General features: G+C 40.5%; 1 protein-coding gene across 2 annotated transcripts; it reads right to left on the reverse strand.

Moving 5' to 3' along the window:
* Nucleotides 1-28,088: 28,088 nt before the first annotated feature.
* Nucleotides 28,089-50,635, reverse strand: PANX2 (pannexin 2). Of its 2 annotated transcripts, none has more exons than XM_026081500.1 (4): nt 50,375-50,635; nt 49,533-49,833; nt 30,382-31,833; nt 28,089-28,447 (listed from the first exon to the last, which is right to left on the reverse strand). In XM_026081500.1, exons 2-4 carry the CDS (start codon nt 49,756-49,758, stop codon nt 28,089-28,091), a joined length of 2,037 nt encoding a protein of 678 aa, XP_025937285.1. In that variant the 5' UTR covers nt 49,759-49,833; nt 50,375-50,635. The 2 variants fall into 2 exon arrangements, 1 of the variants encoding a protein (XP_025937285.1); XR_003256013.1 differs by lacking the exons at nt 28,089-28,447; nt 30,382-31,833 and adding exons at nt 39,437-39,521; nt 39,970-40,102.
* Nucleotides 50,636-60,948: the final 10,313 nt, after the last annotated feature.

Genomic DNA, 60,948 nt, shown 5'->3' on the forward strand with positions numbered 1-60,948 from the left:
TATACCAGTTAAAAATACCTGGAAATACTATCCCTTCATGAAGGGCAATGAAGCCCCTTTTTGTCCTCCATCAGTCTCCTTTTTTGGGAGAGGGTTTGCTCGACTGTACTGTGAATCTGCCGCACCTGCAGGTTCGTAGCTCTTTCCTGCCTGGGGATAGTGCTGCAGTTTGTTGTGTTGATAACAGCCCCTGACTTGCTGGCCTGCTCTCCTAAAGGTGCAGTATTCCTGAAGATTGCAGCAGGCTTGCTCAGAAGCCATAAAGGGAATTGCTGTGATTTACATTAACAATTGCTCAAGCTTGATGGCAGATGAGAATATAAAAAAAAATATAATGTAAATAGTGTAGGTGACATTGCTCACCAGATATATAAAGTAGGCTAAAGTTTGAAATAAGTTTCAGATAAGGACTGCTTGAATCCAGAACAGTGTTTACAAACAAAAATCTACAAGGAGCAGCCAGAAATGTCTGGCACACACTGGAGTACAAATTGATTTTGCTACTCTATTTAGTTCCAAGAGCAAAGATCAATTATGTAATCCCCTGGGGGTCAGTTCTTCTGACCAAAGCTCAGGAGGTTAAAAGTATAAAAAGAAAGACGGAGTTCTGTTATGATAATCTCTGGGGTTTTTTTGAAGTGTTAGCAGTTGGGAGGAGTAAGGTGTCCTCATGTTAGGAAGATTTACAAAGCCTTGCTTAAGATATAAAGGGTCTGTAGTATGCCTGTTTGGAGAGCAGTTCTAGTCTGCATGGATGGAGCCTTGTCTGTAAACTGAAGAGCGATTCTGGATTAATGCTTATGCTGTGTTTGGGTGTTAGTTGTGGCTTGATTGCCCATTTGTCCAGATATTAGATGACTATGTAACTAAGTAATATGATAATCATGTTCCAGGTGAAAAGTGCAGTGTAAACAGGCTTCTTATAGTCATTTGTTTATTCATCTGCATAGGTAGACTCAGGAGATGTTTTGGGATATCTCTTTATAGAGAAAAGTGTTTTGTTTTTTCAATCACTGTTTTTTAATGTTTATTCTTTTACATACCTTCGTTTTTATTTTTGTTTGTAAATGTCCCCTTACTAATGCTGCTTCTCTTTGGAGTTATGTACTAGTGGAAGTCCTCTTGTTTTCCAGAATTCAAAGTCATTTCGTACAGTTTTAACAATGGGCAAAAAGTACAGTTTGTATTAGTATTTCAGAACTAAAGTCTAGCAAGTGTTATGAGTGAAGCTGTCTATATTTTATATAGGCAGATGTGAGGTCACTGTAGACTGAGTCGAATCATGCGAGGTTCCATTTAAAAACTGACTCAAAACTTGTATTTCTGTATGTCTCTTCATGGTTCAACTAAGTACAAGTGAAATATAAATGAAATGTACACTGAATGTAAAGACAGAAACCTACTGTGGTTTCATATTCAGAAAGATCCATTAAAGAACCAATAACACAAATGTTGTGGAGAGGGTTGGGGAAGGGGCATGGAGTTGCACTGGGTTTATCACTACGGTCTTCTTCATTTGAATCAATAAGCTGTGAAAACTTGCAAGAATACGGCATTGCTTTTTTCTTGCTACACTGATTTTGATTATTAAAATTATTTCTGATATTGATCCTGATTGCATTATATGACACATGCACTCAATCAGAATGAAGGATGTTGTTAAAACTCATTTTGTCAAAAAGCTTGTGTAGATGTTCGCTTCAGTAGGTTTTTTTTTTTAAGTTACTAAAAGAATTTTTAATTAAAATAGGAATGACACAGTTCTAAGCATACCAGTGCATGTTTGTATGGAGGTCAGACCTGAATCTGAGGACATCAGCTTAATATAATGAATAATTCAAAAGGTAAACTGTCACTCTCCTTTCTTGGCCTACAGTCACTGAAATAGCCATAAACCTCTGCATATGATCACACAAGGTTAAGCATATTTATATCACTGAAAAGTTCATTGACTTGCTGTGGGTTTTAACAGAAATGTTTTTGCTAGTTCATAGAATAATAATAAACAACATTAACTTTTGTAAAGGTATGGAAGAAATATCATTCTTTTCAAATTAATTCCCAGAATGAATCCACATTTACCCCACCAGTAGCTTTTACCCCACCAGTGAACCAATTTTAATTTAATTCTCAAAATGGTCTAGATTCAAGGTTAATTTTTTTCTGGAACTGGAACTGGAACTGGAAAATGTTACACCAGACAGCACAATCTCCCCCTTGCTCAAATATGTATTTGTTTTTTGTCATCTCCTTCAACATGTCACTCAACAAAATGGTTTATTTTAAATGAAGGCTGATGCTATCTTCTACAAAAAGCTGAACTCAGTTATAGAACTAGGGATTATCTGATCAGTTAAAAATATACCAATATAAGAACAAGCTATGTTGCAATAGTAGAAACAATAGTTTTATTGTCTGAGCAAACAGATTTAGCATTGACAAGGTGGTAGGATTAGGCCTTGTTATGAAACAAGGAATATTTTATGATGTTGATCTATTTTTTCTGTTAAGTGAATGCCAAGAATATGACTCTTTCAAACTTCAAGAACGCTTTGATGCTGATCTTTTGTCTAGCATGAGTTATTTACTGTACTTGCGTATACCGGAACTCCACATTACAGATAACCAGAACTAAAAATGGGCCTTATAATGCATCATAAATTCTTAGAGAAGAGATGGTTTTCCTGGTTTTCCTTAAATTTAGATATTAGTGGTAAGATTGGCTAAATCAGAGAAGAAAAAAGATTTTGTCCGTGAAAATGTGATTTTCATGCTTCTCTATTTATCTTAGCAATCACTTACTACCTCTGTGATTTCCACTGATATCAGCTGATATTGTATAAAGACCTTGACAAGAAGAGTAATCATCCTATTATTTCCACAATTAAATTACAGTAAATTACAGTAAATATCCAGCAACCTACAGGAGATTTTGGTAACTCAGAATGGGAACAGAGCTGGAAATTCAGTGTTTTCCTAATAAAATATTTTGGATACTAATAAAAAAAGCATGTCCAGAGAAAGTTTGGGAGGTCAAGTTAAGAAGTCTTACCACAGTCTTGTTTTGAAGCAGCACAGAATGTCAGCCAAAAGCTAAGACATGTCACACGACTACAGAGTCCAAGATTTTCTTTTTGCCTGAAATCTCTTCAGCTGAGGAGGATGGTAGGTACCACTGGAAAAGTAGCACTGTTTTGTTTATTTTCTTGGCTGAGCTGTGCTGGCAGCAGCATGGAACAGAGCAAGTTATAAGATACTCTAACTTTAAAAAGACAGCTGTAGTTTCTAAAGGTCCATATAACATCTGAGGAACGTCTGTAAAGATGTTACATGTCCAGTCCCTCTCCTCCATCCAACCTTCACCACATACCTCTGCATCAGGGGTCCTGTCAAAGCCATGGTCGCTTCCCCATGACACCTCAAATTATGTCTCAAACAATTGAAGAAAGCATTTATTTGTGGGAAAGGATCTTTTCATCAGGAAAGCAGACAGTCCACACTGGTTTATTTTGCACGCGTATGATTTCATGGGCTTTTTGTTCAGGAGTCAAAGCATGAATGCATGGTGGGCAGAAGTACAGCTAAAAGAGTTTAGATCTGACTAGAGACTCGAAGGAGGAAGAAAACAAAAAAATGTCCAAAGGTGAAGGCAAGTCTGGTGACAGTGAGACTGCAAAGGAGGAGAAAACAGTGGTAAGTTCTGGACTGTAATAAAGAAACTATTTTCTGAGCAGAATCTAAGCATGAACTGTGAAAAAGATTTCAGTATGAGTAAATCTCTTTTTCCATTAGCCTTCCAATACTGGCAGTGTATAATTTTTAATGACATTATTTTGTTTGTGCACCATGAAAAGTTAATGGGAGTCACTATAGAAACCATTGTACCCTTGAATTTTATGCTTTTCAGAATGATAAACTGGAAAATATATGCAGAGCAAACCAGAGTGTAAAACAACCATGTCAGTGGTAAGATCTCTTGTGGTGCTTCTGTGTTTCCCTCTACTTTAGAAGCTGACTGTCTTTGTAAGACAAGATTTTTGACACTGGTATGTTAATTGGCTAAACATATCTATTGGCGTAATTTTATTGCAGTTAATACTTCATCATGCATCCATTATGCTTCAAAATGATAGAATACATGCCCCTGCACAAATCAATGATTGTTAGACCATAAATTTCAATCCACTTAATATGCCACTGTAGTTTGCTGAGAAATTGATGAAAATATCACGATTTAACCATGTTTTTTGTGCCCTTCACTGTCCTGATCTACTTTATGAACAAGTAAAATTCAAATATCAAATATCAAAGAATATAATGGTCCCACATTATCAAACAGGACACAAACACAAATGCATTTTCAGAAGCTCTGTATTTATTGGTCAAATAGGGAGATCTGCCTGTGGATGAGACAGCAATAGGAAAAAGAAAAGGTATCTACCCAACATATCATTCTGTCCTTGATATTAGCTTTCAGTACACCATGTACTGTCTATTGTAGAGAGGAAATCCTCTGTTAATGATTTTAATCCATATAATAGAATTTAGTAGAGAATCTTATCTGGGCTACAGGATTAAAATTATTGAATTAAGCATTATTTCAAAGGATGTAATTCTATAAAGATTTCTCTAATCTGCTTGAAGCAATTTCTATAAAGCCTTGTTTCTCCTGTGCTGTTAATGTCTAGAGTCACTCTTAGGCTGCATTCACAGCAGCAAAATTTTGAGATAAATAGTGCTTGAAGCCTGAATCTTAGGCTTCCCATTTTATAAATATTAACTCTGTTTTATAATTTCAGGGTACTCAAACTGCTACATTACGAATATTATGTTTGTGTTTGTTGTTTTTCAACAATATGTTGTGTCTTAGAAAAGCCCACAGCAAAATAAAGGGAGCTGCAGTGCCCATGTTGATCAAGAGAGGCAACTCTGGAACTGGAGATTCTTAGAAAAGTATCATATCCCAACATTGCAACAAATCAGTCAGACAGTGCTTGGTGATTAACATTATTAGATTGCCCAGAATGTCAGTCCTACAGCTGACTACATGAGATGCATCCATCTTAAGCTGCTAGCATTTTAAGGCTGCAATATACTTTCATAACAAAACCTAAGAAAAGAGACCTTTCATGCTTAGTGCTTAATGGCTGCTGGTAGCTCCACTTCTTTCAGGCCATGAAGAGAGGGTGCTGGGGCTATCCCTGGTCAGTCCTAGGACTGACTGGAGAGCCAGGATTGATGATGCCTTGGATAAAACATCTGTCGATGAGAATAGTCCTACTGATTTCTTACAATTCTGAGTGCTTCTTCCAGTTCTCCTTCTGTGCTGTATAATTTCCTGACCTTGCAGACTCCACTATGTATGGTGCCTACTACCTTTTAATAATTTGCAGGTAAAGTAACAGAACAGTAGTGTTGGAAAAATGATCTGAGCAATACAGTGTTCTACTTACTGGGCCTTATACATCCTTGCCAGTATGTAAAGGAAGCCTCTCCAGGCAATGGATTTCTTTATTCCAAAGTCAGATTATTTACTTTTTATAAAATTTATTTTTGTGTTGTTTTAAAAAATGTTCATTGTTATTTATTGAAAGGATAGTCGGGCAGTCCATCCAGGTCTGAGCTCCTGGCTGGAATGGTTTCTATAAAGAAATTCCTCCTGCCTCCTTGATCTGCCTGGATTTAGTAACAACCGCTTTCTAGTTCTAATAGTCACCTTTGCATTTTTTTAATCATATGAAAATTTTGGTAGAAAGTAGTAATTAAACAGTATTTTTAGACAGCTGTTTTTCTTTTAGATAACATTCATTTCCTACCAGAACAATTGCCCCTCCCCATATCTTCTTGGTTGGCTTGTTGGTAGAGTTTGTTGTTGTTGCTTTTTTAAAATGATAATGCTCTGGGAAATCTAAGAAAAGCTAAACTGATAATTTTACAAGGAAAATAAATGTTTTGACCAAGTTTAGTGATTATGTTAATAAATTTAATTAATAACATTTAGAAGGTACCATTGAGCAAACTCATCAGAAAAAAAAAGGTGTCATCAGATACTTTCTGGAGAAAGTGGAGATAGAATTCAGGTCTCTCCCAGATGTGTTCTCGACTCCCAGAAACTGAGTTTTATAGTTTGAAAGCAGAATAGAAATTAATTCTAATTAATGTGTTAATCTGTGCTGTTTTAAAGCCAGCTTTCTAGTATACATTGTATATGTCATGCTTCCAGTGTGCCAGGTCTGTCATCATTTATTTCCATTCTGTATGATGTTCCTTGTGTGCTTATAACATTCACATTTATTTATTACTCAATTTTTGGCTCAAGACAATTTTCATCATGCTCTTTTCCTTTTGCAGGAAGCTTAACTCCAGTGTTGAACCATCATTTCTGTCTCTAAGTTGATCCATTGAGGTTTCTCAAATAGTTCCTATAGATTTCATCCTTTGTTAAAAAAGACAGCACTATTTTTCATCAAGCTTATGCTGTACAATATCTTGTTTGATTCTAATTTATAATATGAAACACAGATTAATCTTCTTGTCCACAGAGCCTTTTATCATATAAAAAGTGTTGCTTGCCTCTAAGCCATTTATTTTTCTGAGTTTGCTCAATAGTACCATCTAAACTTTATTAATGTAATTCTCCTGTTGCTGCTTCCTTTTCAGCTTTTAGTTATGACATTGTAGTACATACAATCATCATGCTGCTGGGTAGCTCCTTGGTTGTTACATTTTTAGGAGTTGCATTTTCTTTGTTTTTCACCCTGGCTTTTATCATATTGATTATTTCTATCTGGTATTTAAATATCTTCAGGACATGCTGCTTTGCTTCAAATGAGATTTAAAAACACATTTGACTCCCTAAATCTCAGATCAATTATTTCATATTTAACTTGATTAACAATGCTGAACCTTGAAACTCTTTTCCAGAGCCGGCTGGCACAAAGCTGGAAGCCACTGGCAACTTAAAATAAAGCAAAACTTTGTTCCTCAAAAGTAGGGTCTTTAGGTTCATTTGTTTTTTATCACTATTGATGGAGACCTACATACATGAGCATAAAGAATATGATTGTGCAATCCATCAGATATCAGCCCTTGAAAAGTTTGCAGGGTGCGCAGTTATCGGTGGCCTGGGCCAAAGGTGTTCTGGCAATACAGCTGGACCTCTAAAAGCAGCCAGTTACAATATGTTTAGCAGCAGGGGAAGAAAACAAAGAAAAGGGAGAAATACCCTCTCCTCATTCTGTCACTGTCAGTGCTGGGCAATATGAAACGCTTTTCTTAAATGTTTCTCCCTGAATTTGGTCAGTGCAGGTATTGAGCAACAGGTGGCAACAGGAAAATGAAGCATTTGCATTTGTCTTGCTGTGGAGCAAATGAGTTGGATAGACGCCTTATATGAAGGATGCATCCCCATCTGCTGGACAGCAAGGAGAAAACATGCCTCACTGAATCTGTCCCACTGCAGTTCCCTAAATCCATGCTCATTTACGCAGGGCTTGTGGGAGCAGCAGCATCCTGGTGATTTTACACCTTTTGGTGCTGTCTTTTCATAGTCTGTATAAACAGCGTATTCTATGTGGAGAGGGTCAGTACAATGTTAGCTGTGTCGTGCTGGCACAGTGAGCGATTATAGCTGATGTAGAGTCTGTTTGCTGACATGGGTGAGCATATGTTCAGAAATAAGGAGCTAATCCAAAATGGGAATGTAACAGGATGTGAATTCAGCAAAGCACAGGCACTAGAGATGAGAAGAAAATATTAAATCATCCTCTTTGAGATTTCTTAAAGTCCCTTGTTTCAGGAATTTGTTCCATTTTCAGCTTTGCAGAAGATGCAGCAGCTGTGGAGGACGAGTTGAACAAGAGTCAACAGAGTTTTCTTGCAGCAAAGGCAGCCAGCCACGTCCTGGGCTGTATTAGGGAAAGTATAGCCAGCAGGTCTGGGCAAGTGATCCATTCTCTTTCTGGCACTCATGAGGCTGCATCTTGAGTGCTGTATCCAGTTATGGGCCCTGCAGTACGAGGAAGGCCACCAAGACTGTTTGGGGGCTGGAGAGCATGATATATGAGGAGCGGCTGAGGGAGCTGGGTTTGTTCAGCTTGAAGAAGAGGAGACTTGGCAGCAGGTCAGATTGCTGTCTTCACCTGTCTTGCAGCATGCTTTAGCATGCCCAATATGCAGTTTTGTGCATACTAGAGCTGCCTAATTTGCAGGTGCTGCACCCCATGTTTATCACACAGTGATCACTCATACAGGAACTGAGGCACATGATAGTCACACTTCAAGTTTGAGGCAAAACCAAGGGGGAAAGAACAAACTTTGAGCAAACAAAGTGTATGGGAAATTACCACTAGGAAGTCACAGCATTGCACCTCCAGAGAGATCATGGCAATCTATCTTACAAGGAAGATGAATGCTTAAATTCAGTACCGGTATGTCTGGGACAAGAAGCTGTGGCTATTTCACTACCTTATCCAGCCATTTCAGGACAACTCATTTTATATGTATAACCAGAGATTTTGTACCTAATTCATCATCTCCAGTTCCTGTTCCCAAGACAGGATTGATTGGAAACTGTGCGGAGCAGGGGCACTCTGGTTGAAGAGGTACAAGCTCCTTTTGTGCAGTTGTCCTTCCCTCACCCGTTCTGGTGGAGGTTTTCCACTTAGAAGGGACTGAAAAGCTAAGGTATGGCCAGGAGCAGAAGCGCAGAGACATCCCAGCTGCTGAGTCCCTGTGGCTCAGCAAAGCACCATGTGAATCTGCCAGCCTGGGTCTTGAAGCTTCTTGGCAGGTCTGTCTAGCTGGCGCAGAGCACGCACTGGCGTAGGGAACCAGCCTTCCAGTTGCAGTGATGGCTCCCACAGAGCTAGCTGAAGCGTCTCTGCCTGCCACTTCTGGGGTTTACTCACTGCAGTTACCAGCTTGGATGAGTCTGTACTCATTGTGTACACATGAGTCAAGCCTCGGGTTCGTAGAAGGACTGAATCAAACTTCTTGAAAAATATAACCAAATGTTGAACAATAATCACTGAATAGTAACAGATGTGACTAAACCAATCAAGTGTTCTTGATGTCTTGCCTTGGCATGCAGCAGCTTTTTGGCTAGAATATAGCTAAACACAGTCCTGTATCTTTATTTTATACATCCTGGGAATGTGTTACACACTCTGAAGAGGCCAGGATAAATGCTGATTACAAATGTATTATAAATCCTAACCTGAAAAGAGAAATTGGGTATTGAAAACATGCTACAATATATGCTTTCTGGCACATAAATGTTCAGCTACGTTTTCTTTGTGATAAGGTTCTGTAAAATGCTTTGAAGCTCACATTATGCTACTGTACTTACTAACCAGTGTGCCTTGAAATTACAGTTGGGTACTTTTATTTGTGTGGGCACTTTTTAGAAAGCAGGAGAACAAAGATATTATCTCAGGAAGCACCCTTATGCACTTTGCTGACACATACTGCCTGCTGGGACAATGCTTTTATGGAAACAGGATTTTCATAGACACAAACGGGAAGGTTTCCTTTCAGTTAAGTCCTTTGTGCAGCAGTAGACTGCAAGCAAATTCAGATCGTAACATTAGCACTGAACACTGACATTAAGCTTGGCCTTGGGAGGGCAAGCCCCTCTCCAATGAAATCCATGCCTTTAATGTATACATTCATGTATACATGTAATATATAAGGCAGTTATATGGTTACCTTTTCATATGTATTCAGTGCTAGGTACTTTAGATGGCCATTAAATGCTCAGTGAAGATTACTGACTTTACAATGGAAGTAAATCAAAAAATTCCACTGATATGCAGAATTGAGTAGCCATTTCTAAGCCAGTTTTCATCTGAAAGAAGGACATGGAACGTAAAAATGGCAGCCTGCACACTCCCAATCTTGCTGTTTCTCTAGTTAGGCAAGGGGCATAGGTATATCTATAACACAAATAAAACAAGGTTAATATCTAAGGGGCTTTGTGAATTGACAGCTACTCGGAAAGACAGTAAATACTAAGCTATCAGTACATTGTTGGCTAGTAATGTTTCAAATCAAAAAGCTATTGGAAATACAGATATTTTTGCCCCACTCACTATGCTGGAAGCAGTAAGGAAGACTTAGAGGAGGCAGGAAGAGCAGGAAGAGACATTTTTTATGTCAGAAATAGCAGAAGACCAGCCGTATGCCCATGTCTCATGTAGACTTCAACCATTGTGGGCTACAAAGAACATGTTGAGAGTGTGAGAGGAAATGGCTTGACTCTGCTGGGCTACAGACCTTCGCACTGGGAGCTATGAAGAGGTTACTGAAAATCAGAGCAGTTTGATGGACTTATTCTAGTCTACACAGTGCTTGAAAATCTGGAATGCACAAAAATGAAATTAGAAGACCCCAAATACCTTTACTGGCCTATATACTCTTTACTGGCTGACTGTGTCCTTTTGCATTCATTGATAGGGACTACAGCTAAATCACAAAATCCAGTTAGCCCTTTTTCTAGGGGGAAGATAATAAGTAAGAGAAATAAATACCTTAGCTCTCTATTTTAAAATTTGGAACAAATACAGTAATTCAATAGGTTAATGGAACATCTTTCTGAAAAACTGATTATAGAACACTAGAAAAAAACATCAATATTGTATGATTTAAGCCTAGCTTATTAATCCCAGGAACCTTTTCATAAAGCCCTTATGTAATGATTTCCTGGTTTATTCTTTATTTTTAACAAACTTCTGCATTTAAAACATGTAATTACCAGCTTTGAAATCCATATTTCTTTTGGAATAAGTAAGATCCACAAAGGCCCTTATGTAAAGAACAGACAAAAAGTCGGTTGTTCACTTAATTCCAAGGCATTTCATTTCTGGGCAGAGTATCTTACATGTTTTATAAAGCTGTAGGAAATTTTTTCTACTTTGACAGAGCAGGTATTTGTCTCTAATATTAATGCCATTTCTGGCAACAGGAACTGTACTACACAGTTTCATGCTGAGCTGTTTTTTCCTCCTCTTGCAAATCTCCACTTGTACACTAAGTGATATTATGAGTGTGACAGGGACTGGAAAGACCAGGCAGGTGTGGCGGGTCACTGCGATGCCCAGCAGTGCTGCTCATAGTTCAGATTAAAACGGTGCATGGGCACATTTTCATGGATGGGGCTTCTGAGGCAATAGAAAAAGTCAGTGTTTGACATGCTGCATTAGATATTAGAAAGCTGATGTGAACACTTTGCTTGATGCAGACATTAGTCAGGTCCTTCAGGTTTTGTGTTTGAAAAGTAATTCCTATCTTCCTGTTTAGAGACCATCTATTTTTAGGCGCCCAAGAAATACACAAGTTTTGGAATTCATCTAATAGGCCAGTTTGGGCTGTTACAGCTGATGGATGCTGTTATACCTTAACAAATTTTCTGAAATATATTTATTAATATTATTAAAAAGACAGCTATGGCTATATGGCCGTAGGTACTCCAGCAGGTTTTTAACAATATAATGGACACAGTGATATCCAAGAGGTACTGGATATTAAGCCATCAACAGCCACCAACCCCTGTTTTTCAAGGGCTAGATCAGACAGATACTGTGCGAAGCCTCTCCAAAAGCCCTGTAGCACAAAAGCAGACCCAAGCTGTCTTTCCTAAACCCTAGTTCAGTGGATCACCAAATCTAGAGAGATCCAGAGTCAGAGGGCAGCAGAGCTACATGTCCCAGAGTAAGCAATCTTGGACTCTCTGATGAGGAGAAGTGTCACAGAGGCATCCGCATTGATCACCACCGTTGCAGGATGACACAGGGAAAGAGGCAATTCCTCCAGCAGGCTGGTCCCTCCTCACAGAGGCCGATGACTTAAATCCTGCCAAAGACCAGGCAAAAAACAGGTCTCTGCAGGACCTCCAGTGCTTGTGCCCAGTGTCCCCTGTAAACAGCCCTAGTCACTGACGTTGTGTAGTATCAGTACCTTAAAGGTTTCAAGACAATCTATCTGTAGAATTCTTTTTTTTCCCCTCTGTTGCATTTTTTCTCTATTTGGAAAAAAACGCTTTTTCAAGATTCAAGTTAGGCTCTTCCTGTTTGTATATTTTTACTTCGGCTATTTCTTCCACCTAGAGATGAATATCTTCTCCTTGTTGCTAGGACTTTCCAGACTGATATAACTCCAGGAAACTTAAGCTGTCCTGGATGAATGTGCAAAAATGTGCTTTAATTTCATGGGTCACTTACACTTGTATTCAGGCATAACATGATCAAATACCCATCAGTTCAGAGGCTGACTTTGCCCATCAAAAAATATACAAGTAAAAAATGTTTAATCTTTCTTGCAGCTAGGGACACAGAGGGCTGAAGAAAAAACTGGTTACAGTTGTATTATATTTACTGCACACTGCAGATGCTTTCTGCATATGGGCTGAGTTGTCAGCTGCTGTCACTTACCCTACCTGGAGCGACTTATGCCAGCTGTGAATCCAGTCTCATACCATGTTTATATAAGTTTGGTTTATAGAGAGTTTGGTTTATACAAAGTTAAGATTTTCCAAAATGGAGTTTAACTCTAGACTGATTTTCAGTAAAGTCTGTCTGGAAAACCCCGTTTAATTTCCCTGGTAACCCTTGGGGTCCCAGGATATCTAGAAATGTGCTTATTCAGGTGCTTCAGAGTGCAAGAACACACCACATGGAGGCATAGAAACTCCTGAGTAAGCCCTGGCTGGAGCTGGCGTGTGCAAGCAGGGGCCCGTGGTGCCACACACGTATACTAGTGCAGGCCTGAAAGCAGTGTAAGGTGCAAGCTAATCCTGAAAGCAGTGTAGGCCTGAAAGTGGTGAAAGCCTGAAAGCACTGTCAGCCAGGCAGGGCTGCGCCTGAGCTAGCGGTTACACTGCTCAGCAGTTTGGGCCAGCCTCAGCAACTGCTCGGGGACTCCCTGAATCCTTTGCCTTAGCTCTGGCCCATCACATATCTGTTTTTCTCCACCTGTTCCCCCTCGTTGGTCCCATCGCCCGGGGATGGGAATTCTCTGCTGCTTTCGGTGGCTTAGAAGTTCCCATGAGACTCCAGAAGAGATGCTCTCGATCCCGGGTAATTTTCACCAGGTGTAATTACAAGCTGGCTTCCCTCCATTCCCCCTGAAATTTCACTTTGAAATTCTCTCTTGCTGCTTTCTATTAGAAAAGCCATTTCACTTCACTCGTGGCGATTGCACTTCAGAAGTGAGTAAAATGATTTCTAAATGCATCTGGGAAAGGCTTTCAGCTGAGGGTTACTCTTGCTTTTTCAAGCAGAATGGAATAAAATTGTTGATCAACGAAAGAACTGGGAATTGAAGCTTAATGCAAACACATCTGAGAGGAGTCTTGCTGATAAAAGGAAGGTAAAATAATTCTTTCTTTTTTCAAAATCTGACCTTTCCTCCTGCACGGTAAATCTGATTACAATGACTGCCTGATTTCATTGCAGTACCACTGGGAGCACTCTAAATCCATAAAATAAATTAACATAAACACAAAGCACACATGATAGATATATGGAAAACTATTCCAAGTTCTTCCTTTGCAATATTAATATATTATTTAAAGAAGCTGTGAATGAAGGCTCACAACTCAGGGATAAATATTTTTAGCTATATATGCCTTGTGATAGCAAAGGAATAAACCTTGCCATTTGTTGCTAGGAGGGTATCTTTTTTGCAGAAGACTTAGTAAAACAAGAATTTCTACTCCCTGTCCATTACTGACATTAATTCAGATCCTTTTACACAAGCTTTGTAAAAACACATTTTCCCTATTTCTGTCATCTGCAGTTGAGAGAGCTTTGGATTTATCTTTGCATTTTTTAAATTATAATTTTTTCCTGACAAACTGATTATAAGTCTCTAGATAGATAAGATTGCACAACATGTGTGAAGATGTGTAGCAAACTAGACAGTTAAAAATGGATAATAACAAAAAATGGATATGTATGAAAAAATTCAGATAAATGACCTGTCTGCAAATTACTTGCAATATTATGTTTATCTTTTGATAAACATAAAAGGTGATTTTAGCTTTCAGCTGTTAAGAATGTATTTGTTGATTCTTAAGTCTACCTTCAGGCAAGGCTTGAATTTTAATTGCTGCAACTAGGTGAATGTATAATTAATGCAATATGTAATTAAGGTAATGTCTAATTAATTGTTCTTATAGCTCATTTAGGAAGCCTGTTGTTGATATTAGTTACCTGAATAACAGCTGAGATTGTTACAAATACTTTTTACTACTGGTCGGAATTGCTCATATGATAGATTTAATGAATTTTAATGTTTTATCTCTTCTAATGACATTAGTAATGGATTCTGTAGGGTTCTGTATTAACCAACAAAATGGACATTTAATGAATATAGTCAGGACTGGTTCATGCTCAAGTTAGTTAAATCACATACAAAATATCAGCTTTTGGATCAGTTCATCAGAGGGAATAGAAAGTTGCTCCTTTCTGAACCTTTCATTTCTACTTCAACCCATTGATTATGATTAAATGCAATTTTGAAGTTAATGGAGACATTTCCATACATGTGCTGAATTTAGCTCCTACCACAGAATCACAGAAAGGTTGAGGTTGGAAGGGACCTCTGGAGATCATCTAGTCCAACCCCCCTGCTCAAGCAGGGTCACCTAGAGCACGTTGCACAAGATTGTGTCCAGACAGCTTTTGAATATCTCCAAGGAAGGAGACTCCACAAACTGCCTGGGCAACCTATTTCAGTGCTCAGTCACCCTCACAGTAAAGAATGGAACTGCCTGTGCTTCAGTTTGTACCTGTTGCCTCTCATCCTATCACTGGGCACCACTGAGAAGAGTCTGGCCCCATCCTCTTGACACCCTCCCTTCAGATACTTGTACACGTTGATAAGATCTCCTCTCAGCCTTCTCTTCTCCAGGCTAAACAGGCCCAGCTCTCTCAGCCTTTCCTCATAAGAGAGATGCTCCAGTCCCCTAATCATCTTTGTAGCCCTTCGCTGGACTCTCTCTGGTAGCTCCATGTCTCTCTTGTACCGGGGAGCCCAGAACTGGACGCAGTACTCCAGATGTGGCCTCACCAGGGCTGAGGAGAGGGGGAGAATCACCTCCCTCAACCTGCTGGCAACACTCTTCCTGATGCACCCCAGCATACCATTGGCCTTCTTGGCCACAAGGGCACATTGCTGCCTCATGCTTAACTTGGTGTCCACCAGCACTCCCAGGTCCTTCTCCGCAGAGCTGCTTTCCAGCAGGTCARCCCCCAACCTGTMCTGGTGCATGGGGTTATTCCTCCCCAGGTGCAGGACCCTGCACTTGCCTTTGTTGAACTTCAKGAGGTTCCYCTCCGCCCACCTCTCCAGCCTGTCCAGGTCTCTCTGAATGGCAGCACAGCCCTCTGGTGTATCGGCCACTCCTCCCAGTTTGGTATCATCAGCAACTGTCAACACTATTAAACTCTCCTGGAGAGACGGGGAGATGGAGGAGATGGCATGAGCTAATTAGAAATGCTTGTTATGTATTGTATGTAGAAATGTTTTGTATGTATATATACCACGTGCATACAGTGTCAGTCACTCGGACTCTGATTGAGCAGACCTATCAGACTCCAGTCAGGCTGAAAGTGAATGTTGAACAGCACCTTTTTAGCTCAACATAAGTCATGCTGCGGCTCCTGAACTTGATCTCTGGCTTAGTAAAGATATCAGACTTACTGCTAGATCTTTTCTGGCCATCTTCTTACTGGCAGCTTTCTTACTGCTAGATTCTTAATGATCAGACCAGTTTCTACAGTAAAGTAGAGTTGGTATGGAAAGAAAGAGCCCTATCCTACTTCAAAATACTGGACGCCTAGAGAAGGGAAAAAAATCACTTTACTTCAGTGTTTTTTATCCATTGCTCCAAAATTACCACGTACATTTTAAATTGTATATATATTTTTTAGGAAATGAAAGTACTGAGCTGAAATCTTTGCTTCATATCAGGTATGGGAAGGGGATGGAATTGTTGCAACTCCTGTACTATTGAGTAAATCAGTATATGTGCCTGTATCATATAGTCCACCCTAAAAGTCTCGGAAGTGGAGAACTGTCTTTTTTAGGCAGCCTCAGATAATTGCTGGCTGGCTTTTGCAAGTGAGATAGGTAGCTGAAGTCTAGTTTGGGAATCCCCAAAGGACTCTGGTGGGAGCCTGGCACCCCAGCTTTCTCCAGGTTTGCACATACCACTGGCTAAAATGTAGTGATCTCAGGGCCTGGGATGTACAGTGTAGGGATGCCTCAGCTTGTCTTGCTACCTCTGAATTAAAAAACGCTAACCCCCGCAGACAAAGGGCAGTTATGCCTGCCCAGGTGAATGTCTTTGTGTATGATAATTCAAATGGCAACAGACCTGTCCATTGTAAAACCAGCCAGATAACAATCCTGACCTCTTAACCCATCAAAACCCACTAAGGACTCAACCCACCAAACCCCTTTCCCAAAACCAGCACCATCTTGCCACACTGTTTAGAAGTGTATTGGAGAGGTGAAGGGGGAAAGAAAAGAGGAGTGATACAGGAAGGTCAATAAAAACTTATTTCACAGAGGAGTGTTGAGTACTTTGCAGTCTGGCACTTGATTTTGACATTTAGTTTAGGCATGGCATATAGCATTTCTTTATTTAACTTGCACCCTCTAACAGAACAAGTAAACATACAATTTTGCACAGCTTGCATTTATGACAGGAGAATGCAAGCTGGTTTTGTCATGTTTTTACTGAGTTTTCATTTAGTAATTTCACACATGTACCTGCTGTCTTCTCTCTTTCAGCTCTGTACTGTTTGGGTCAGGTGTTTTCGTTCCCATGACCATCAGCATTTTTGCAGAGGATGGAGAAAGAGCACTACCTGGGAAAATATTTCACAAGTGTGCTTCTACTTTTTTTCTTATTCTCCTGCCAAAACCAAATGTATTAGGTTAATGTGCTCCCACATATCTCCGGCTAACCTTAAAAATTATTTATAGGTTATGAAATATGTCCTGTGTGGATTCTGTGTGAAAAAAAGCAGTTTATATCCACCTGAGTCCATCTTAACATCATCATTACATCCATCTGAACTTCTGCGGCTTAAAATTTATGGTTCAGTTATGCCATGGAAGTACAAACTTCAGCTGAACAAGTTGCTCTGGTGAAGGGCACTCAGCGGCAGATTAATGACCACAGCCTTTCTGAGGACTAAGGGCAACACATTCGTTGCCTCTGTCTCGCTGAACGCGCAGGAGCCCATCCTGACTGACCAGCAGGATTTGTACTTGGCAAGGCAGTGGAGAATAGCTCCTGGTCCAACCCAGCTGATTTCCATATAAATAGTCCAGGCTAATTTAGAGAAGTTGACTCCATCTCATTTGCAAAGCTTTTGTCTTTGAACTCTCCAGTTAAAAGAAAAGGATTTAATATATCAACAGAAGAACAGATACATGTTAACATTTCACAAGGCAATTAAGGGAGCTATCAGGAGGAAGAAATTTTAACAGGAACATTTGGAGGTAATGTATCATTGGAAAAGCTCTTTTGCTAAATATTAGGGATTATTTCCCCAAGGGTAAAAGAGATAATTGGACCACCATATACATGTTACCTAGTGGACAGAAAAAGTGGATTAGCTGATTGCCAACCTGCTAACAGAATCAATGTTATCTTATTCACACATTTGCTGCCTAATTAACATTCTGGGGGAAGAAAAAGGAAACGATGCCATTAAATCGTCCATTTGCTTTCAGATATAGTAACTTCTATGCCATAAAATCTTTATGTATCAGCCATCCATGCTAAACAAGTCTTATCAATGTTCCTCGAGAGCCAAATGTTTTGGGGTTTTATTTCTGCTATAAATCTATTTCTGCTATAAATCTGCAGAGACATTTTTAAACATCATTAAAGCTACCTATTTGTGTAGTCATTTACTATTCTGAACCTGACAGGCTGCTCAGCATGATCATAGTTTATTTGGAAACATTTGGTATCACTTATCACATGGTCATTGGCTTCCTAAGCAAAACTAGCAAATAACATTGCGATGGAGACATTAGTGTTCCTGTATCTAAGGAATTTCCCAGTGGAGTCAAATCCAGAGAATACAAGTTTTGCCTTTAAAAAGAACTCTGAAGAGGTATCTTTTAGCTAGAAAATGAGGGCATGGCTTCTAGAAAGAAGGCTAGGACATGGATTTAGGAGGTATTAGGTACTCTGTGGTAGTTAGTCATGTACATGTGTCTATCTCATGGTAAAGCATAGCTTGCTCTTCAGTGAGAATGAGGGAATTATTTAACATTTACTACAGGGTTAGAGTACACACATGGGCATTTATCACACAGAGACAGTTAATATACCATAAATCCACAATCTAATTTAACTTTGTGGTAGTTGAACATTGCCCTGTTCAACATGCAAAGCTGAACATTATGATGGTTCATATGCATAATCTTACCCTGCAGGTAGAATTCACCTTGCACAGGAACTAGTATAATTCCACTGGATTCAGTTCTGTTGACCTGGTTCACGTTATTAGCATGTGTCAGTCCTCCCAAGTGTCTTCATTCCCTCTAAGGGACACAGCTCTGCAGCCTCTCTGTGTCAGTTGTGGTGGTGTACTGCAGCTGGGCAGGCAGTCAGGGGAGTCAAAGACAGAGCAAGGTGTTGCACAGCTAAGATATGATTTGTAGCTCTAGGAATAAGGTATCATGAGGATAACTGGGGAAGGCACAGTAGTAGAGAAGAGACTATAAAAGCAGTATCAACTTTAGCATTTTGGTTTGGAAGACCAATGACGTTCGGTAGAAAATTCCCTGATGGACCTACCAGCTATGCACTGGTTCAGTTTTCAGAGTGGTTCTGGTGTGAATTCAGCTCCTCTAGGAGAAAACAGTCCTGGAAACTCCACTCCAGGTGCACACCAACCTTTAATAAAGAAACAAGGGTCCAAACAAGCGACTGGTTGGAATATTTGGTCCAGGGCAGCAAACCACATGTAGTCTGATGGTAAACTCCCAGACTGCATATACTGGAGCACTAAGGGCATCAGCACTGACTGCTTCAATCTACCGATCTGCTCCTATTGCACTGAATTACTCGTTAAGGAAGATGTAGCCAGTGAAACCTAGGCGCAGCGTCTGTAAGAACTGGCTTCAGAAGAAGAGCTTTCTTGTGGAGAGAGGGCTATACTGGAGAAAGAGCATAGGATTTCAGTAGAGGGCTCAATAGGCAGGGAGGTCTTAATTCTGGAAGAAGAATGTGGCCTTTGGGTGAAGGAGAAAGGGAGTGAAAATAAGTAAGTGGCTTGTCCAGTACAGGACAAGTACTGGCTGCACAGCCTTTGGCTATGTCTAACCTCTCTGCACATGACTTTGGCCTATCCTCCACTCTGGGCCCTGAGCCACATGCTTTCTAGACACTGCCTGCTCTCTCCTGAATGCCAGCAGGCCAAGCAATCTCTCTGGTGCCCTTGTGTACATATACCAAAGGCAGCAGAATCATGGGGTTTCATTTCTCAATGGATAATATTTTGGCCTGCAGAAACAAAGAAATGGGCAGCCCTCCAGAAATAGAGGGTGAGTTTATTAACTAAAAAGCTGAGGCTGGTCAATGCTTGCCTAGGAGTCCTCCAAGAAGGGCCTCTCCAAGGAGAGGCAAACAGGCAATGCTGACTGCTCAGGAGCGGTATAAGGGCTATAGGCTTGCTGGCGTCTTGGCCTGAGCTGCCATTGTGTTCCTGGTCATAACAGCAGCTCCTAAGTGTTACTCCTAGCCAAATACTAGGTAATAATATATAATAAATTGGTAAGTTATCTCACCAGAATGTTGAAAATTTCCTGCCTTGATTTTGCACATGTAACCTGTCATCAACTATCTTGCAATTTATTGTTAGCCAGAGCAAGAAATATTTAAAAAGTAGCAGTGATTTACACATCTTAATTCATTACACAACTTACACATTCATTACACAACTCACACAGCTTAATTATACAATATAAAACTTGCAGAAATTAGATAATCTTTTATGGATTTTGGTTTCAATGCTTAGGGTAAAAATCAAAAAGCAAATTCCCATTTGCACTGAAAATGACATTTCTATTTTAATATGTATTTGCTGAGGAAGTCAGTACATTTCACAAATATAAAGTTTTAATTATGACTATGTAAAGCCTAGGGCCAGAACCTCCAGAAGAAGTACTCACTCTGCTGGGAAAAAGAGGAGCATGCCTCCAGAGGACATTTCATTTGCCTACTCACATTTCTTCTAGTGATTCCCAGAGATTCAGCATGACATAAACCTGCACTTAGATAGTAAAAGGGAAAATAAGGAAAAGAAGTAGCTCTTACTCTATTGCCAAGCATTTCTTTCCAAGACTGCTCTTGGATCTGCCCTTAGTTCCTATTCTGTGGTTAGTTTAATATGGGACTTTGTTTAAACAAAAGGAACTATGGCAAGAGACCAGGCCTTCCCAGCACTTGAGTAAAAACTGATGATTTGGAACAAATTAAGCAGTGGCAGGCCAAGCCAGCAATTCTTATAAGTAAAGACAGCCTTGCAGAGAAATATTTTGACTGCTGCTGTGGGACATTCTTACTAATTTGTGGGGAAAAAGAGTTAAACAGACTTTTGCAAAGATACTGGAATATGGAGGGAAAAATACATATTTGCATATGTATTTTACTGCTGTTTTTTCCTTGTTGATGACCATGCTCCCTTTCTACAATAAAGAGTTCCTTGTTTTCACGCAGTCTGAGCATACTCACCGGGGATAGCTGGCCTGCTAAGGGAACCTAGACTTGCAGGTTTACACGACAGCAAAGACCCCATGTGCAGTGACTGCAGTCCCTTCTACTGCCACTACCTGTCTAGCTGAAAGGTTATATACAGCATAGTTTCAGTGTTGACAAATACTATTTTGCAACGATTTTGTGCTTTAGGGATGTTTGCTGTATACCAGAGCAATAACAGCAGCTACTCAGAAATTCAGCTCTCGTCACTTTTGGATGTGAAACTCCAAGTATCGCTAAACCTGACAGCTGAAACGCCCTTTCCTTGGTGGAAAGGGAGCGGACAGGGGCTGGCACAAGGCCCCAGGTGCCGCAAGAGCTGCCCGGCAGCACGGGGCCTCGCCGGGGCAGGGCCTGGCCCCTCTTTTACGATGGCGCTAACGTGACACGCTTCCCCACCGGGGCAGCCGCCTGGTTCGAGGGATGCTTCCCAGACCCACCAGCCAGTCCCTGCTGCTCTTCCCACGGTGTCCGGCCCTGCTGCCCTCCCCGCCTCAGCGCGCCGTCATGGCTGCAGCCCTCTTGCCCGCCCTCCGTCCCCGTGGGTGCTGCCGTGGGGCAAGGGGGCTCTCCCATGCCTCCGCCTGTGCTCCTCAGGTGCCTTCAGCCGCCGTAGGGCTCCTGCTGCCCCTCAGGCTGTTCTCATGCTTCAAGCTTCTCTCAGAAGCACCTTTGACTCTTTTTCAGCTCTCGGGGTCAGCTGAAGCTCCCCTTTGCTTGCTGTGATCCTTTTAGTCCTCAGGCTCTTACCTCTGCTGTCCTGGACTATCTCCTTTGCTTTCCGGCTCATTTCTTCTGTACTTGTAGTAACTCCTTCACATCTTTCAGGCCTTTCCAGTAGCAGAATAAATCTGTCAATGTACAGTCAGCAGAACTGTACAAATGGGACAAACACTGTAATACATCGATGTTCCAGATGATTCTGGAGGGATTTTTCTTTTCTCATAATGATCGCTATTCAGAAATATATATTTATTACCAGTACTGTTCAGTCAATCAGCCTGGAAAACCTGGGAGACACATTAGGTGAAACAATTGAATGGTTACTCAGAAATGGGAGAGAAAACACAGCCCATTCTGGCAAATTCAGTTAATATTGAGTAGCTTGGGTATGAAAGACCCCCAAAATCAAGGTCTTGCTTCATGATAGGTAAGTACTGCATATTTACATGACTAGAGCCAATCAACACATGCTGTACTTGGCAGTGCTAATGTAGTATACAGCTTTGTTTTCTGGCTCATTTCTTCTGTACTTGTAGTCACTCCTTTACATCATTTAGGCCTTTCCAATAACAGAATAAATCTGTCCTTGTAAAGTCAGCAGGACTGTACATATAGGACAAATAGTATAGAACTTTCTTAGCCCCCATTCTGGTAAAGCATTTTTCCAGCTTTTCTTGTATGAGAACATATCCGTCAGTTTGAAAAAGAAGTTCCTGAACTGCTCTCAAAAACTCTTTCACTCAGCAACGAAATGCACCCATCTATCTCTTCTGCTGTGCACCCTTGGGCCTGGGTACAGGGCTGTCAACCCAGACTAACAACTCTGGTAAACTGTCACAGCTTCATTGACTTAGTATAAAAGCTACTGGAACAGAAACCAGTAAAATCTTTTGAGCATATTATTTTTTCTTTACAGGCAGGCATTTGCAGTGGAGGATGTAGAGTAGTTTTCTATCTCTTTTTATGTAGGACTTATGTAAGATTTCACTTGTGAATCACGCATTCTTCTTCCATGGATTTATTGTGCATTCAGCACACTCCCTGGATATGTGTTTGGAAAGATTGGTGAATTCTATGAGCTCTGAGATTATACACCAAAATGATTCCTAGTCATCAAAAAAAATTCAATAAACTTCTTTGCTCTGGAGCCCAGCAGGAGGCCCAACAATTTCTTCTTTCACATTAAGCTGGCTCTGACTCTGGGTAAACTCAGTCTTTGAACAAATAGCAATGCAGTGAAGTACGAAGTCAGAAACATCAATAACCACTGCAGGCAACAAGATTGGTGGACTAGCATTTCCTTGAATCTGATCACTAGAGCACTGAGATTCTCATTGGTGTAGCAGAGTCATTCATAATATTTTTCTATTTGTATAACATTGCAAAATAGCTAAGAAATGCTTTAAAACTGTTCAGTGAATAGCAAAATCTGAAAGGTTGTTGCTTGTAAATAATGTACATAGAGTATTCTCCTGTTAGCTGCAGTCTGTTTACAGGCTGAGCGGAACATTGCTCATTAGAAGCCAGAAAACACTGGAAGGTGTCTGAAAAATAATTGTCCTGTGTAAAACTCCCAGTGTGTTCTGTGGCTTGTATTTTAGCAGAATGATTTTAGGAGAAAATTATTCCTTTTTTAAAGCAAAATATTCTGTGATCAATACTCCACAATGTTTCTGCTAGAAAAAAAACAGTGTTTTCTGGTTGGAAAGGAATTCACAGAGCTTTATGGCAGCACCCAGAGACATCCTCACTTGCTTACACTGGAATATAGGACAGTGTCCTATCTAGGGCATATTCTCAGTTCTAGGTTAGACAGTTTATACACAGTCTAAGCAACTTTGGGACAAATTGTTTCACTTCTGTATGCCACAGTGTCTTTATCTGTAAGCAGAGGGCAAGGATGATGCATGTCTTCTAAAGCTTCTTGAACTCTCTGACTGAAAAGTTGAAGTTGGGTGTTCTCTATCCCTCTGATGTAGAGGGAAAAATCTTATTTTTCCTCTGTGCAGCACTGGATGAAGTGCTTACTTCAGTTTTCCCTAAGTTACTGGCTTCAGGAGCATAGGTTCATGCTCTCAAAGACCCACCTCTTGATTAGTGCTCTTTTGGGTGAAAGCGTGAAAGAGCAGTGTGATAAGCTTTCTTAAAGCTCCAGATGAAGCTCAAAGCTACAGTCGCCCAGTGCAGTGACTTACAGACCTGGAGCCTGTGAGTACTATCCCTAGTGTATTTCCAATTATCAGACAACCTCGTGACTGGTAACCATGGCAAGCAAAAGCAACTTTAAGTCTGCCTTGCTTGCATCAGGGTTCAACACCAGCTTTGGAAGACATTGCACTGAAGTTACAAAGGATGTGCAAAACAGCTCTGTGCTATACTGACCACATCCCCAGCACAGGGATAAATGTTGTTCTGTATTTTGGTGCCAAGGAGTCATAGTAAGCACCATGCACAAAAGGACTCTCAAGGTCAGGACCTGATTCACTGTCAATACCAAAATATAAAAAAAAAAAACACCCAGCAGACCTAATTCTGCTGGGAATGGAGCATCTTCACTAAGACACCGAGCATCAGAAAATCCCAGTGGAGTCAGAGAGATGCATAACATATTGCTGTATTGGGCCCAAAGCCTGATAATGGGAAATGAACAGACTTGTTTGTATGGCTTATTTACAAAGCAGAGATGATGAACATTTTCTATGCAATAGATACATATTTACATGTGTATGTAGAATTTGTAAGTATATGGTTGATATATATAAATCTGCATGTGTGCGTGTATGTGCACATTTACTCAATACAGCTAAATGTTAGTAAAATCCATACTAAAAAGTATTGCTGCACTAAAAATTTCCAAAAGAAGCACTTTGGCTGTGAGACAGAAAGTGCTGATGTCCTATTGGGTTTGGGCAGTCTAAAAATAGCTTAGAAGATGCTTCTGACACACTTGTCTCTTCTGTTTGGTTATCAAATGCACTCTGAATAGGAGGAAAAAATGGGTTTCTGTGCTCTCAAGATCCAGTACTTGTCCCAGTGAAGTTAATGGGAAAGTAGCCATTAATCTGAGTGGGACAGCAGGTCCTCAAAGAACATGAGTCATCTGATTTATCAAATTGAAACCATCAGAGCAGAGAATAGGCAGATGGAGTTAATAATGTCATTCAGATTTAAAGAGATATTTTAAAATGGGACTGCATCTTTCCATTATTTTGGTCATTAGTTCAGATAATTTCCTCTGAGTAGGACACAGACATTTTCCTTTCAGTCCTCCAACAAGATGATGTTTGTTATGTGCCTTCATCAGTGATATCCAGCCCACATTAGCCAAGACTAAGTTACACTCACTCTCTGCTTGCTTGCTCTATTAAATGTCGTGTCTGAACCACCGTCCTGCATTTATCAAGTAGATAGTGTGTAAGCATTCGCAACTTTGTGTGCTGTATATCCACAGCTTCCAACTTGTGAAAGATGATGGTGCAGCAATCCTGTAACACAGCAGGGAAAGGTAAGTAAAATGGTAATTCTCTGACTTTAGTTTGTTTCCTGGTTTGTTCCCAGGGATGAGGAACTATATGCTTTTCTTTCTTTTTTTAAGTCAGTCTAGTCTAGTGTGATACTGATTTCTAAAAGAGTACCAGCAGATCCTAATTCAGCAGAATTCAGCAATATCACTGAGAATGACAGTATGTCCACACAGCCTTGATCTTGAATGAATCAGGGGCATGTGCAACTTTACTGGACAATCATTCCTAGGAAACACTCTTATTATATTGGTATGTATATCTGCCCAAAAATCCAGCCCTGCATTTTTTGTGTCATGAAGATCCACTGAATGTAGCTATTTTTAATGTACTACAAACGGAAGTTTGGATCCTTACCTTTTTTTAGACTTAGTGGTATATGCATATATGGGTATATAACTTTAGCTACAGGCCAGCACGGTTGACTTTTTGCTCAATGATGTAAGATACCAAGCGGAGAGCAAACAGGCAACCCCCAAAATTGCTTCATGCATATATAACATTGTCATTTGAGTTATTGCAAACAGGAAGAAATTCAGCACACAGACTTCAGACACTTGAAACTACAGTGGCATAAAGGATTTGCATCTCTTTAAATCTGGCCTCAGAGTCCTATTCTTTCACTGTTTTTATTAATGGGTTCCTGATTTTCTTGAGACAATTTTCCATAATTTTTCTAAATTTTTACAGGCATTTAAGAAGTACTGAACTATAATGGTTTTAATTTGCCTGAAAAACTAGTTCTAACTGCAGAATTGCATGTCCGTGTGAATATAAGATAGTAGTACATTCAACTTACCTCTGAAGTCTTGATGTGCTGTTGATTTCAAATGAATCCGAATGGGTGGCAGTTACTCATCAGGCAGAGCAGAGACCTTGCTTGCGGTCGTTTCATGGGTCAAACTCCACTCTTGGGGTCTCTAGCTAGAGAAAGCTAGTGTACAAGGGGTAGAATTAGGCCCTGACTATGCAAGTGCATATTTGTAGTTTAAAAACTTCACGCTGCTTTAGCAACTACTTAGGAAGTCATGTATGCAGAGGACAGTGACGCCAAACACCCTGGAGTTTGTACTCTAATGGGTTAGAAGAGAGGAGATTGATCTGCAGCCCTTGAGCCACAGGTAGCTTGTAAGCAGCTCAAAACCTTGCCCATCCCAGGGCTATGTCACTTAGAGGGCTCTGCTGGTGTGAGGGCTGCTGGGTACGTCAAAGTCCTGGGCTCTGCAAGGGAACAGTGCAGCAACGGCTATGCAGCAAGCAGCTCCCAGTCGCCCAGGGCAGAGCTTCCCGGGCCCTGTCACTCCCAGCCCACTCATGCACCACTGAGACCTCTGGAAGTTACAGTCACATCCGTCAGCTGTTCCCAGAGCTCCCTCTCAAAGCTGTGGTACATGTCCTGTGCTTTGCTGCCCTTTTGGTACTTGGCTTTTCAGGCCAAAAAGGTTGGGCATAGCTGAAATAATATATGGGGGAATAGTGGTTTTATATGTCCCATCTACTACTACTAATAGAATTCCACTTGCTGTAGGTAGTTAAGCTAGGAAGTAGTACACATTAAAATATTCAGAATAATATGTATTTATTTTCAGTGCTATTTTCATTAAATACTTGTATCATATATCCATGTCTGAGGTAATAAATTAAAAATAAATTCAAGATTTCAGTCCCGTATTTGTGCTGCATATTTTTTCTACCATTATACATAATTTTGAAGCAAACACACATAGTCCATAATTTTGAATGCAGCTAGGAATATTATTTTAACACAATCACTTTTTGTTTCACTATAATTTTGCTGAGAATGGTTATTGCATGATACACTTTTAATAGATGTTTTATTTATACTAGAGTTTTCTATTAAATCACAAATATTGAAGTTACAGGAAGATGGGCATGAAGATGTGCTTTGAGCCAAGGAAGGCAAATATTGAATCAGAGTGATAGCACATACTGCAGGATTACTGTCTGCCTGCGCTAGAATCTGGATCCAGCAAAGCCATTTCAGTATGTGCTTAACTTTAGACATATGAGTTGACTCAGTGACATCCATGGTCTTAAGTGTTTGCTGGATCAGGGACTAGCCAAGTCTGCAGACCTAAATTCATAGACTTTGATAACTGTGTGTTATTTGAAGAGTTTTGCTGGTTTCATATTTTGTAAGGTATTTTGTAACAACCTTTGTAAGATTTTTCATATCAGTGAAGCACCCATGAAAGTTTCTAACCTGGTTCATAAATACACTATGAAAAAATAAGCAGCTACAATGACTCTCGTCTACCCATTTTGTTAAAAGCAACACCTGATTTGAAAAGTTATTAAAGTAATTTTTTCCCATGGTAAAATATATTTAAAAAAATAAACTCTTCATTTCATCATCTTCCATCAAACATATAAGCTTGTTAAAGGGCAGGGTATACCTCAGGTATTCTCATTTATAAATGCAAGAAATTGACGTATATCAATTCTTTTTGCACTTAAATGCTGGTGGTAGTAAGGCCCTTTAAGCTAAGTCTCCATCAAGCTCAACAGTAGTGAGCTAAAGAAACAAACAAAAATTTTGCTTGCATATAACTTTTTCATAATGTTGAATTAAAAAAAATCCCCTCTGCTTAGAAAAAACCTCTTATTTAACTGCTGCCATTACAACAGAAGATACACCTCACCTCCATGTTGTTTCAACTTTGATCAGTGATTCTGAATACAAAGGATTTAAATGCTCACTAAAATTACTGTGGCATGACATCAGACTCTTAATGTTCAGAAGTTGTGCTAATTCCCATTTAAATCAGGAAGCTATAGTTTATAGTTAGAACTAAGGGTTGTCTTGGTGTTGTAGGTGTATGTCCACCAGATTTTCTTTATTCTATTTTGCAAATGACTGACAGTGCTCATGATGTGATTCTGGAAAACTGTTTGGTATTATTACCAAAAGCTATAGTCTGTATGCAAAATTCTCCATGCTCTCATGCAGTGAATTGCATTGCTGGGGGAACCACGGTTCGCACTGCAGTGGTCTGGGGCCTGGCCATGAGGGCGCAGCTGGACAGCTGTGGTCTTCAGTACTCCACAGAGCTCACTATTGCCATTGGTTCATCAAATGTGGCCAACCTTATCTGCTTTGGGGTAGGGATGGAGAGGATTTCCCCTGTGTCAGTGGGTGAGTGGATACCATTGTCTATTACGTTTGAAACTTCTTCCTCGTGATCTTCATACAGTGTATTGATGTGCAGCAACGGGTGGGTTGGGTTGCAGTTCAGTGCAGGTGTTGGTTCTGGCTTGACTTGATTCAAAGTCATACTTGTAGCAGCAGGTGTGGCTATGTGGTTGTGGTTACATGTGACAAAAGCTCCGGCAGCAGGCACAGTTCTGCATGTCTCAGATGAGTATAGGATCTCCTTCGCAGGATGAGGGGTGTCTAAAAGAAAACAAAAAAGCCAGTAAAAAGATGGGTAGTCTTTCACCATCCTTTCCAATCCATCACAGAGTAGCGTCCTGAACCAGTAAGTCATTGGCAGTTTTGCCACTGATTTCAATGGAAGACCCATTGAAAATGGGTCCAGACCCCAAAATGAATTTTCTTGGGGCCTTTGAGAAATCCAACAGGACTGTTTCATAACAATAGGATTGTAAACTCAGGGAAATAGGACAAACAACAAACAGGTTTGGTAAATCTCACTCTCTTTTTATGCATGCTCATGCTTCCATATATGAATGGTATTTTCATAACACGAACAAAAAGCAACTGAAAAGTATTTTTCTTCTCCTCTATGTTCTGGCGGGTGTTTTATAAATGTTATGATTTAATGTTTTGACAAACAATATGAATGCTGAAATCCACAAGATGGAATACAAAAAACTGGTATTTTCAATGGGAAAAAATAGTGGTTACATATTGTAAGCCACTAGTTTTTAGAAAGAACTCAGCAATTTGTAGTTAACTGATGTCTCTTTCTAGAATTTAGAGCTCTACCTTACCTGATGGACTGTAATGTTGGTCTAACTCAAAAGCAAAGCTGAATATTTTTAAAGGGAATGGGGAGTTTAACAGAGCCCCAAAACTACAGTAATTATTTTTTGCTCTTAATGTAAAATATTCAAGCGCTAATTTAGATCAAGGTAATTAAGACCAGAAAACCCCAGTAGTTTTGAGGAGTTGAAATCAGAGCAGGTGACTGGCTACGAAACACTGTAGAATAGCTCACATGCACATTGGGGAATTGGAGGGCTCTAAGGGAGCATAAGGATTTGGAAGTGACAGAAACTTTTATACCTCAAATCACTTCTTTGCTGGGCAGTGGGGTGACGGTAGCTGTCAGTCTGTCGAGGCCCAAAGGGAGGTCTTAGCTTGTAATGAGATGAGAGCCATTGCTTTAAGTATGTACAAAGTTTTCTATAACTTCAACTGCATAGTTCTTCTTTCTTATGTCAGTAGCTTACAATAATAAACAAGAAGATATCTACCTGTCTATCAGTTTATCTTCTGTTCTGTTGCTGTTCTTAGTGCTTACATGGCTTGCCCCATCATCCTAGCATCTCACAATCTTTGATATATTTGGAACACTCCTTTGAGGCAGAAAAGGGATAGGATTTCCAAGACAGGCACAGGGGACTGAGGCACAGAAAGAGTGTCTCCTGTGAGGCCACACAGGAAGTGAATAGCAGAACTCCTGAATCCCAGACCAGCACCCACATTTCGGACCATCCACTCTCTGGTCCATACAGAAGACAAAGGGCAATTTAAAATGTCTCTTGGTTGAAAAACAATATAAATTATCTGAGTTTTAATCCCTCAGGTGACAAACACAGGCCAACCCCTGAGAACTGGTAGTTAAGGAGGATTTTTTTTTACAGGCAGCTTTAACTCTCTTTAGCAGTTTCAGGCAACATTCCTAAGAAGTGGCTATTGCTGGTCAGAGTACTGGGACAAGTGGGATTCCTGGTTTGATCTACCATGGCCTTTTCTATATGGCTTGAAATTAAGGCACATTTGAAATATTCCAGGTGCTGGTAGAGCAGGAAGGGTATCATGGAGGCCAAATCCTCCTTATTTCCTTGGCAAAGGCACAACCACATTCATAATTGTGAAAATCTGTTTACATTTGGAAAATTACCTGCACAAAGAAGGGAGGCTGTTTTCTACAGCTCTACCTGTAATACTGCTTATACTCTATATAAAATGTATTCAGACAGAGAGAAGGAAAGAGAGAACCACTACTTCTGAGGCCTACAAGTCCTAATATTATTAGCTATTCCAAAATCTAGTAAGGTAGGTTCAGATGATAAGCTTTGAGTTCAGATTGCTATGAAAATTATGGTCTGTGGAGGTCATACTGGAGAGACATACTGTACCTTTGAGGGAGGAGGTGACGTGTACTATGACATTCTCTTCCTGGTTTAAAAATCCACCCTCTTGGCTTTTTGACGTAGGCATCGAGGGGATTGCTTGAATCTCTGGCTTGGGTTTTTTACTACTAAGTATATATGGATGAACATCCAAGGAAAAGTGTCGTGTGTGTTTTTTTTCAGTACTTGTACTTGGGATGGCATTTGACTCGGTTTTATGGGCTGATGATTGCTGTGAGGTTTTTGCAGTGGACTCTAACAGAGGAGCTATAAGGCTATCAGTTGCTGTTTTTCTCCGCACAGGTTTAGGCTTTTCAGGTTTATGGTTTTCAACCTTCATAATGGCTAGCTGCTCCTTGAATGGCTGAGGAAGTGGATTGGTAGTTGGGATCCATTTCATCTTCTTTCTTGGTCTCTTAATGATGAGCTGTTCATTAGCATCGATGTCTGCTGGATCAACACTTGGGTCTATTGTTTGGATCCCTGAATCACGCATGGTTGGCGTGGCATCGTGATTGGACTGGGCCAATGCTGCAAGCAGCTGGCGTACCACATTGTCATACATCAGATCACTTTCATTTGTAATGAAATCCAGACGGTTTAATGATTTTATGTGGTCCCGATTTTCATTACAAAACATGGCCAAAATATTGATGTCACAAAATTGGGACTTCTGCCACTGTTTCTTGGTCTTTATTCCAACTTTGTTTAATTTATCAAATATGAAGTTGGACTTGCGAAATATGAAGAGATGGATTAAATTGATGAGGATTATCAAGTTCATAAAGCAGAGGAGAACAATATCTACACCAGCAATAATCCGTTGCAGCTGGACAGATGGCAGTTTACAGTTCACTCTGATGTGCAACTTGGAGCTGCTTGTTTTGTCTGGAGGCTCTCCTAGTGCACACGTAAATTCATTTTGCTTCTGTGTAGCATAGTAGGTGGATAAGTATGTAATTGGTATGATGCTTAAAAAGATGATGAATAAATGTCTTGCAAGATAAAGCTTAGCTAAAAAGTTACTTCGTCCTCTTCTTTCCAGGTATTTCTCAAACAAGTTTTGTTCGGGGCTTTTTTCTTTCTCTGCATTCTCAATAATTTCTCTCTTCTCTCTCTCAGTGATGCCTGGGCCTTTGGACTGGATTTGTTTCTCTATTTTTGGTGCCCGCCCTTCAGCTGCACGGTGGTAACAATTGTCAATCTCCTGAAGCAAAAAATTAAGCTCGGAAGTGAGTCGAGTGGAGGCCAGAAATTCCCAGCCCAGAGCTGGAATGTACATTATCCCAGCAAAAGCCAGCAGTGCATAAGGTAGGAACTTATGCTCAAACAAGGAGGGCCAGTGGCTGGCATCAACTCCTGGCAAAGCATCTTTTAGTTCTGTCCAACAATATCCTCTGGCATACAAGGCTTGATCGCGGGTGAAGTTGTGTGGTGTATAACAGTATATTGGCTCCTCTGTATAACAGAGAGAAAAGTCACTGCTGTGCATTTAATCTACAAAAGGAGCTCTGGAAAATAAACATTTCAAATTACATCAATTTTATTTTTCTGTATCTTTACATGACCACTAAGCCCACAATGTCTACTAGACAGCTCAGTCTACATACAACAGCCTTTGCCTCCAGGCAAAACTATTTACCTGGAAGTTTTATAATGAACCTGAGCTATAAATGTTAGTGAAAATTACGTATTTTGGGTCAGTTACCTCTCCTAGAACAATATCCTAAGAAACTGCAGCCTAACTCTGGGAAGCTAAGAGTCTTAATACTCTTATCCACTATACAATAACTGAGAATGTTATGTTAGAATATGTGCAAACACTGAAAGGCTCATTTAAGTGAAATTTAAGGCCCATTCCAGCTAAATGCTCTTCTAAATAGTTAGTTAGCTATAGCTGCAGGCAATATGTTTAATCCTTATTAACAAAGTCTGCTCATTGGATAAGGTAGAAAAAATTGCAACTTAAAGGCACATATGCATTTAGTCAACTGTATCCCAGCTAACACTTTCACATTCAAAGACAGAATCTGGTCTGTTAACTGTATTTATCACTGTGAATATTTAATTTTACATTTAAATATGTAACACTGTTTTTTACACAGTGTACAATTAAATGATGGAAATTGCTGTCATAAAGTATTATGGATCAAGAAAGTGATCAGACAAAATAATGGAAGGAAAAGCATAGCAAGGATTATTAAATACACAGATAGTGATGCAACTTTTCTCTCAGGACATCTTTAAGCCACAGGCTGCTGGAAGGTGGGAGGGTTTATCAAAGGAAGTAATACCATATGCTTGTCTACTTTTATACTCCTTCCTAAGCATTTGCTATTTGCTGCCATCAGAGACAGGATATTGGGCTAAAAGGATATTTGTCTTGACCCAATAGATAGATTATGTTCCTATGTAATTATGTTTTTCTAGCAGCAGACATGAACATAATGTGGAAAAACTTGTGAAAGCTAGAGTGGTATTAACTGCTCAAATAGCAATGACTATTATCAAAACATGCTTTCCAAACAGGAAGACTGTATTTTAATGGTAGGTAGAACAAAGGGGATAGATTTTACAGTTTTCTGGTATATCTTTAAAAATTTTCCTAATGTGAGATCCACAGGAAGAGGCATGTTCCTTTTTGAATTTAGAATGGCTCAAGAACACCAAGCTTGTTCCAGTTCTGAACGCAGTCTACAATTCAGATCAAGAACAGCTTATTGAAGAAAGTGGTGGTACTGTTCTCTTAATAATACAAATCATTAAGATAAATAATAAAAAGACATTTGAGAAAAATAACTAAAATATTAAAAATTAACAAACAGGCAAAAAATCCCTAATCCTTTTGGCATAATAGAGAACTCCCTACCAGACCAACTGCTTCTCATATTCAAGCAAAACCAAAGCATTTACTAGTGCTTTGGTGAAATGTTAAGGTGTAAACATATTCCCTGATCTGCTTATGTGCTGAGCCACCCACCAGGTCTGCAAAAAAATTGCTTTTCCTTTTGAGCGATTCAGTGAAGATTCTTTTCTAAAGATATAACCAATTTGGACAGAGTTCTTAGAATAAATGATACTATTCAAGACAACATGTAACATAAGCCCCATATATTCTTTAAAATCACTTTTGAAGACTACTTCAAAATGATCTAGCTTTGACCTTTCTCGGAGAAGAGCTTAAAGCACTCTAATGTTACACAACTTCCCATTTAGTCTAATTTTTGTATATTTACAGCCATCTATTACAAGAAAAACACTGATTGTCTTCAGTAATTGCATACTGCCCCATTGCTGGCCATGAAGGGATGCATACAAAAAATTTCAACTCCTACTGTCAAAGAGTTACTGTACAGTTTCCCAGGAGACAGAGTAGATTCCTATGTGAAAATGTTCCCATGGGGAAAAAAGGCAAAGAAGCTTGGAGTGTTTCTGATAAGCAGAAATATTTTGAATTGGGTGTCCTTATGCCTATCGGAGCCTGCCGACATAAAAATAAGTTTCCTGTGGCATACATGGGTTCATTTCTCCTGAATTTCAGCATCAGAAATACTTGGGAAGACTGCATGTAAGCGTTCATACAAAGCATCCACATGGATTATTTTTGGATTCATGTATCAGTTGCTACTACCAAATAAACTGATCAATTCTCTTCACTGAGGCCTGAAAAGCTGAGGTGACTCCTGCAAAAATTTTAAATATATAGCAACAATCAAAAAATTATTTAACTCATAAATAAACAAAGGAAACAGATCAAAATATTTTAACTTAACGTTTATATTTATGTTGGACAGATTGCTTAGATACTAACTGCACTCTGTTCCTTTCCGCTGTTTCCGTGAAAAACACAGCTCTGGTTTGGACTGAACGGGTTAAATAGAGGCTATTTCAAAAATGGGGTTGTCCAGTCCAGTAAAGAAAGCAAATGCCATTTTACAGCAATTTGTTTGCTTTTCCTCTGTTAAGTATTTTCATTAGCTGTTCCCATTACCTGTTAAGTTGTGAGAAATCTGTAATTTATTGGGATGGATAAGCATGGTGTTCCATTCTTATTCGATGTTTTGTTATTTACTCATGCTAGTCTAATGTTTTCTGATACTAGTCTAATGTTTTCTTTGCATATTTATTTACTTTGATGATTCTCTTTATGAGCCATGTAAATACTAAGATTCTTCAGATGAAACTCTATCCACAGTGAAGCCAGTGGAACTTACTGAGATGGGGGCAGGGTTACAAGGCAATTTTATTTAAACAAGTTTCTAAAATGTTTGAGCCAAACTCACTGTCAGTTAATGATGTCACTGATTTTGGTAAAGTTACTTCAGAGGTGAGTTTAGCTTAACCTTCTCAGCACAGGACATGACTCACAAAACAGCATCAGCCTTGGGAAGCTTATTTATCTAGACAACGAAGAGGAAAGGAAGGCCCTTCCAGTAAGTGATTCAAAGAAAGAGCCCAGTTTAGCCATCACCTCTCTCTCTCCACTGACTACAGAGGCTGTCAAGCCAGACTGCCATTTAAACCTGGTTTAAAGATTAAACATAGTTTAAATTGACACTTAAAACATCAAGTTTTTGTGAATATTCCTTCATAGGTGGTGGCAGCATTTTACCATGCATTTAACCAAGCATCTAACACCAAGAAGGTGTGTAATCCTATCATAGGAGGGTATGAACCTGTTTCTCCCCTACTGCAATCTGTGTCAGTCAGGAATAAGTAAAAAAGAAAAGCACTGTGTCAATAATTAATCTTGTTTGTTATGAAAGACAGCAGTAACTTATAGCTGGATCTCAACATGAAGATCTGATGAGGATGGGGGAGTAATTCTTAAGTTTTTCTCACACATACAGCTCTCACTTAGGTGAGGGCCTTACTTAACCCACATTCAGTTTCAAAAAGGCACAGCAGATATATTTTTTTCTTTTACAATGTTCTCTTGATAGGTAAGTAACATCTATGTTGATAGATATGTAACATGAGAGTGTTACAATCATAGCTCTGATGCTGGATCATGCAATACAAAAAAAAATATTTGCTTTTAACTTTATATTCATGAATATAGAGCATTTCTACGGATACTCATATTTGACCCTGAAAATCCTAAAAGCAATTTGAGAACTTTCATATAATCACTCCAGCCACCATGAAATGCAGCTATCCCCCATGCAAGACTGGCAGATTAACTGCATATGGCAGAATTATTCAACTGCATAGGAAAAGACAGTAGAGTAAGATGCTGTAAGGAAAGTTTTTGCAAAGCTTAGGGGACATTATTATGGCTGAGGGGTTTGGTCTCCTTCTGAGTGTTGTCTACATTTGAGCACATAAGTACATCCATCCCGCCACTCTCCTTGAGGACTATATTCTTGTGAGCCCAGACAGAAATTCCTACAGCAAAATGGATAGTAAAGTCATCATTTCCAAAACAATCTTTTGCTAATTCCAAACAATAATGAAAAGAGTGTTCAAGGCACAGATGTATCTGTGACTTGTGCATGCGTGAATCTGCAGCCCAGACAGAAAATAACAAAATACTGCCTAACTAACCTGCCTTTCTTATTGGGGGCTGGAATGCTAAGGAGCCAAACATTTCTGTATTAAATGTAATGGCCTACTGCAAGATTATCAGTGCTGATGTTCAGAGTAAAATTTCATTAAGTTCAAAGTCTGAAAGTCTGCCCTTAGGTCTACCTACACAAATTCACTTACTACATGCCAACAGATCAAGCTCAACACAATTGTTCAGAAAAAAAAATCACTTATAATACCTAAGGCCAAATCCTGCCTTTAGTAATACCTACCTACAGTCACTGTCATTCCCAGGAATGTTCCATTTGAACAATTTTTAAGAGAATAAGTAAGTCTGTGCTAATGCTGTGCAAATAAAACTACTTCATTGGGGGAAAAAATCCTTGATATTAATATATTTTAAAGTATGTTATACTTTATCTGATACTGACTTGGGTATAAAGATGCATACTAGGAAGTTTAGCCTGCCTTTTTAGCTACTGTTAGCCCATCACAGCAGCACTACATCAGATGTTTTCAACAGTTATACATGAATACATTTATCCTGCTCACTGTGCACATGAGTAACTTCTAGAAGTCCTCAACACTAGTCTCATGAATAAAGTATGGAGGAGATCTCACCCAATTTTGGGGGACATACAGACAAGATGAAATAGTCAAAGTAGAATTATTTAGTCAGTGTTTAATATAATTGTGTTACGTCACTTAAAAAGTTAAAATCCTGCGACAGCTAAGCTTTCTCATATGCTCTACCAGAATACATTCTGTGCCATCTCATCCCATCAGTTTAAGAAATACTTAAGTGGAGAAAAAAATGACTTGCAGGAAATATTGTGGCACAAAGGGCACACTTAATGGGAATGAATAGAGGACACGGTTGGGAGAAGATAGCTGAGGTAAGGTCTGTGATGAATGAAGGGGATGTGCTCAAAAAACTCTGGCTTGGAAAGAATCTAAACACACAGTATGGGGGGAAGGAGTGAATGTAAACTATGGAAGCTAGGAGCTGCCCAATCTGCTGACTTTTAGTAAAGGCTCCAGGAAATGTTTGTGGGCTTTCAGCAGGCATATGCTCCCTTGTCTACACTCTGTTCCCATCCCAAGGTCAGTCACCTTCTTTCACTGAGTCTCCAGCCTCGATATACTTCAGCAGAATGAGGGGCTGTGGTGCTGAGGTTTGGGGCTGGAACCCCTGTGAAAGTTCAACTGCAAAAATCAATCTCAGATCTGGAAATGGAGTTAACAACAGAAAAATGTGATAACTGCTGTTTTAGACCATTGCATCAAGTTACACCCCAATGCAGAATCACATTCAGACTGGAAGGAACCTTGGATCCCACCTTCTGCTCAAAGTAGGATGAACACCAAATTCAGATCAGGTTTGTCAGGGCTTTGTCCAGTCTGAAAACTTCCAAAGATGGGGACTGCACAAACTCTCTGGGCAACCTTTCCCAATGCTTGACTGTCCTCAAGATGAATTTTCTTTTTAGGTCACATCTGACAAGGATGGCTCTGATTTATGCAGGAGTCACTTCTTTCACTTCTGAGAAGTGGCCATTCCCAAGAATGAATGCAATGGCCAGTGGCATCAGGAACACTTCAGGTGAAATATAGCTAGAAGGCTAGCATTACAATATAAATGGCTGGAGTTCAGGTCCCAGTATTACATCTCATCCGAAGGAAGAGGTATCAACAGCACAGTCCACCAAGGAGGCTGCATGTGTGTGTGCGTGTGTATTTGCCTATAAAAAAAAAATTAACCTAGCAAAGTAAAAGTGAGCTCGTGTACAGTACATTGAGAAGACACTGCCAAGACATGGTCTAGCTGGTAGATGTGTGTCCTTCTCCTTTACTCTGTCTTTGCAAAAAGTTCAGTTTTTACAGGTCTTCCTGGAAAAGAGGGTGAATTTTATCTAGCATAAACATTCATATATCCTTTTAAATAGAATATAACAATATCAACCTCTTAGAATTCAATAATGTAAAAAAATTAGGCCCTCCTCCTGAAAAAGACTTAAGTGACTTTATACACTGAGCAGTTCCTTTGAAGCCAATGGGATTACTCACAGTGCATAAAATTAAGCATGTGCATTTCTCTTTGAAGGACTGGTGCTATAGGGGGTTCAATTTCAAGCTTCTAAAGTATTATTAGAAGCAGTAGTCAAAAGTTATTTGAATAAATATGGAAAATATATTTAAAAGGCTTTCAGTAGATCTTGAAAAGTAAAAAAAGAATACATTATATAATATATATTATATTATAATATTCCCAATGAAATAAAGTACATTCACCAAAAGCAAACTATAAACCATAATAACGAATTGTGTATGTCTCCTGTGACCTCCAGCTATTAGAATTTACTCTGGAAAAAGAAAGCACACCTCATTAATCTTCTGGCTAAATTCCATGAATTCAGTATTCTTCAGCAATGATTCAATAATGTAGGAGTAACAGAACTATTTTCTAACAGCAAACAGAAAAAAGAAAAAAAAAGGAACCCAGTTTTCAGAAAAAATATTTGAAAAATGAAAAAGCTAAAAATCCTTGTGCAGACTATTCCAAGACAGAAGTACATGTCTCTTGTGGAGATAGCTCTTTAAGATCTGAAAGTAAACAGCCTGACCACTATGGCACTAGACTGGGTGCAGGCAGTAGAGATGGAGCTTAGGTTCTGAAAAACAGGCTGCCAGACTTCCTAGATCTTCCAGTTCCTGAGCAAGCACTTTAACCCTCATGCCCTGACTCTATCAGACAGCCTCATGCAGAACTCCACTGGGGAGGAGATACTGACTCTAGAGACCTCAGTTAAGTGTCTACACAGATTCATCCTGAGTCTAGTGCTTCCCACCAGTTGGCTTTCTGCCCTCTTGAGCAGCACTACTAAATCATCCTCATGAAGGCGCCCAAGCTGCCTATGAAGAAAAGCTAGCATTTCAGTCAAGTCCTCTAAAGCATTCTTTGGAAGGTCCTCTCCACTGACCGTAAGGAGAAATTCAGCACTTAGGTAGGATATCTGAACTTCCCTGCTGATCAGATGCCTACTACTTGGGTGTGGCAGTGCCAAAGTTTGGCACCTACAGCAGGCAGTCGGACTAGAACCACAAGTCAACAGTATGTATGTATGTAAATACTTCTACTAAACTTGCTCGTGTTGAGCAACGAGTGCAGTCAGAAAAAAACAAAGGCATTCAGCTTCCTATAAGACCAAGCCCTCACTGGGCAATAGTAAAGAAGCGTAATTCCCTTAAATATGGGGCACTACCACAAAGACGCTTTCTTTTATTTGGGTGTACGTATATGCAGCGGCTAAAACTGAAATGCAGAGTGTTTGACTCTTGAGCACAAGTTTCTAATAGCCAAGATAAATGAGAAGCTTTCTGAATTCAGCAATAAATGATAGTATTTGACAAGAACAGTCCTATCATACTGCCCTTCCCTACATTGTCACAATTGGGCAAGCAATCAGACATACATACTTCATTCACCTTGGGTACTAAAAAGAATGCACAAAAAAGCAGGTAGCAAAAAGTGTTTATTTTGAGAAACAGATGTAATTTATTTAGTAGTTTTCAGTATTTTTGAAGGGAAAAGAAGAATGTCCTGGATCCTCTTCTCTCTGGAAAAACAGAACAAAAACATTCATGTTATTAAGGTTGAAAATGTAGTCTAAGAAAGTGTAATGTTTTCTAAACAGTAACCAGATTTTCCATCCCAGCCAGAAACTTCCATAAGAATATGTAACTCTCTCCTTTGGGTGTGATTTTAACAAATGCTCACTAATATCCAAATTAGTTCAAAGCCAAAGGAAAAACTCCCTTAATTTAACAGGTTTATTTCAACTACTTTATTTAAAGGGTATTTAAAGGTTAGAATATTAGTATAGCATGAGGATGGATTCCTGAAATTACTTGTGTATATCAACTGTAGTCATACAGTCCTATTTAACTCACTGAGTTTACTCATATGAGTAAGTAAATAAAGCATTCACAGAACTAAGCCTTAAGTTAGCAATCTAATTATTAAGTATTATTACTTTTATCAAAATAAAAAGACAATACCTTTACCTTTGTTAGGGAATATTCTTTCCAAATCTGAATATAGGTTCCATGCCCATGAAGTCCTCCTAAGGTACAAATTTCTCCATGATCAACAAGGTAAGGTATAGCCTTTTTTGCTCACTTTCTGAAACCACTTGTCCTGTTTAAGAAAAAAATCTTAAAAAGAAAGTCCCTAAAAATGAGACAGGAAACCACTGCTGCTTGCAAGTTTTAATGGCCCATATTCAATAAGGCTTAGTCATAATGGATGAAATGTAGATAAGCAGTTTCAATGACTGATAGGTAACTGGTTACCCACATGGGTAATTGCAATGTAAGGACAGCAGTAGATGTCCCCATATTTACAATTTGGGGTTTTTCCCTTGCAGGACTGCTGCTTGAACTGCATGTATTTTGGATCTGCAGAGTCACTAGATTAGTAATGCACTTTCCTAACAGGTACATAAATTTATAGGACTATATTCATTGTATGTAATAGACATTAGCTCTTTTAAAAATAGCTAGTACGCTGAAGTGTCTGCCAGCCTAATTCAGGAAAGAAAGATACCTACTCCTACTTAGTTGATTATGTGGAAGTCTATGGGAGAAGATTATTTCAGAAATGGCAACTGTTATGCAGAAGGTGCAGAAACTCCCAAATGAAATCCCTTAGGCTGCTCCTACAGAGGAATGTTTCCTCAATAATGAGCTAACATCCATCGCGTGATGGCCATGCAATATGGTGGTAACATCATTGGAAAGAGAGTTTATTTATAGTGACTGTGCTGTTGAATCTCGTTACAAGCATTTCTTCCTCTGCTAAACATAGCTCTGCAAGAAAACAGAAAACACCTGGAAGGAAATGACATTGCTTATATTGGTGCCTAAAGGTATGTTTCTGTAATATAACATTACTTTGTATTATGTTAAGATTAGAGGGAAGGTTAGATATGAATTTAAAAGAATGCATTCATCAAAGTCTAATGAGTGAAATTCAGTTATGCAGGTAGCCCTACAAAGAGATCTGCATAATAATTACTTCTACAATGAATAGTCCTAATAAGAGGAGGTAAGTGGAATCTTGGTGATGCACAGATCTTCTTTACAAGGGTAAAAGCAATCTTGTAGGAAAATAAATGTTTTAATGTTATCAAAAGATCAAAACGATATTTTGGGTTAATTCTAAAATTCCCCTCCAGTAATGAAACCTCAAAATAACTACACAGGCATTCAGATAGTGTGATAATGCAGACCAGATTAACACCTAAAACAAACTGCAAAAGCACATAAGTGCCAAAGTGAAATGAATTATGAAAATTCAGTGAAACTAATGATACATAGACAATTGTGGCTTCTTAATCCAAGGGTCAAGTGCAAAATACAAACACAGGAAACAGCAGGTTTGTTCTACTGCATTATTGTTATTTAATGATTAGAAATGATAAAGACGGCTTGTGTTAAGTACCTCTTGGCATATATATACTACCACAAAAACTTCATATTAAAAAAGAAGAAAAATGCAAATAATTAGCTCATTAAATAATTATGTTATTTTAACAGCGTAGTAATTCTGAGTCAGAGATGACTGGTCTTCTGTTCTTTGGAAAACTGGTTCTTCCACGTATAAAAAAAAATGGATTTTGTAAAGTATCAGAGCTGTGCTTGATCTAGCCATGAGCATCAGCCCCCAAGGGTCCCAGGGACTCTGACAGTTCCATTGTGGAAGTTTCCTGCCCTCCTGAAAGAGGTCAAAAATCCTGCAGAAGACAAGGTACCTCAACTCCAAAATGCAAAAATAATTACTTAAGTATATAACTAAAATGCTCTGGAAATAGTCACTGAGCTCCAAGCTGCAAAAATACATTACATATCTCAGCACCTGGCTGCACTGCTGCTCTTGTTAACTTCTTATGAGTCTGTATGATAGGTATGGTGCCAGTCAAAAACAAACCAACCCCCAAACCTTGCTATCATAATGAATTTTGTATTTCCCAGTTCTAATGCAAGAGTATAACATAGGACTGGGACAAAATCCATTATGATGGAAATACCTGCATTCATTTCAGCATTTTTCTTATAATAAAACCTATACCATTATGTGAAACAAAGGGAACCTCTACAAGAATCATGCCAGTCTACTGTGAAATAACCTAGTTTTGTAATTAAATGTGTATACCTACTGAAACTGCTCATTGCAGTCATTTTTAACGCTGACAAAACCCAAGGAACTCCATGATGATATTGATTCTTCTTGAAATATTTCACAGCTCTAAGAAACAATACAAGCTGAGGTTTCTTCTAGAACATGGATGCATAATTTCTATCTAGTTTAGTGACAAAAAAGCCTCAAAATCCTTCTGGATAGCTTTGAAAAAAAGCCTCAAACTTGCTACACAAGGTTTCCTCCTGACTAAGATGAATGAATTAAGCAGTGTTTAAACAAAAATTTTTCTGAACATCTATTCAAATTAAGTTATTTTAAAATATGTGTTAAGATAAACCTCATCCATGTTTTGGATCTCTTCATGTATGTGACACTGGAGAAGATGACGTGTTAATAGTGCAGGCAGGGTCACCAAAGTACATATGAGAAGAAGACGATGTGTATGTATCAATGAAGTTTTTGAGAAATGGAACTCAAGACAGAAAACGTCTGTGGCCTCTAGAAATTACAGTGGAATTATTTCAGATGTGAGGTTCATGCATTTCCTCAAGGTTACCTTTTTATTTAACACTCAACTGGGTAACTGCAAGTCTTTAACTGAGTCAAGCTCCTGACAAGTGTGTGTGTGGGTGTGCGTGTGTGTGGTGTAACTGCCCTTACTCTCTGGGCAAAATTCCATCAGCAGTGCGAACAGACAGTGGCCGAACCACAGCCAGCCTGTGGCTGCTTGTACAATTTCAGTCCTTTTAAACACATGTAATACTGAGAGACTCCTTAAATTCTCATATCACAGGTAATATCACCTCAGAACCAATTTCTGCATCTAACTGTCCTTATGCAAATATAACAGAATCTGGCCTCATACTTTTAGCACTAACAATAATCATTTGGAAAAATGTCATCCTCACTTTCCTACTATAGGCTGCTTTAAGTGCAGTTAGAAAGAAAAAATGGAAAATAAGCTCAAAAGCCATCTAACAGGTAAGTCAGGTAAGTGAGCATATGTAAACGTGCTGCCTACAACTTGAAACAGAAATATGAATTAGAAAAAATTGACTGGAATACAAAATAAAATCATTTTATAATACAGAAATCCTCAACATGTACTGCTTTAAACATACTGTAGGGTGAAATGTATAAAAAGACATTGAACGCACACATATGCTGTACTACACAGTGAAATAAGCATTGCTTATGCACAATGATTACAAATTAGGAAATAAAACATAAAACTTGAACTGACTCATCAGCCATTCAACTTACTGTCTCCTTCCATTACTTCCTCATGAGACTTTTCTAGCAGAAGGGTGTAGAGGGCTGAGCTACGTAACTGCTAGGAGACATAGAAATACAGTATGTATGAGCAACTTTTTGGTATTTTGTAGGAACTATTTTAAAAACGTAGCAAGAAAACCTATGCCAAAGCTTGGCTTTTGACTAAAGTATAAAATCTTGACTGTTTTGCTCTATTTTAATGAAGTATTGGTGTTTAACAGCTTTGAAGGGAAAAGCAAACATGACTGCAATATAGAAAGAACAATTCACTGCAACTAAAAGCACAAGCACAAGGCACTGTACAAGATGGGTACGATTTAGCAATCCCTGTAATTGGTCACATCAATCCCAAAGCTTTTGAAAGTCTGGGTAACAACACACTTCAATCCTGTGAAGACCAAAACATATTCTCCTTTGGGGCCCACCTCTCTTTGGTCCCTTAGCAGAAAACCTCCCACAGACATCACTGATACTGTTGTTTCTGAATGCAGCACAACACTGAGCAATAATATTTAAAACACTTAGTAAAAAAATTAAATGATGCAAACAAACTAAGCTGCTCATAATGAAGACCAAGTATTTTTTACTCTACTGGGTTGTAGAACAGTCTCTTGGAATTTCAGCAAATGTCATGAGAAGTTTCACTATAAAAGGCTGCCACTTGCTGTCAGTAGCATTGTTGCTGGTCATAGAGGATAGAAAGCAGCACTTGCTGATGAAGACAAGCATTAAATATCCAACAATGTCCTACTCATGGCTGTGGTTTGGTGTACTGGTTCCATGGGAAAAATGGGCAGAGCAGATGAAAGGATGAATAAAAACATGGGACACAAAACAGATCCACTTCAAACTAAGAATGAATGTTACAGTCTAATACTCTGCATTCTAGGCCTTTTAGAAAGTAAGTGAAAATGGATATGTGTATCTTAAAATATCTGTCTCTTCTGATCTAGATCCAAACTTCCCCAACAGGACCATCTCTTGATAGAAGATACTGTAACATCAAATCTAAGAACAATTGCTGAACACTGCTACAGACTATGGCTGGACTGGAACTACATATCTTAGAGCCTCAGCTACTAACATCATTAATTAAAGTTTGGTATTTTATCATTTTTCAGTAAATATTAACTTAATATGGAACAAGTCTGCTTTAGCAAGAAGACACTTTAAATAATTTCTTTATAAAGAAATTGGAAAAAAAACAAACCCAAACCCTTTATCACGTGAAAGAAAACAATCCAGCAGGCTCCAACACAGCTAAAATGTAAGAAGAAAAGTGACAATACAAAATCAAAACTCTCCATTGATAGATTATTGGTGGTATTTTACTCTTGAGTTGCACAGGTATAAATAACCATTCAAAGTGCCTAGGAACAACAAGGCTTCTGTATGTAAAATCTTCAGATATGACAAATCAAGCCTCTGAGGAATCAGATACAAGCATGGACCTTTTAAAAGGACCACATATGAATTTGTGTGAATGCTGCAAGCAGATGCTTAAAATTATATACGGTATGACTAGGATCATGCGACTGTTCTGACAGAAATTCAAACATCTGAAAGGGTCCAAACATCCACATATTGGCATTCATATTTAAATAAATAAATTGTTATCTTTAACTTTAAAGTAGTAATTTCTGAAAGAAAACATAACAAAATCAAGCAAATTCCCTTGGGCCTATCAACTATGCACATTGTTGTTCTCAACAAGGACATCCCTACTGGAGAGGTTTCTTTGAGCCTATACTGGCTGTTGTAGGCATTCTTCTAATCCGAACTTGGAGCCCTATGATTTTGGAAAGTCGATTCCATTTAAATACTGTCCATCCACTGAATCAGAGAATCATGTATCCAAACCTTTCCTCTTTAAAGTAAAGGCCAACATACACTAGCCCTTAAACACAAGATGTCCTAGCTTTGTATGACGTCTGTCCAGGGGGTTGGGGGGGTGAGTTTTAGAAAGGGAGACAGCATCTTTCTTCTCTTGTGGGTGCTCCTTTGGGATATAGACTTTCTCTGTGTGAGGAAGCTGACTATTGTTCCCAAATGACTCTATGAATATCTTATGCCCAGTATAAATATGGCACATGGAAATATTTTATTATTTCTAGGAATCACACTGGTTTGCTTGAAAAACATTAAAAGAGAATTGGGAGACTCAGTAATGGTAGTGTAACAGGTTAGCTGAAGGACTTTCTCTTGTGAAAGCAAGTCTAGAGGTGCAAAGAAAGGCAGTATTCATTCCTTTGCAGAAGGGCCTATGCAAGAAGGAACCTCACTTCAGCCATTAGAGTTAAATCCTGGTCCCATTGAAATCAACAGCAAAACTCTTACTGACCCCTATGCATCCTGAATTTCCCTCTCAGGAGCAAGTGATGTATATGACTTACACTTTCCCTCTGCAGAGAGATGAATTTCACCCCCAATGCACTGTCATCTAGTAGTGAAGTTTGGAAAGAAGATTTCAGCTCCTGATAAACTTTTGATTACATTACGGATTCTCTCATCCGGCAAAAGTGAACCAAGGATGACAGTCTGCTTTTTTTACATCAAGTCAGACCATAAGGATACATGTAATGGAAGAAAAGTCCGATACCTAATTTAAAGTCTTTTGTAATGTATGAAGTTCAGCTAGATTATGATTTATTCAGGAAATCAACATTTGCTTCAGATCAGTACCTGCTAAACAAATAGGTCTTGCCTTTTATGTTACTAAAATTACTGAAACAAAAAATCATGGTTTAATTTCTCAAAGGTGATGTAAAGATCAGAACACTTAAATATGAGCACAAATGAATCACTTACATGAATAGCAAATGTGTTACCTAAACAAGCACTTTGCCGATGGAATTAAAACAATGTAATTAAATAACTTTATCTTCACCCACAGGGGAACTCTATAGTATATAGTATAATTATATATATATATATACAATATATATAGTATATAATAAGTTATACAATAGACATAATAATCTTTATGACTGTTAATGGATTATCATCTTTTAAATAAATATGTCTACCATAATACATTCTTTCTTTTTCTTGTGTTCTGAGACTGAACTGTGATTTCATATATGTTTCATAATAGTCTCTAGGCCAGAAGGCTTAGCGTTGCACTGGGATACCCAGGCTTACTGTGATAGGGTTCCTTCTGCACACTACCAGTGCAAGACGCACAAGCTGCTCAGTCAAGTAGATTTTACTACACTTGTTCTACTGCTTTGTACAGGTGATTTTGACTACTCTTTAAACTCAGCTTGATCTTACTACATAAACGCCAAGGTAGATTAGAAGTATAGAGGGCTTTATGTCTTCTACACACTAATCATGCAGACGCTTGATGCTAAGTTAAGGATAGTGAGAAACCACTGCTTTTTGATCACTACATTAATGTCTTGAATGCACACACATTATTCTAAGAGCTTTACCAACGAAGTTTACTTAATATGGGATAGAACCCAGAAAGGGGTATTGTTTTCAGTTTAGTGGCATGGTGGTGGCTTAAATGGCTTGCACTGAATATCATTAATAGAAATAGGAATAAAATAAGCATCAGTTTTTATTTTCTAATCTGAAGCAGTAACTGATGGCACACACACAATTGGGAAGCTACTATGGTATTCACAACCAAAGGAGCAGTAGGAAAAGCACTCAATTTTGCCAGCAAAGTTCACACTTTTCATACGTATTACTTAAATTGCACAGAGGGAGCTGTATCCAAAGCAAGAAAACAAAATTAGATTCTTTAATGATTAGTGGCAGTGCATAGGTGAAACACAACACAAACTGCAGATCAAGAATAAACACGTATTCAGCAGGATTGTTGTTATTACTATACTTAACTGTTTCTGGACAAGTTTAGCTTAGTGAAGAAGTCTGAGTAAATATTATCTTGGTAACAGAGAAATTATGACCTGATTCAGGTCACGTTAAAATTAGTAGGAGTTTTGCTCTTGAACTCAGTGGAAGCAGGATTGAATTCCCTAATCCTGGGCTCTTTGACTTCACCTCAAAAAGGAATTTGCATAGTTTCATCAGTCCCTTACAGTGTTTGTATTACATTCTCTTGTCCGCTCCATTTTTCTCTTGTAGAGTATCTTTTTTTCCTTTTTGTCATATTTATTTTCTAACTGTAGATTATCTGAACAACCACATGACACCATATGAGAGAAAAATGTTGTCCTGCAGTTTTCCAAAGGCAGCTTTCCAAAAGCTTTAATGCTTTGTCCTGTCAGGACATCACAGGTTACTGCTTCATAATTCTAGGGTCAAATTAGCATACAAAGTCTGTGACTAGGCTTAAATGATTTTGCTTTTGGTACTTCTGAAAAACAAATTTGGTACATTTAAGGTCACAACTGTTATCCTAGACAGCAGTATTCCACAGCATAAAATAAACCCGATTGCAGGAATATGGGCAGATGCAAGTAGTGAGTAAAATCAGTAGACTTGCATATACCTGTGTGGGCCATAGTTGAGACTTGCGGAGGGACATCTATTCTATAAAACTCAGTCTCGGACCTGCAGTTTCCTCCACAACCTGCTCTCTGAGAATTTGTTCATATGGAGCACATTACTGCTATCTACACAAGCAGTGAGTCCTGAAAGCATTTCTGTTAGGAAATCCACACTATGGAAAGGCACATACATGAAGGGGGGCCCTTTCTTGTGCCCAAGGTTATCATTAGAGATTCAAACCTGCAAATCTCATACAGTATGATGGCACATACATAAGTATACACCCACATGACCTTCTGAAGGATTGCCTTTTTATTACAGTTTACTTCTCCACACACCAAACAGAAGAAGGCAGCCAAACACTTCTGCATTCTACACTGAAGATCTGTAAAAGTGACTCTGCATTCTGACTTTCAGTCACTATAAGGAGACAGCTTTCAGAGGTTCAACAAGCTCAGCACCCCCTGAAAATCTGCCCTCTTTAAGTCATCTCCAGATGACCACTCACAAAACAGGTTCTTACCACTAACTGTTGCTGAAGATCTTGAGCTGTAAATGTTAAGTTTAAAAAATGAGGTACATATTTAAAATATTTTAATTACAATTAAGAAAAATTTCCACCAAGACTCTATGCATAAGCAGATATTCCTCCAGGTAGTGTAATCACATCTCATAACGAAAACAAGGATACGCAAGTATTAGAAGTTGATCCCAAAGCATGGAAAACAAGGGTCTGATTTTGATATGCTTAGTCCAGCAGAATTCTTACTAAATACTGCCAGTTCCCACTAACCATATAGGCTACAGACTGCAAGGTCAATCCTGTATATTTAAGTGCTAGTAATTTCACAAGGACCTTCAGTATGGAGCTTTAGGGCACCTTGTGGCAATCCAATAAATGCAGTCACAATCTAGTAGCTCCATTCATCAGGCTGATACTTCACAAACTACACACTATTCATACCCTGTGCTAATGACCTGAAAGTAGACCTAACAATTTACTGGGTCACTCATTTTCAAAAGTTCATCAAGACTTAAAACTTCCTTCCTAGACTGGAAGGCCTCTACACTGGCTGTGACAGGCAATCAGAGTGGGCTTTTTTAAGTGTAAAAAAGCCTGTATGCAATATGTAGGCCTTTAACTGGGACAAATACCAGTGATTTCCATTATCCCAATATGACAAAATATGTATGTGCCTGTATGTAATCATTGCATCAGTCTGTATAAAAGCATCCATCTTTACCTAGCAGGCTAGTTAAACACACATGTTGTGCATGCCCGAATTAACATTAGGAAAAATGCTTAAAATCAGCCATGGCTCAGCTCTGGATCCATCTAAGATCCACCTGATAAAGTACATAAATTCATACAGGGCCACTCACACTGGCTGCCAGCTGTCACAGGAAAGTGAAAACTCCCTCTGCTCCACAGAGCTCCCTGCAGCGATTCTGGGCTGCCCGCCGAGCAAAAGGGGCCGCGGATCCCCGTCGCTAAAGGCAGTGCTGCGAGGACGAGGCGTCACGGCGCTGGGGGCCGTTAGGATGTGGCCCCCCGTGGCGGGGCCGCCCCGCCCGTGAAGACGGCCGTTAGGGAGTGTCACCGCCCCGCCCGCCCGCGCGCGGCCGCTGAGGGGCGGTGCCGCCGCACGGGGCCGGGCAGGGCCTGGCGGCGGCCCGCTGCCCTTACCAGCGAAGTTCTTGGTGAAGACGAGGGTGACGAGCAGGATGGGGATGAGGACGGTGCCGATGGTGACCACGCGGTCGAACGGCAGCTCCAGCTTCAGCTGGAGGAGCAGAGCCGCCAGCGCGCCCGCCTTGTCATCCTGCTGCCCCGGCAGGATGAGCTCCTTCAGCTTCTCGCCCGCCAGCAGCGCGGTGGCCATGTCGGGGTGGTTATCGATGATGTGTTGCATAAGCGGCGGCGGGCGGCCTCAGGCCGCCGGGCCTCCCCGGGGTGGGCGGCTTGCTGCGGGCACCGGCCGCCCGGCCTGCGGGGACAACACCGACAATAGTAATGGCAGGGCCGCGGCCGGCGGCGAGCCCGCGGAGGTGCCGTCGAGCTGGTCTGCGGCAGCGGCACCATCTTTAGGTCGCCGGGATGCTGCCCCTGCTGAGACTGCAGTTATCCCCGGCATCCTGCACGGTCCTGCGCGCAGCTCTGCTGCCGACAGCTGCCTTCCGAGGGCATGCCCCGACCCTCCCCCGCCTCCCCGCTGCCCTCGGGAGAGCAGTTGCAAACAGGCCGAAATAATGATGCAGTCAGAGGAGTGCAGGAGGAAATCGTGCGGGCAAATGCAACCGGAGTCAGGCAGCGGCAGCTGTGCGATAAAATGCAGCCTCTAAAGAGCTCTGCAAAGAAATGTCATGAGAGGCGGGCAATAAAAGGAATTAACCAGTGACAGCTATGCAATTAAATGCAGCCTCCGCTTTACAATTCATGCTATATAATAGGAGTGAAACAGTCATGCAGTAAAGAAAAACTGGAGCTGCCTCTGGTAAAGTGCTGCAGACAAGGAAGAGGGCATTTACCTGGCAACTTTGGTTTCCTCGGTTCCCAGGGGATGGTGAACAAAACGATGACTTGTAAATAACAGCGGAAGCTGCAAAAAAAACTTACACTGTACCTCCCTGCCGGAAAAAGGTCCCTGCACCTCCCCAAGTAATAAAATAGCTCCGGGTTCGGGGCGGGAGGCGAATGATGTACTGATGCTTGTTATTGCAGCGGGTGGCTGGCGCTTGCATGGAAATGTCTGTCTGCACCGAGCAGCAGTAACGTGCAGAGCAATTCAAGAAGGGGCTTGCAGCAGCAGCCGTGAGGAGGAGGAGGCGAGAGCAGCACCGGAATGAACTGCCTGAACGCAGAGGTCCTTTAAGGTTTTGGGGAGAACATCTGGAGCCTGCTCAGCTGGAAGCAGCAGCAGGGCGGCTGGGCGGTGCGCGGCCGGCCGGAGGCATCGGTGCAGGCACGATACACAGAGCGGCTGCAGCGCGGGGCGCGCAACACGTTTCGGCGGCGGCTCGCGGCAGCCCGGGCGGCGGCAGCGGCGGCAGCGGCAGCGGCAGCGTCCCTGCAGGAGCCGCCGCGCGGCCGCACTGCGCATGCGCTGGTGCCGCTCTGGGGGCGCGCGGGCGCCGGGTCCTGGCGGGGGCGGGCGGCCCCGGCGTGAGGGGGGGGGGTGTCACGGCGGCCTGTGGTGGGTCTCTGTGGGGAGAGGGGCGCTGAGGCGGGCGAGGAGGCGGAGGGACGGGGCCATGGTTGGGGGAGGGGAGGGGGCTCTGCGGGTGCCTGGAGGAGCCGGGAGGGGCGGGCGGTGACCCCGGCAGGAGAAGCCCGCGGCTCCCGTCTCCTTCCCCAGGCTGCCGCGTTGCGCGCAGGGGAGCCCGGGCCCCGGTGCGGCGGGGTCTCTCCAGCGCGGGGGCTAGGCTGAGTGGGGTGGTGGTCGGGGAAGAGCGGAGACCTCCGGCCGAGCACACTGTTCCCTGAAGGGACGGCTGGTGGACGCTGTGGGGATTAGGTGCTCCTATCAGAAACCTTTCCAGCTGCTCGCTTTTTAAAGCTTATGTAGGGTTAGTTACACCTGATTTAATAGCCTAAGGGTTAGAGAGCTTGTCTAGAAATCAGGAGGACAGCTCTCAGCTTACCTCGGCCTAAAGGGAGTCAGACCTGTATCTTCACAGAGGCTGACCTGTCTGTCTCTGGAATAGGCAAAGTATCTATTATCCCTCTCAGCAAAAGCTGGACCACAGTGCATCGAAGGACATGCATGCTGCATCATAGCCAGCAGCAATGGCAGTCAGACAGAAGATCCAGGTCCCAGTTCCTTATTGCCAAGTTGTTTATAGACTATATTTAGCAGTACTTAGGTGAAAATGGGAGATACTCCTAAACAAATATCTCTGACATTTTTCTCAAAGGTCTTTGGTTGTCATCTGCAACGCAGCATGACTAAGGCAGAGATTTTCATCCTTGCCTTGAAATCTCCCTTTCGCCAGTGAAAATACTATGATCCTGCTTGTTATTCAAGTTTAACTGTTGCATGCAAACTTCAAATCATACTCCTCTGTAGGGGTGCTTCCATCCAGACAGGGATGTAATGAGCAAGGCAAGAGGGATGTCCTGCTGACAAGAGCCCTGATGAAGAAGCAGCCCAGGCAGCAGACACAGAGCTGTCATTGCCACTTGCTCCTCAATAACACTGAGAGAGGGAAGGTAGGATAGACTAAATCTGAAAGCTGTCACCATCACTTGCTTTGCTTTCCCTCCTCCTCACCTGCCATAGACTTTGTGGCAACAGTGACCAGAGGTGGCTGTAAGGACATAGTGACTGGCTGCAGAACTGAGATTCTGCTGCCTGAGGGAACTGGTAGGTAACCAACATGCAGTCTCTGCCTCGTGAGCTGAAGGAAGGCTCAGAAGACAGGGAGAAAAGGGCTGCTCTTGTCACCTGCATGTCCAAGGCATAGCATAGCAGAGATTCTTCATCACCAGCTGTATCCTGGCAGCAGAGTAGGCAGGGCTCGGTAGGAGGCTGAGCAGTGAGGAGTTTGGTGCAGTGAACTCAGAGAGAGAGTCCACTCCGTGTCATTGCCACATATGGAGGGTGAGGGGGGCTGGCTCAGGCTCTCTCAAGCCTCTTGGCAGACCTTGCAAACACTACCAAATCCCTCTATAGTGTCTGCACCCTGATCCTTCTTACCTGGGGTGCAGGATGGATGTGCCAGATTCCCTTGTGATGACTTTATCTGGGCTACGTATAAATCTTACTGGTTCTCTCAGATGCAGGTTTTCCTTTCTAAAAACAAACATATTTCTTATGCCTTTGTCACAGCTGCTGCCAGAGGGAGGATCTTGAGCAAGGTGGACTGATGCCCTAAGCCAGTACAGCTGATCTGCAAAGCTTTTGTTCAGACTTTCAGCATCTTAATCATTTCATCGTGCTTTTCTTTGCTGTTGACAGTCTTGCCCTACACATTGAGAATGTTGCTGAAAAGACAATTTTTTTAATCCTCGCTTTGTCGTCTCCTTTTTGAATCCTCTCCTTTGCTCGTCCAGTTACCTCATTAAAAACAAGCTGCATGCTTTTTGCTCTCACCAGCCTTTGTGGTATTTCTCCTCCTGTCTTCCCCTGCCCAAGCCTTTATCACTTGTCCACTATCTAGAGGTTGACTCTCTTTTCCTGTGAGGAAGTAATGCCAACCTCCAGTACCCACTTCTGGGAAGCTCAGTGTGAACATCTGTGAAGTTTAAGAACATAAGGACAGCTGTGCTGTCATCTATTATATCCTCCTCCTAAATTGCATCTAGTTCCACTACCAAAGAAAAATAACCATAAATCAGTCACTCAATTTTAAAAATAAATATGACATCTGTGAGTAACTTGAATATATCTTTTTGAAGCTTTCTTCATTATTTGATTTAGTCATATCGATTTTATAATCTTGCTTGGAGAATTTATGTCTCTATAGCAAGCCAAAGAGACAGTCAAGATGGAACAGTACTGTGAAACCAAACATGTGGGTAAATAGAAACCCGTAGAAGGGAAATTACTGTCATAATATATAGTCCAACACCAAAGCCAAGTTTCTTGGCAATGACATGCAGGAATGTATGCTACTGGATAATCTAGACAATAATCAGGCTGTGATAATAATCCTGTGCTAATAAATATTTCACAAGCTGCTGTTAGGGTCAGAATTTGATTTATAGATCAAAGTGGGAAACCATGTGAATGAATTCTAATTAATTCTAACAAAAGATAAAAAAAGGACTATTATTTGATAAACACACTTTGATAAATGATTTGGTATTGTCATTTAAAAATATATTGCTTCTTGAAGGTAAAATGTTAGTTTTGTAGGAGGTGAGCCTGTGTGTCTTGCTTTCTGGAAGGAAGGTCAAGAAACCCTAACCAATACAAAAGAGTATAACCATGCACATAACCATGCAGAGTGGTTTTATTCAAATCATAGGTATTCATACTGCATATTGGAATATATAACTCAGCTTTACAGCTTAATTGCTATTTTGCTAAATTCAATGCTTTGTCATTTTAAAAGTTACACAGTAAAAATGCAGGTTAATATTTCTATTGTCTATTAAATACATATGGAAATGAAAAATATATAATAACTTTGTAAATTTATGCATTTATATATATATAAGTGAACCTTTTCACTTAAACTTCATGTTAAGATGGATTAAAATGGGTCAATACATACTTTTGGAGATACACTTTAAATTTTATTTTCTGAAAGTTCTGAAATTTAAAAGCAGTGAGTAAAAGTGAGAGATTGATTGCAAATTCTGTAGCCTCCAGAATATATGTTTTAAGGAGAGGGTACACTACCTCTAGACAAAGGGTGAGATTTCTCTCTTCAAACCTGAAGGTCTACATCTGAGCTAGATGTTGCAGAATGCTGTTTCTGAATAGTTCGAGAGGAGAAGTAAGTAATTTAATGGTGCATTTCATCTGACCAGATTCAGATGTCCTCTTCAGGATGAGATGAATGATCTCCTTGTTGTAGGTGTCCACATTTACACACGGATCCTACCCCCCCTCTGTGATATAAATTGTATCTTGATCCAGCTCAGCCATTTCCCCACGGGTAATTGCCTGCAGTCACTAAAAATCACTTTGTAGTCACTTTAGAAGTACTGCCTTTTTTTCTGGTTGTTGTAACATCAATCACACTACCATACGTACCTCATGCAGGGCCCCAGGACGTCATTAGGGAGAGGAAGAAACTTCCCTGTTAAGGCTGGGATGAGCAGAAGGGTTGGGAAGTGGCTATGGGGTGTTTTCTTATCTCCAGTCAAGGCTGTGACTCTAATTTTTGTAGACTTAACCCTGCCAGCCCACCTCTGGAATTGCATAGCTCACTGGGCAGCAGCGTGGGAGCAGTGTGGCCTCGATGCTGACCAGTCACTGCTGTGGCTGCACCGATGCTCCTGCTGGGCAGGGTGCTCAGTCAGTGCAACCGCAGCTCTGTAGGTACTGCTCTGTGTTTGCATAAGCAGCGGTCATGCTTTTGGTTGTGGTGTAGATGTACCCCGTCAGACGAGACTGCGTATGTTGGCAATGGGAACTGGTGGTTGGCAGTGACTGTGGCAGTGGGTTTAAGCAGTGAGGTGAGGGTTTGGGAAGGAAAATGAAGTGAGATGCCAGATGACAGAGGGAAGTGGTAAGTGGCAGTGCAGCCTGGCTGTTGCTGTTGGCATTGAGATGAGGCTTTGGCAGGAAAAGGAGGCTCTGTGCTCCCTGTCAAGAAAATGTGACTCTTAGCAGTAAGATGTGATTCTGTTGCTGACAGAGCTGAAGTATTTTTTGCAGCAGTGCACTTGCTAATGGACCTCAACTTCTGAGGATTATGTCCTTCATCCTTGCAGTCCCACAGTTCCCTGGGGAATCCTGTTCAACTGGGCCTTAAAAGTTACTCTTCACTGTGCTGTATGTTATTTCTCAAGCAGAAGTGAGTGATCAAAAGCAAATTTTGATCCATTCTATTCAGATGAAATAAGAAGGCATGAAGAGATCATACAACCAGCCTCATTAAAATGTCTGGTGAAGGAGTACCGATTTCAGGTCCCTATCCCTTTCCTATCTACTGAGTGTTGGGAAAATATTCAAACAAAAAAGAATCATGCAGGTGACAGGAAATCGTGCTGACCCTGCAGGCCTGGCAGGTGACACCAGAGCACTGGGCTGGCTGGCTGCTCTGTCTCTCCTGCTGCTTCAACTTCAGTTTCTCTCTTCTGCACAGAGGATTTCTCTAGGGAAGGCACCTGATCCCTGCCTTTGCATTGCTGCAGGCAGAAATCATCTCGCCTGGGTTCTCCCTCACTGCCTACATCTTTTGCCTTTTCATCTGCTGGCCTGTCAGCAGTGCAGGTCGAAAAGGACCTGTTTCTGCCTTCCTCTTTGCCTCCTTTCTTTCTTGTGTCCTCTTGTGCTAAGAAAGGCCTGTGATGAGGCTTTAAAGCAGCAAGACGTTCTCTTAGCTACTTCTGCACTGTCTCCTTGTCATGTGAAGGGATCCACTTGGGTGGAAGCACTGGCACATGCAGGAGCACACTGTGAGCAAGAGGTCCCGCTGCAGCATTGGGCTTCATGACTAGCTAAAGCCTCTGATGGGAACCAGGAGGGTGATGGAAACTATTCAAGGGCAAAGATACTGTGTGAGCACAAAATGGGTTATTCTGTTGCTCTGGTATGCAAGCTGTCTGTGCATGAGATGAGAAACTATTTGTGCTGAATTAGGGTTAGGGGAATCAAGGCTAAAGTAGGATAATTCTGGCCAAATAGCATGTGATACAGATGAAATGTAACCAGCATGAACCAAAGGGTTAGAAGGGAGTCTTGGGACACAAGGCTGCCCTCATCTAGATAACTGTATCAGTCATACAATGTTGGGTCGAAACTGCCTAGGTAACAGTGTTAGAAACACCAAATTTGGGTATGGATGTAGCAGAATTGGGATCAATGAGGAAAAAATAAGTAGGTGCAGATCATTTATCTGGTAGGAGTCTGGGCAGAGAAAAGGAGGTTCAGGGGTGGTGAAAAGGTGAGTTCATGAAAATAAGGTATAATCAGGTGGAGAACAAAGAAGGATCCTTCTGACAGTAGGAGTGTGGATGGCTAGGCCCAAACCCCCCAGGTTGCTGGAGGGAACCAACCCCCTTGGGACACCCACTGGACTCTCATCAGGTTTATGTCCAAAAGACTTGGTGCAGAAGGGTGGAATAAGAAGGGATAGGCTTTTACCCTAATACTAAGTAGAGAAGGGAAGGCAGTAGAACTGTAACTTAATGGAGTTTGCATGTGATTTATAAGACTTTATAGTAATATAATGGTGAATTAATACTACTAGTAATAATATGCAATAGAATTGTAACTCAATGTTGTTTGTAGTGATATGGTTGTGAATGAATACTACTAACAACAGTGGTTTATTTATTAGCCAGTTAAGGTATTACTAGTCTCTTAGTGTTGTGTTGCTTAATCAATAAACATCATAACTGTCTCAACTGGTTATGTCTCAAGTCTCCAATCTAAACGGGAAGAGTCAGACTAAGGCAGTAACACATACACTATGATCACTATTTTTAAAGCTGTTTTACAGGCAAAAAGCTACAAATACTTCATTTCTCAGAGACTTCCCAACTGGTTATCAACAGCAACCAAGAAGATGAAACCAGGAATACATTTATGTTCTGTGATATGGGACTTCATGCAATGTTGACTTAGTGTTTTTATTCCCATGTTTTTATGGAGTTGATCACTGTGAAGTTAAAAGTGCTTCCCATGGTGCTAGCCAAAAGGCTGCATAGAGTCCAGCTGTGGATGTTGTGTGGAGGCTCAATACTGCAGCTGAAGACAGTGAGACAAGATGCTGAAATGATTCGGTTGTAGAGACCACAGCTATATACAGATTGCTCATGTCAGGAAATGTTCAAAGTATTACAAAGTTTGGGCACGTTAATGCATGTAACTTGGAAATGAAATTACCAATGTGAGACTGAAGATAGGTTTAGACAGAGCCACTGAAGTATAGAAAATAATAGCAAGAAAAAAAAAAGCATTTAAAAATTTTATTCTAATTTAATTTGGCAGGAGACTGCCAAAGGAGACTAAATACACAAATGTAAAATGTGAGATCTTAGTTGATAGTGTCTTTATACTTGTTTCTCTTTGTTGCCAGAAGATAGGATGTTTCTTCTTCTTTCTTCTTCTGCCTGAAAATTTCAAATTCTGAAAAGAAATTAAAGCACATGCTTAACTGTTTTGCTCAATAGGTATTGAAATCAGCAATATTCATTCAAATTCCAGTCTGAAGTTTGCAAAGTAAAGACTTCATCCTGCCAGGCAATGGTATTAAATATCCCATGGAAAGCCGTCATAATTCCAGTGCAGTGAAGCAAGGAGCATTTAAAGTTGAAGTAAACTCATAATGCAAATGAATAAAGACATACAGACGAGATGGTGATGGCTTTTTTCATTAAACCCTAAGTGGGGGTAAGAGACTTGATCCCTGCTGCTGTCCTGCTAGTTCAAGCATCCCTGGCTGAAATAATACATAAACATCCGTTGGAGCAAGAAGCAAAACTGTCCAGGGCTCATAAATCCCTGGGAGCCCCCATCTCACTGTGCTACATACAGTTCCCCTTTTGCTTATCCTCTCTCTATGGCCCTGTTAATCTTACACTCTTTGCTGTACATTGGCTCAGTTTCAGCAGGAGGGATAGAGAACAACACTGTTCTAGCCTATTTTGTAGCATGATTAGGCATTTTATTGAGAAGTACAGATTCAAATCCTTCAGGCTGAAGAAGGCCTAAAACTCAAATTTCCCACTTCCCAGATAAGTGCTCTAACCCCTGGGATATCATGTTGTGTCCTCTGGTACAGGATGTCAGAAAGACATTAAAGAAAAAGAAAAGGCAAATATTTACGTTGTGATCTTACAGTTGCTCGGGGCATTCAGTTATGCTTGACTGTTGTCTTGCTATTTTTGTACATCAACCTTCAAACAAATGGTGTATTAAAAATGAGGATAGTGTTAACCCTTGTCATGCAGAAATAGTACTGGGAGATTCCTTTTCTTACATATTTTCTGAGCAATTATAGCTGAATGGCTTTTGCAAGGAGCTCTGAGATCTGAAAAACAAGCTGTGCTGCCAAGAGCCTGAGCACACTGCTGTTACCGGGAAGGGAGCATAGGAAGAGGGTTGCAGAAGATACTGCTGCAGAGGCAAAAGGGAGAGGCCAGGTTCAAGGAGGTACAGAAGCACAGGAGGAACAGAGCAGAGCATTTTGCACAGGTTCATAGAACAAGAAGAGGGAGGGCAGAGTAAAGCTAACGGATGGTGATGCTGGTTCACAGCAACCCTACAGCAATTCAAACAACTTCCAGCATATATTTTCTTGAGGGCCTGCAATTCTGAGTATGCAGCCCCACCTCTTCCCCCCATGGGTCAGACTTATGTATGTTGTTCTGTGCTTTTCAGTGCAAAGGTTCCTCTGCAAGTGCTTAACAGAGGGTTAATGTAGCCTATCCATTCCTGCTACCACAGTGTGAAGACAATTCCAGTGAGATGGACAGCTCAGGCAAGCGAATGGGGGAAACAGTTCTCATCCAGGTAGTCTCTAGCTGGCTCTGTATCGCATGTCCAAGTAAAGATGTGAAAGGGAAATGAAATGAGGAGAGGCAAGGAGATAAGTGAAATTACCTACATGTTTCATGAGTTTTTTTCTTGCACACTGCACTTTTTTTGATAGGGACCATTAACTTATTATCAATCAGCTGCTCTGACTGCATAGCTATTTTCCCCCCCTTGGCTACATTGGCAAGATTAATATAGGTCATTGTTTGTGTTTAACACTTGATATTGTCCATTTAATTGTACGGAAATGAGAAGCAGCAGCTATGCCAACATTTTATTATTAAAGTATCTGAAAACAGTGAGTAATCTACAGAGTTCAATTATAAGCAGCCCCATGTCCTCAAGCCAGCAATCGCAGAGATTTACATTTTAATTGATATTTTATTCAGTAAAGGAAAATAAAAGCACTCAGCTACCTCAGTCCTTACAATTAATTAGGTACAAAAAGTACTCCATAAAGATTAGCAGTGACCTCATCCCAGGAGCTTAAAAAGAAAAAAAAAAGACCCCCAAAAGGCAAAACAAGTACTTTAGAATCTGCAGCCTATGGGTATAGTATGCCTAACAGCAGTTCACAAGCCACAAAGCAGCACACACATTTGCAATCAATTACTCATTAAAATTGTCATGCGTGACATGGCATGAACTTGAGCACATATGGCATCCCTAATTTTACTTGCCTGCTTTAACCTTAAGTGTATTGTTCTTACAAGGGAGCATTCTTTGGTTAATGGATCCTTCAGTATCTAGGTTATGCTCCATGCAAAATACTCACCTCTAGTTTTCCAGATACAGACCATGACAAAACAAGTCACAGCTCATTATGCAATCTTTGCATCCAGGTTATTCTTCAAGCCAGTGCCATTTTGCCTTTGTGTTCCAGATGCTCAGGCCTGCTCCACCCTGAAACTGCTAAGGGAACTGGAACTGCAAAGCGAAATTGCCGAGAGCCTGTTTCTGTATTTGAATAGATTTCTTCAGTCATGTACCATGGCCCTGGAAGACTGGAGTACCTCCCTTATAGACATCAGTGAGGGTATGCCTCTTTTTGTGGACATTGTGGAGCCATTATTGGTCATCCCATGTCAGCAAGGCAGTATAATCCCACCTACCATGCTGTGCCTTGTTCCGCTGCTCCTTAAATGTTGATGGATGAGAAAGCAGTGGATGCATGACAGCATTCATCTTTGCCAGATTTATCATATGCTCTGTGTTCAGTCTCCATACTCAATGCCTTCCCATAATTCTGAATTGTCTCTCTGATCTAGTGTCCCAAACCGCAACTGCCAGTAAATACAGAATAAGGCAGGCCTAGCAAAGCCATATGCCTTGGCGGACTAACACAGCTTCTGCCCTTGAGCCTGTTAAGAAAAGGCAAGTCTCACAATGCACCACAGGAAAGAGTCCTCCTGGGAACAGCTCTGCATTGTCAGGGAGAGGGTGGGATGTGCCCCTACCAATTGTCATAAGGGCTGTTAGGTATGGCATGAGCACTGATAACCATTGGTTAGAGCCTGTTAGGCCAGACAGTGCGTGTGGGAGTGAAGGGGGCTCACCTGCCTTAAGCTTGGCATCCACATGTGCAAACGTGTGTATACTTCCCTTATGGACCTGCCTCATAAGGTCAAGAACTGGTTGTTGTACATTGAGTTATAGGGGTTGGACAGCTTTTGTCACATCCTTTGGTAGGTGCTGTATTATTATTTATAGGTGCTGTAATATGAATTACTGTGGGCGTCAGCTTACCCTCAGAGATGTTCCAGTGCAAACTGAACCAGATACTGCAAGGGCTCAGTGTCCAGAAGATTTCAGCTGATGACCTTCTTCGTTGTTAGAAGAAAATATCACAGAAAAGGTAATGCAGAACCATAATATAATCTTCAATGACTTTTGCTGTCTGATGTTTGCAAATGAGCATGTACAAATGGAGTTTTGGTATTTATT

The sequence above is a fragment of the Apteryx rowi genome, unplaced genomic scaffold, assembly GCF_003343035.1.
Source record: "Apteryx rowi isolate R43461 unplaced genomic scaffold, aptRow1 scaffold_550, whole genome shotgun sequence".
Classification (NCBI taxonomy): Eukaryota; Metazoa; Chordata; class Aves; order Apterygiformes; family Apterygidae; genus Apteryx; species Apteryx rowi.

Bases quoted from the DNA above. Each gene is read 5' to 3' on its own strand.
- PANX2 (XM_026081500.1), bottom strand. From the start codon at position 49,758: ATGCAACACATCATCGATAACCACCCCGACATGGCCACCGCGCTGCTG. The intron at 31,834-49,532 runs GTAAGGGCAGCG...TCTGTTATACAG, and splicing joins CTTCACCAAGAACTTCGCTG to AGGAGCCAATATACTGTTAT. The intron at 28,448-30,381 runs GTACAGTATGTC...GTTTTCTTTTAG, and splicing joins CGTCACCTCCTCCCTCAAAG to ACACCCCTCATCCTGCGAAG.